At 47.2% G+C, this 71172-nt stretch overlaps 2 protein-coding genes across 2 annotated transcripts; both read left to right on the top strand.

Annotated features, from left to right (window-relative positions):
• The first annotated feature begins 16539 nt into the window (after window positions 1–16539).
• On the top strand, window positions 16540–36099 carry LOC145537704 (uncharacterized). Its single transcript, XM_081568552.1, has 5 exons — window positions 16540–16570; window positions 25394–25844; window positions 27475–27673; window positions 30035–30124; window positions 35087–36099. The coding sequence occupies exons 1-5, from the start codon at window positions 16540–16542 to the stop codon at window positions 35267–35269; spliced, it is 954 nt and encodes a 317-aa protein (XP_081424678.1). The 3' UTR covers window positions 35270–36099.
• Window positions 36100–55323: 19224 nt separating this feature from the next.
• LOC145537541 (zinc finger imprinted 2-like) lies at window positions 55324–69358 on the top strand. The gene is made up of 6 exons (XM_081568242.1): window positions 55324–55504; window positions 59880–59983; window positions 60587–60634; window positions 63992–64118; window positions 64313–64405; window positions 65831–69358. Exons 2-6 carry the CDS (start codon window positions 59951–59953, stop codon window positions 66781–66783), a joined length of 1254 nt encoding a protein of 417 aa, XP_081424368.1. The 5' UTR covers window positions 55324–55504; window positions 59880–59950; the 3' UTR covers window positions 66784–69358.
• The last annotated feature ends 1814 nt before the right edge of the window (window positions 69359–71172 follow it).

Genomic DNA, 71172 nt, shown 5'->3' with positions numbered 1-71172 from the left:
ATTCTTCAGCACTCAGGTTTCTTCCCCCTGCAACTCTCGCATCCATATGTGACTACTGGAAAAACCATAGCCTTGACTAGATGGACCTTTCCTGGCAAAATAATGTCTCTGCTTTTAAATATGCTGTCTCGGTTGGTCATAAATTTCCTTGCAAGGAGTAAGTGCCTTTTAATTTCTTGGTTGCAGGCACCATCTGCAGTGATTTTGGAACCCCCCCAAAATAAAGTCTGACACTGTTTCCACTGTTTCCCCATCTATTTCCCATGAAGTGATGGGACCGGATGCCATGATCTTTGTTTTCTGAATGTTGAGCTTTAAGCCAACTTTTCCACTCTCCTCTTTCACTTTCATCAAGAAGCTCTTTAGTTCTTTTTCACATTCTGCCATAAGGGTGGTGTCATCTGCATATGTGAGGTTATTGATATTTCTCCCAGAAATCTGGATTCCAGCTTGTACTTCATCCAGCCCGGCATTTCTCAGGATGTACTCTTATTAGATCTTAGGGATACTAATTTAAAAGAGACAACATAATAAATTGTGCAAAGCATAAAATATACACATACAATAAGAGTTGTACACAGTACAATGGAATATTAGCCATTAAAAAGAATGAAATAATGTCATTTGCAGCAACATGGATGGACCTAGAGATTGTCATAACGAGTGAAGTAAATCAGACAGAGAAGGAGAAATATCATATGGCATCCCTCATATGTGGAATCTAAAATGAAATATAAATGAAGTTACAACACAGAAAGACTCTCAGACTTAGAGAACAAACTTATGGTATGTTCTTATGGATAAACTTATGGATAACCAACAAAGTCCTAGTGTATAGCACAGGAAACGTTGCTCAATGTTCCCTGGCAGCCTGGATGGGAGGGGAATTTGGGGGAGAATGGATAAATATATACATATGGCTGAGTCCCTTCACTGTTTACCTGAAACTATCACAACATTGTTAACTTGCTATACCTCAATACAAACAAAAAGTTTTTTTTTTTTTTTAAGTTGTACAAAGGTATGATGACTGAGTAAAATATTTGCATGGGAGCAAGAACCACGGGGGTAAATCCATGTTCAGGGGGATGATTTTCCTTTTTATCTTAATAATACTTTCTTTCAGCAAACGAAAATCAAGATTCAAATGTGCATAAATTGCTTTTATATGATTACATATTGTGACATCTTAATATGTATGAATATATAATCCCTTTATCTACTCTCGCTGCTCGGATTTTAACATAAGGAGATAGAAAACCATTTAAGACAATGTAACCTCCTACTTATGATCTCTTAAGAGGTGCTGCTAATAAATCGAACATGAAGTTTTTAATTTTTTATTTTCTATAGCCAGTTAACAATGCCATGATAGTTTCAGGCAGACAGCAAAGGGACTCAGCCACAGATACACACATGTCCGTTCTCCCCCAAACTCCCCTCACATCCAGGCTGCCACTGAACACTGAGCAGAGTTCCCTGTGCTCCACAACAGGTCCTTGTTGGTTCTCCGTTTTAAATACAGCCATGTGTACATGTCTGTCCCACGCTCCCTAACCATCCCTTCCCTGCATCCTTCCCCTCAGCAACCATATGTTGAACATACAGCTTTTTCACACTTGACTTCGTGTGGTGCCCCTGGCAGGCACCCTGGACAAGACACCCACACATAAGAAAATATTCGTGAGTTACCTTCAGCCTAGAAAATAAGAACAAGGGAGAAAAACAAGATCCAGAACAAGATATGAATTTCCAAGAAGTTGACGTGCACTTAAGGTATGTGTGTGACTTAGAGGTGGGAGTCTCCTGACCTCTGGATGTTTCATGTGGATTCTGAGAAAAATGTCTGCTTCTTTAATTAGATGGAAATGTACAAACAGAGAGCTTTGCATCAAGTCTGACATTTAGTGCATGACTCCCTCGTACCCTCCAAGCTGGGTTGTTGACCTATTTTTCCTCTGGACCCCAAGCTGTGTTAACTCCTCACTGACTTCTAATCCGGAATCAGCGATCCCTGTTGGGAACGTCCTTGTTGCTTCCCCCTTATCTCCATTCCTCCCTCAACCACTGTTATTTCTTACTTTTTGGGTTGCTGTTGTTGTTCGTCACCGAGTCACGTCCACTTCTTTGCTACCCCACGGATGCAGCATGCCAGGCTTCCCTCTCCTTCGCCATCTCCCAAAGTTTGCTCACACCCATGTCCATTGAGTCGGTGATGCCATCCAAACATCTCATCCTCTGCCACCTCCTTCTTCTCTTGCCTTCAGTCTTTCCCAGCCTCAGGTCTTTCCCAAGGAGTCCACTCTTCGCATCAGGTGGCCATAGTATTGGAGCTTCAGCTGCAATGTCAGTCCTTCCAATCAATATTCAGAGTTGATTTCCTTTAGGATTGACTGCTTTGATCTCCTTGCAGTCTAAGGGACTGTCAAGAGTCGTCTAATAAAATTGAAGCCAACAGATATAAACTGCCTGTATGGATCTCAGACACCACTTTAATCATTTGACATGTGAGAGGGTTCAGGATACCTCACCCCAAAATATGGCACCTGGCATATTGAAGGTGAAGCAGTTTGAGAAAACAGCGGAAGGAAGAGGTTCACTCTCTTCCCCTTCCCCCTTCTTCCATGAAACAAGCCATAATCCCATCATGGGATAGGTACCCTGCCTATAGCAGGAGGAAAGCAGCATTCTTATCTCCAAACGGTGAGGAACACTTCCAAGAGGAAGCCTAACACACAGGCCTTGCTAAGTTTCTGCCAGTTTATTACACTCACCTCTTATTCCTTAACCGATCATATTCTTCCACAACTGTCCCCACCTCATCAAACCTAGTTTGAAATACTCAGGTCTGTTTCTTTAGGTCTTCATTTCCTTAGGAAGGCTCCTGTGTCACTTAAAACATATTAAAATAAGTTGTAAGCTTGTCTCCAGTTAATCTGTCTTTGTTGATTCATTTTCAGACCCACCCAGCGACCCTCAGCATGTGGAAGAAAAGATTATCCAACTCTACATATTTTAATCCTTACATTTAGTAACTTGCTGTCCTTTTAGTCTAGAAGGACAGACTGAGGCTCAGAGAGCTTGAATGACCTCCAAATTGCAGGTTTTCAGATACAATACATAGAAGGGCACTTCTGGGGAATCCCCCACACCAGGGGTTTGTGAGCTACACATGGATGCCTAAAATGCCATCACCAAATCTCAGGTCATAGGTTTCCTCTTAAGTTCTCTTCCTGGAGTTTTCTAGTTTTGGTGTTGCATTTGGGTGTCTGATCCACTTTGAGTTAATTTTTGTCACAGGTATAAGACCAGTGTCAAGAATATTAACCATTATGCCATCATCACCATAATCAACATCACAATGACTAAAATACTTATTGCAGCTTTCACTATACTTTCCCTACGTATCTCGAGGCCCTGATAAATGTTCTTTAGTTAAATACAAATGGCTCCTCAACACAGGAAAACATATTCTACCTTGCTCCTGAAAAATTTCTCGACCCTAGTTTTCGAAAAACTGAAAAAGCATCCTATAACACTGCGAATGCAGGTTTGCTCACACAGGCTGGTGGGGGTCTGATAGGCAAGCGTCTATGGAAGGCAGCTTAGAAATCTGTCAAAATGACACACACATGTGCACTGTGGCTCAACAATTCCACTGCAGGGGATTTATCTTCCCAGAAGGTTTACACAGCAGCAGAACTGCTGAAGCTCATAGTTTTGCACAGAATACTGGTAGCAAAGGGCTGAAAACAACTCAACCACCCAGTAGTCAGGGATGGGGTAAATAAATCAAGTCACAACAACAGTACAACAGAATTCAAACAGCTGTTCAGAAACAGTAGGCAAATTCTCTTTGTACTGATATGAAAAGGTCTCTGAGATAGGAAAAAATGAAGGCATAGAACAATGGGTACAGTCTGCCACCTTTTGTATAAAAAAGGTAGGAAAAGAGACTATGAGTATTTTTGCAAACTAAAAATGTTTCTACTCTATTGGTACAGACATATAGTTACATATAATATGAATCTGCGTGGCATCATGATATACTTGTTATAGTTGGTCAGTCGTGTCTGACTCTTTGAGACCCCATGGACTCGACAGTCCATGAAATTCTCCAGGTATGAATACTGGAGTGGATAGGTGTTCCCGTCTCCAGGGGAGCTTCCCTACCCAGGGATCGAACCCAGGTCTGCCTGTGTTGAGGGTGGATTTTTCACCAGCTGAGTCACAAGGGAATCCCAAGAACATTGCAGTGGGTAGCCTATCCCTCCTGCAGCGGATCTTACTGACCCAGGAATCGAACCAGACTCTCCGGTATCGCAGGCGGATTCTTTACCAACTGAGCTTCCAGGGAAGCCTTATATTGCTATCAAGGAAGTACTTATATTAGTTAAGTACACATTTTAAGCTACAGTATGTACCACATTGTGTCACATTATAGGTTGTGTTACATCGTCACAGTTCTTATTTAGAAAATATATTTTTGTATTTTAAAATATATCTATTACAGATAGCTACCGAATTTATAGTATAGATATGTATAATACGTATCAATGATAACGACATATATGTGTGTATAATGCACATATGTATATACGCATATATCTCTATTTTCATATACACAAAGACACTGTGGAAGGACACTGAAAACATGTTCACGCTTTCATAATTATTCACAGTTTCATAATTATTCAGTTTAATAATCATACGTATTCAAATAATTGCACCGGTCACCTGAGTGTTCCGTGGTTTTATAGCATGAGAATTTGGTTGGTGGCACACACAAAGTGAGAAGGCTTTTCACTGCATACTGTTTATTTTGAAACCGTTTTAAACCACGTGCTAAGTACTGCCAAAACTCGTAAAGCATCTAAAGGAAGTAGTCTTCCGGCCCCTCCCAGCCCTCTCTAGGCCGCGTGGTCCTCGCGGGCCCGCCCAGCGGAGCCGGCCAGAAGCGGCCTGCGTTTTCTGCGCGGCACTTTCTGCACCGGCCGTCCCACAGGGCGCATGCGCAGACCGCTGGTAGCGCCTGCCTGGCGGGTTTGCGCTGCAAGACCGAGGTGCAGAGGTTCAGTCAGGCGAGGGTGTCCGTCTGCGAGGTGAGCGCGCGGCGGCCAGGGCCCGGACGCGAGGGAGAGGCCCTGGGGGTGAGGGCCCGGCTCGCGGGCAGGGAGGTGCGGGCGTCCCCTCAGGGACGCCGGGGCAGACGCACCTCTTCGCTGGGAAGTCGACGGAAAGGGAGGCGCGAAGTAGCGGCCCTGAGGGGAAGGGGTGCGGGAGGCCGCGCGGGCCAAGTCAGCTCTCAGGAGGACGCGGCGGCCTCCCTGTTGCTCACGCCCCGGCTTCCTGCCAATGCTTCTCCGGCCGGAAGGCCTTCCACCCGCCCTCCTCCTCCCGCGTCGCACCTTCCTCCCCGCCCAGGGACCCCACAGACCCTCCCTTTTTATGGCCTCTCTGCTCTCACCCCCAAGAACGCGTTCCTTGGTCCCTGAGGACCCTCCCCGTCCTCTCGGACCGCTGCCCTCCCCTTCGAGCACCCCACGGGCCTTCCCTTTCAGACACACCTTTGGCCTCCTCAAGGACTCCTGCCCTAGAAAACCCTCCTTCCCCCTCGAGGACCCCTCCCCTCCCTTCCCGTCCCCCCTCCCCCCGTTTGGAGGATAAGTCTCTATACAGACTTATGAACATCCAGGTGGATAACGCTTTGCTCAGAATCAGCGTTTAATAAATGTTGAATTGAATGGGTAAAATGAGAGATTGGGAGCCAAGAAAAGAGTTGGAGTACTCTTGCTTTATACTGAGTGAGAAGGTGTTGACCGGGGTACTCCAGTGTTTCCCCAATAGTCCTACAGAATTATGATAATAGGGGTTCTTTACAAAAAAAAAAACACAAACAAAAAGTGTTGCCTAACAAGATCAGTTCAAGAAATGCTACCTCTTATATTTCCCCTCTTTGAGATCTGAGATGCGGGTTAAGGGATCTGAAGAGTCCTACAAGAGTGAAAGCTGACTTGCATCGTACGGTATCTCCTGGATTGACCTGATAATAGAATCCATTTATGGCCACAGTTATACTAGTTCCTACAAACAGCAATGATGTACCAAGCATGGTGTGAAAGTTGCAGCCAAACCCCAGTCCCCCCTCTTTCTCTGGTTTCCTTCTCATTCTCTTGTCAGTGCCTCTGGCATCTTTGTCAATGTTCAGTCCTCCTAGATGGTCTTTTCTGCCTCACCCTCACCTATCCTTGCTTGCTGTCTTCTGCATCCTTCTCTCACTCTCTCCTTACATCCCCAGACAACTCTCAAACCTCTGTACTAATGTGTCTGTGATGTTCGGTCTGTTTCTTCTATTTCTACTATAATGATGTTTTTCTCTGAGTAAAAAATAGTAGAGGACGTTTTACATTTCTTTTAGGTTGCGAGGACCAATCTGAAAGCAAAGATCTAACTCCAGAGCAAAGCCTGCCTGTAGAGACATCATCCTCGGGGGCAGGAATAAAGGATTTGTAGTCAGGTGACTCCTTGTGTGCCCACACGAGAGAGTCTTGTGCTGATGATCCACTGGAGTCACACCAGGTCAAGCCGGCACAAGTTTTGAGTCCCATAAAAATGAGTGACCCCAAGACCCTCGCTCAGGAAGGAAGCCACGAGGGTGATCAACTAGAGAAAAGCTCAGAACGTAAGAAAGCATCGGAGAGTCTGCTAGGAAAGGGTCCCTGGGAGCACAGTACTCTTGGAGTCTGCACCAGGTCCTGCCTGGCCCACAACTCGTTTTTCCTCCAAGAGAACAAACACTACAGATGTGAATTTTGTGGGAGAGACTTCAGTACCCGAGGAGGCCGGAAGAAGCGCCAGCAAATCCACACGGGGAAGATGCCCTTTGTATGTTAACGGTGTGGAGAGGCCTTCTACCTCATGCCGCACCTCAGCAGGCATCAGAAGACTCACTGGGATGGGAAGTCCTTGACCCAGCGTGCAGTTGTCTACGGCCGCGTGAGCGTTCAGAGGCAGGACTGCCATGAGCGTCTCGAGTGTGGCAAAGCTGTCATCCAGGCTGTCCATCATGTCCAGCATCTCAAAGCCCACGAAGCAGCAAGAGCCCTGCCACGTGAGTTTCCCCGAGACAAGATGTATTTGATTGGATGTAAGCGGCAGCACGACTGCGTTGGAAAAAGAGCCCATCAGTGTTGCGACTGTGGCAGAAGGTTGTGTCAAAGGTCACACCTCATCCAGCACTACAGGATTCACGCTCAGGAGAGGCCTTACCAGTGCCAGCTGTGTGGGAAGTGTTTCAGCTGACCCTCCTGCCTCACTCAACATTACCAACTCCATTCTCAAGAGAAGCCCCTGGAGTGCCATTACTGTTGAAACACGTCCAGTCAGAACATTCTCAACCTCTTAGGCTTTCTCCTGGAGAGAGACCCTTGGAGTGCTCTGAATGAAAGAAGGTCTTGCACCCGCCCTCCCACCTTGTTAACAACTCGAAAACATGTCATGCTGTAGTCAGAAAACAGCAAGCGGTTGCAAGGTGATAGAACAGTCTTTTTGCAGACGGACAGTCAGCATGTGTGCCAGTCACTGAGGCAAAAAACCTCACAGAGTATTTTTGGGAAAGAAGCCGATAGATTTTGTCCTTCTCTGGTGGTGTCCATAGAATAGAGAACCTCGATTTTGACATCCCGACAAAAAATGTGTGACTGGCAGGTGTGCTCCAGACAGGAACTCTGTTGCCTGAATTTTTACAGAAGTTTTGACATACAATATCTTTACCACATGGGATGCATCAGCAAAGGGCATCGTAAAAAGGTGTGTGAGGTGTACCTATGGTGATAATCCACAAAGCTGAAGTAATTGGTAATGTGCTTACATAGACGTTCATAATTTTGATAACATTGTCATGTGTATTATTTGATCTGGTAAGGAATGCTGCACTGCACCTGTGTTGAGGATATTTATTTCATATGTACAGATAGAGCAAACTTGAAACTCCAGGTTGTCATTTGATTTGACCTGGGTTGTAAGTGATGAGGCAAAAACTGAACGCCAGCTTGGTTTGGTTCGCTTGTTTGGTATTTGAGAGTCCCTGAGATACTTATTTTAAATCTTGATGCTCAACCCAGGTTTGTTTTCTTCCTGCCACATTCTCTCTGAAGAAAAGTAACATCTGTACTGACCGAAGCCACCTTTCTTTTTAGTAATTTCAGTGTTATTTCATGTTAAATCAGATGGGACACTGGTGGAATTAGGGGGTCAAAGAGATTGTTAAAGTGAAGTTCTCATAGCCATTTCTCTTACAATTTAGGATTAGATGAATTTTGGGGACACTGATCAGGGAAGAATATTTTTGCTAAACACTTTCTTATAATTGGTCTTGTAGTTCGTAAATCTGCTGCTGATCAAGTAGCATTTTTAGTAGTTTTATATTTGAGGGCTTGGGGTTTTGTATTTTTGAAAAAAGAAGGTGTATTTGAAAACGGTTTCTGTTATTGGACTCGGGCATCATCAGCACAGCCAGCTTCACCTAAAGTCCTATTTCTGTGCTGAGCAGACCTCACTCGAAAGTATGAGCCACGAATTGCACTAAAAATCTCTTTCATGCCATAGTGTTCTAATGTAAAGGTTTTGCATCACTGACTTGAATGATGGTCAGATGCAAACACACCTGGGAACCAGGTGACCTAGTGTCTCAGAATCTGACTCCTGGCCTGGCAGGGTGGGTTGTGTCTGTCGTTATTCACTGCCGTGCTTTTTCTCATCCTGCCGTTTCTGACCTATGATGTGTGGCTCCGAAGTCATGAACTTAAAAACCAACATGAATCATTAGGGCCTGCACCAGCCAAATGAGCACTTGATCCACATGAGCGCTCACTACACAGCCCCTCATCCTTGTTTCCCAAGTTCCTGGTGGAACAGCCCTCACTGACTGGCCCTGTTTCCTCCCATGGACCACCCTCCCACCCACTGTATATTAGTTTCTGATCCTGCCACCACTACCTGAAGGGAAGATAATGTCAGTATGGCTTATTGTTGATGTTGTTAATTAACCTTCATTTGTTTCTCTTGGTGATTAATAAATATCTCTCAGGAGAAAGTTTCAGGAGAGCTTCCAATTTCTCCTCCAACTTTTACCTACTGAATTCTAGAATCTACCAAGTGGATTTTACCTACAGCCGTTTTTACTCTGTCATACTAGTGATTTTTTCATTTTTCTCATCCCTTCTACGTTTAGTAATTAGAATTCTGTGACGAAAAGTTGTTCCTCTAGATTTTTATTCAGTAATTTATTTATATAGCATGGATTTGTGGCATGGGCTGTAATTCAACATGACCATTACTTATTTTAGAATTGTTCCAGCTCTGGCCACTGGGAGTCCTTTCGAGTTGGCTCCTGTGCCTTTTCGAAAAGACCCCATCCTTTTTCTGAATGGTTGTAACTGTAACCTCCATGCAACTCCAGGAAAACCCTGTCATTTCTTTATGATAACTTCTACCTCACCACTACCTTGTGAAATCTGCTGCTTTCCCCGGGATCATAGCTTTACTCACACCCTTCATCAGTCTGCCATCCCATTTCTTCCTTCACCATTTTTGCTAAATCTCCATACTACCTCAATTATTATTTGCTTAGCACACTTTCTTTCAATTGTGTCATCTCTGTTCTTTAAACTTCAGTATATCTACCTAAACAGGAAAATTTTGAATCAAGTCAAACAAAGTGTCTTATCCAGACCGTAATCAGATTTTCCTAGTCATTGCCGAGATGTCCTTTTATAACTGGCTTGTTTGAACCTGGATCCAAATGTGCTCTATTGATTGCATTTGGTTGTCTGATTTCAAGTTTCTCTTAATCTAAAGCAATCTCTTCTCACTTTTTCTTAATGCCTTGTGTGACCCCAAGAATAATGGAGAAATATATTTCCCCCCTCCCTCCACCCAATTCCTAGTATAGCAAACAGCTTTTATATTCCTTATATTAAGATTTAACTGTTTAAATTTAGAAGCACACGTTTTTAAATTTTATTTTTAATTCTGATAAATACATGACATAAAATTAACCATCTCAGACGTTTTTAAGTGGTCAGTAGTGTTAAGTAGTGGAGAAGGCAATGGCACCCCACTCCAGTACTCTTGCCTGGAAAATCCCATGGGTGGAGGAACCTGGTAGGCCACAGTCCATGGGGTCGCTAAGAGTCGGACATGACTGAGCGACTTCACTTTCACTTTTCCCTTTCATGCACTGGAGAAGGAAATGGCAACCCACTCCAGTATTCTTGCCTGGAGAATCCCAGGGACGTCGGAGCCCGGTTGCTGCCGTCTATGGGGTCGCACAGAGTCGGACACGACTGAAGCGACTTAGCAGCAGCAGCAGCAGCAGCAGTGTTAAGTAGAGCCACATTATTGTGAAGTGGATACTCAGGACTTTTCATCTTGAAAAACTCAAATTCTGAATCCATGGAACAAGAACTCCCCATTTCCCCCTCCCTCCAGCAATGGCAGCCATCATTCTAGCTCTCATTTTTTTTTTTAAGCTTTGTGTGATTAAGCCAGTAGTCCTGGAAGAAACTAGGTCAGTTGTCCTGTGGAATGTCCCCCCTTGTAACTGTGTCTGTTTGCTTCCTGTGGTATCCTTAACTTGTCCCTCTCTCCCTGTGTTTTCTGTAAATGGAAGTTAGTGCTAAACTCTGGAGAATTTAGTTTGATTCGTCTTTGGCTACTTTGGCAGAATACCTCGTAGGTGGTTTTCCGTACTTTATATCATATCCCGGTCAAGTTTTTTGCCCCTGCCAAAGGTCTAGGCTCTTGAAGTCATTCTCCAAGCCACTGCACCATTCACAGGCAGGAAGGTTTCAGAGTTTTCACCATCCGTGGACTCTTCATGATCCAGCTGCATGTTCCTTCTTCACCACCTCTTCTAGACTTTTCTTTACGTGCCTCTCCCCATTACTGCATCCTGGTCTTTAGATATTTGGATTAAGAGGTGATGGAGACTCCTCAAGGGGGTCTGCTGTGGAACATTTGTCGAGGGTCCTGGGCCAAGGCTTCTTAAGAGACCTTAACTCTAGAAAGCCAGGGAGCATCAGGCTTGACTATGTTCCGATGCTGCTTTCATACCACAGATGGCAGCGGTGACAATGTGGGTAGTTAACTCTGCCGGTCATCCCTGGACTAGTTGAAATTTATAAAATATGCACAAGCCACTGCCTCCATACCTTTCAAGCTGAGCTCTAGTTGCGTGTGGTGGCAGGTACCTCAGCTTGTTATCTTTCACCTTGCTGCTTTTCTTGTTGCTATTCTAGCGGGCCCCCAAGGATAATGCTATTCTTTGTGGCTTTTCCCAACCAATTCCTGATACATCAGACAGTTTGAGCACTGCTGTTACACTCAGGCTATTTTTTTAATGTAGAAACACTCATGTTGTAAGCTTTCTTTGATTATGCAAGTAATACCTATCCGTTGAAGATGATTAGAAAATACTATCATCTTTGAGGTTTTGGGGTTTTGTTTTGTTTTGCTTTTTTAATATTTGTATTTCCCTGTCTTAGATATACTTGCTGCTAAAAGAGGTATACATTTTTCGGACATTTTTTCCTGTGTATAGGTTTATTTCGATTTTTAAATAAAATACATACTATTTTAAAGGTGGCGGTTTTTCTTCTAATGTATCATAAACATCTTCCCACATTCCTAAATGTATCCCCCAGTGTCATCTTTCAGGACTGCCTGATACTTGGTTGCATAGATGTGGCCTAGTTTATTTCACTAGACTTCTAGGTTTGGAAAATGGGGTTATTGTTCTTTATCTCTTTTTTTTATTCCATTGCGAACCTTTTATTTTTTTTTTATTTAGTTATAATTAACATACTGTATTATATGAGGATGGGGGGATAGACCGGAAAAGTGAGGGGATTAAGAAGTACAAACTTCTAGCTATAAAATAAGTCACAGGAATGTAATGTACAAATAGGGAATATAGTCAGTACTGTTGTGACAGCTTTGTGGTGGCGGATGGTAACTGTGCTGATTGTGGTGATTGTTGCTGAATGTGTAAGAATGCTCACTCCCTGTGTTGTACACCTGAAACTTATCTGGTACATGTGCGCTGCTTCCCCATTACCTCCTGAGTCTTGGAATTTCCATCAGCAACTTGCTGTGATGTCTTTGCATGTGGTTGTGTTCCCCAAGGAGAAGTTCCCAGCAATAGACCTTCTGGGCCAAAAGGTATATGCATCTTGAAGGCTTTGGAAGCACCCCTGGCCTTCTCTCCTGAAGGTCAAAAAGATGTGTACACTTGTTTTTTTTTTTCTCTTGGGAGCAACTGAACTACTCAACTCTCTGTGAAGAACTACTACAGTTGCTCTGTGAAGAATTTGCACTCTTAACCCCGCTTAAGGAATTAAGAGGCCTAATGTCAGGCCTGGAAAGATCCACAGATGAAGTAGTTTGTCCACACCCTCATTTTACCAGTTGTTAGGTTTACTTTCCTCATTAAACAGTAGTAAGCATATTAAAAAAAAAAAATTTCAGAAACACAGCAGGCTAATAAACTCCCCCGCCCCAGGGTGCTCTCAGCAGAGCACACACCCAGGACCATGCTTGTGTTCACTGGCTGAGGAGCCCCTTGGTAGGGTAGGGAGAGTGTGGGATTTGGAGCCGGGCTGACCTGAAGCCAGAGCCGGCTGCCTCCTCAGAAGCCGCTTAACCTCACTTTCTCAGGAAATGCGGTAACAGTGCCTCCCCTTGGAACTCTTGAAAGGCCTGGAGCTCGTCCGTACAACAGAGCCTAACAGTGCCTGGTACATAGTAGGCACTCGGGGTGTTCTTAAAGTTCTCTTAGTGACAGTTGCTAAACCACAGAATTACAGACCACAGCCATATGTCAGATACAACCACACCTTAGCACATTGGAGTATTCACTGTACTTTAAATAATTTTTCTGAGTAAACATTTTTCGTATAATTACAGATTTGGAGTTCTCTTTTTCTCACTAATTTGTAATGACAATTTAAAAATGGCAGTGATATAAAGGTTGGGTGAACAGATCATAAAGCATTGTATTTGTAGTTGTTTTCTGAAGATAGATTTCCAAAAAGTGGTATTACCAGATGAGACAGGAAAAGCATTTCTGTGGTTCTCAAAAGATGGTGCAGAATTTGTTTCCTGAGGGGCAGCAAGCACTCACAGCCACCAGCTACAGGCAGGGCAGGAGTCGGGTGGGCAGGGATGTGTATAGCTAATCAGTCACGCTGGCCCTGAACCTGAAGAATGGCCCACAACCTTTCTCAGCATAGCACTCCTTATCAGACAGACTGAGCAGTTCATATTTGCAAAGAAATGGCTTTCCCATGCCTGGTATAAAGAAGCCTTTGAGCAACATTACCAGCATTGGACATTTATTACTTAAACCAAGAAAACGTTTGCCTGTTTGATAAGCCAAAAAAGTGATTCTTGCTACCTCATGAATTCCCTCCTGCCCGTGTATGCTTTTAAACTTCTCTGTGTATAATCTAGGCCTTTTGCCCATTTTTCTATTGTGTCTGTGCTTTTTTTCTTTTTTACTGATTTGCACAAACTGGTTTTCCTTTTTTTTAAAGGATTTTTAAAAGGATTCCTATTGTTCATTTGAGAGCACTAACTTGACTCATTAAAAACAATTTCAGTTTTATGAAGAGGTAGATCTCTCTACCTCATTGGAAAAGACCCTAATGCTGGGTAGGATTGAGGGCGGGAGGAGAAGGGGATGACAGACGATGAGATAGTTGGATGGCATCACCGACTCGATGGACATGGGTTTGGGTAGACTCTGGGAGTTGGTGATGGTCAGAGAGGCCTGGCGTGCTGCAGCTCATGGGGTCGCAAAGACTCGGACACGACTGAGTGACTGAACTGAACTGAGATCTCTCTCTCTCTCTGCCTTGCTGTCCCCTGCCCCTGACTCCAATACACCATAAACAGCGTTAACATTTTGGTCATTTTGGTTTGTTTTCTTTTTTTTTGGCTGCACATACTGCATGCAGGATCTTAGTTTCCCAAACAGGGATTGAACCTGAGTCCCCTGTGTTGGGAAGCACAGGGTCTTAACCAGTGTACCGCCACGGAAGTCCTCTTGTTTTCTTATAATTTAAAACTAATCACCAGACTAAGGAGGTGCTTGCCTGTAGGGAGTAGTGGGGAGGAAGTCTGGCTTCTGTGGTACCTCTGTTCGGTCTCACCTACTGACACGTGTGGGCGTGTTACCTTTTAAGATGGTTATAGTTTTCATTTAGCTGTGATCATTCCATGTGTGCATGGCATGTTTTTTTCCATGTAACCGTACACCTCACACACTGCTCTGTCCCCGGGAAGTCGTTTTCACCTTGCTGATAACTGCAGAGTATGCCCAGAGATTTATCTGTGTGGCCCTCCCCTCTGTTTGAATGTTTCATTTAGTTCTGGTTTTTCACAATTGTAAAGGATACTGTGATGAACATTTTGGTCCTTAAAATATTTTTCTAAACTTAGAAGTCTTTTAAGATTTTGCCAAAAGGGAGTTCCTGTATCAGAAGGGGATTCATTGTATTAGAAGGGGTATACTTGTCTAAGGTTCCTGATACACATCTAATTTTTCATTCGAAAACATATCGATTTGCACTGCCGCTATTAACTCATGATGGTGCTTTTCACCTTTGCTAGTTTAACAAGAGAAGGGACATCTAATTTTAATTTTATTTATTTCGTTTTTAAGGACACTGAATAGTTTCCTCTGAGCTTCTTCAGCAATTATATTTCTCCTCTTTGCATTCATTGTCTGTGTGGCTTTAATATCTTCCAATCTATTTGAGCAGTGTCTTTATATAATAAGGATATTATCTGTCTTCATTTTGGCCATAAACATTTTCCCCCAGTTTGTTTCGATAATTTTTTTCAGAAGGTTTCAATTTTTATATAGCTCAATTCTTCTGCTATCTTGTCTAAACCTACAAAATCTAACCACCTCTAAACATTAATGTTTTATTCTGCAGTTTTTATTACTTATAAAATATACTTTAACTGTTACTGAATTTACTTTGAATGTATTATGTGAAAATAAAAATGGTCTCCCATTAACTGCCCCAACATCAATTTTAATAAATGACACATCAAGTCATAATATGTTATTTTATAATACAGTTGTATATCTGTATCATCCAAATTGTTTTGTCACCCTTTACGCATCCTAGATCTATGTTTTTAACTTGTATATAGACTTAGATGAGCTTTCTGTCATTGTACCTTTAAAAAGTGTATTTATATGTATGTGTACTTATATGAGAAAGATATGATGGTTAGTCTTCTGGATAAAAAATTTGTTTACCAACTAAAAACAGCTTTTTGATGATTATTGAAGTGAACTTCACAAATCAGGAAGAATTGACATTGTTACATTTATTAGCATCCAGGAATATGATGTTCTTTTATATATTCAAGCATTCTTATCAACTGGTAAAGCTTTGTGTTCTCAACAAAGCTTTTGTTTTTCTCATCAGTTTTCCTTAGTTATTCCCACATACTGCTGCACTTGTAGGCTTCGTTGTGTAGGCTTTTTCTCGTTGGTTATAATTCCCCCAAACGCCAGCATCCTAGGGATGGGGTTACGATTCCTAGTGTTGCCCCGCGGCATGCACTCAAGGTAGCCAAACCCTGTGCTTCCAGAGGCAGGTGGGGGCCACAGATTCTCCGAAGGAAAATGCAGGAAAAGCATAGCATTAAGTATGTGAGCACAGGTATAGACACAACTTATAAATACCACCCCCATACCCCGCCCCCAGCCTCAGTTTTGAATCTCCTCTCACTCTGGTTCCAGTGCTGGGACCAGGCCATCTGATTCTCAGGTCTCCTCCAGGGGGGACCCTGAAAGAGGGAAGAAGTACAGGACCCACTGGCATGATACCTGGCCCACTTCAGCCTTTCAGACAGAAGACTGGTTTGGATCAGTTGACCATAGGCTTCGTCGTTTGTTTACTTGGGCTTTGGTTTTTCTTGTGGGGTGGGGCAGGATTGGCCATACCACATGACCTAGAGGATCTTAGTTCTCCCTACCAATTGTAGAAGCCAGCTGGTGCTCCAGAGGGTGGCGCCTCACTGGGTAGCACTGTCTCCTGCTTTCTTTTAGTTTCATTCTATTATAGAATGCATTCAAAAATTAGATTTCCTGTCTTAAGCCACATTAAAAAAAAAAAAAATGCCAACCCCGTTCACACCAAAATTCCAGGCCTTCCTACCTGGAACTTCCGCCTAGGTCCTTTGCCTAGAAAAAAGGACCATCTCTCTCTTCAGTGGACCATCACTTAATATAAGGAGATCCAGATGTTGCAGGAGGAGAAGGAGGTGACTGCACAGGAGGGGGTTGAATGTCATCATCGACTGAACAGACATGAGATTGAGCAAACTCTGGGAGATAGTGAAGGACAGGGAAGCCTAGCGTGCTGCAGTCCATGGGGTCGCAAAGAGTCGGACACGACTTAACAACTGAGCGACAGATACAAGGGAAAACTCACAGAGTCACCTGAGGGCGCTGTGATGCCTAAGGGGCTCAAGGGCCCCGAGCTTGGTACCGAGCACTGGTCCAAAGTAGACTCCAGGTGAACTCAGGTGGGCTTTTCGGATATCCTGCTGTGTATGCCAAGCAGCACCAATGAAAACAATATTAGTCTATAATAAGAAGAGAGAAGAGTTGTGTTTACTTATGATAGAAAAAAGTGTTGATTTCTATAAAGCAAACATGGCCAACCTGAAAGTCATCTTCCCAGATTATTCTGACAAGCTGCTCCACGTTTTCAGCACAGTTTTATGTATTGTCAGAACAAAGGCTGCCAGAAGGCTGAGTGCTGAGGAATTGATAACTTTTGAACTGTGTTGCTGGAGAAGACTCGTGAGAGTCCCTTGGACCGCAAGAAGATCAAACTAGTCAATCCTAAAGGAAATCAACCCTCAGTATTCATTGGAAGGACTGAAGCAGAATCTCCAATACTTTGGCCACCTGATGTGAACAACCGACTCTCTGGAAAAGACCCTGATGCTGGGAAAGATGGAAGGCGGGAGGAGAAGGGGGCGACAGAGGAAGAGATGGTTGGATGGCATCACCAACTCGATGGACGTGAGTTTGGGCAAACTCGGGAAGATAGCGGACAGGGAATCCTAGTGTGCTGCAGTCCATGATGTCACAGTGAGTCAGACATAACTCAGCCACTGAAAAACAACAGAACAAAAACATTAAACGAGTCAGGGGGGTTATATTTCTTCAGTGTTAAAAGAGAGACCAGCACATACATATCGAGTCAGTGTGGACCTGGCACCTGGGAAGGGAGTCTTCCTATCAAAGAAGAACAAACACTGGTGACCCAGAAGGAGGGTCCTTAATCTTTATTTTTAACATGGACATTATTTCTGGTCAAGGTGCCCTTTTCCTGAATAATTGAAGCAGATGTACAATGCATATAAGGGAGACCAAAAAGATGCTATTTTAGTTAGTTCGAGTTTGCTCAGACTCATGTCCATTGAGTCAGTGATGCCATGCAACCATCTCATCCTCTGTTTTCTGCTTCTCCTCCTGCTCTCAATCTTCCCCAGCATCAGGGTCTTTTTCCAGTGAGTCAGTACTTCGCATCACGTGTCCAAAGTATTGGAGCGTCAGCTTCAGCGTCAGTCCTTCCAATGAATATTCAGGATTGATTTCCTTTAGGAGGGACTGGTTTGGTCTCCTTGCTGTTCAGGGGACTCTCAGGAGTCGTCTTCAGCACCATGTATGAGACCTCGGCAAATTGTTTAACCTCTGTGCCTCATTTCTCTATCTGTGAAAGGGGGAATGAAAAAATGGGTCCTGCCTCCTGGGGTGGTTGGGAGAATTAAGTGTCTCATATGGAAAAGCACTCACTCAGGCTGGTATCTGGCTCTCAGGAAGCAGTATTTATTTATTTTTTTTAAAGATTTTCTAAATGTGGACCATTTTTATTGAGTTTTTTTTTTGTTTGTTTGTTTTACAATATTGGTTCTGTTTTATGGGGTTTTTTTGGTCACAAGGCGTGTGGGATTTTATCTCCCCGACCAGGCCTCGAACCTGCAACCCCTACATTGGAAGGGGAATTCTTAGGAAAGGATATTTAAATCCTCGTTGTCACTCTGCTGATGCAGCATCAGGGATTCCAGACTGAGGGGTCAAAGCGGCCAGCTTGGTGCTTCTGTTGCATGGGAGCTGGATCCGTCTTTGCTGGGGGGTGGTCCTGTGCACTGCAGGAGGTTGACCAATATCCCCTGTCTCTACCCAAAAGTGTCCCCAGATGGTGCCACAGATCCCTTTTAGGGGAGCATGGCCATCCTTGCCTGAATAAGCACTGTTCTACGTGAGATCCCCGTGAGTGGAGTCATGTCAGCCAGAGCTGTGAGACGGCAGGATGGAAATACTGCGGGCAGTGCTCATGGAGAGGCAGTTGCTAAAATCTCATCCTACCCCCGAAGCGATGCTTCCATGCCACTCAGCAGCCGAGCTGACGTGTCGCGTTGGCCGATGGCTCAAACCCAGGGTGTCTGCTCCTCTCCACTGCTTCAGATTGTGATGCTTTTTAAGTTATGTGTTTGCTTTTGGCTGCACGGGGTCTTCGTTACTGCACAAGGGCCTTCTCGAGCTGCAGCGTACGGGGGCTATCCTGGGGTTGCGATGTGTGGCGTTCTCATGGCGGCGGCTTCTCTGTTGCATAGCACAGGCTCCAGAGTCCACAGGTTTCAGTAGTTAGAGCACATGGGCTCAGCAGTTGCGGCTGGCGCACGGGCTCAGCTGCCCTGCAGCATGTGGAATCTTCCCAGACCAGGGATCGAACCTGGGCCCCCGGCATTGGCAGGCGGATTCTTCACCACTGGACCCCTAGGGAAGTCCCCAATCATGATGTTTGCAGCATTGTTATTTATATCCATGAAGAGACCGTCCCACACAGTTCTGAGAAACACAGACTCACCCATTTGGAGAAAGCAGTAGAGACACAGGGTTTTACATACCAGGCACAATTCTCACAGTTACACCTGTACTAACTTTACTTAATCCTCATGATTCTCAGAGAAGGCGATGGCACCCCACTCCAGTACTCTTGCCTGGAAAATCTCATGGACGGAGGAGCCTGGCGGGCTGCAGTCCACAGGCTCTCTAAGAGTCGGGCAGGACTGAGCGACTTCACTTTCACTTTTCAATTTCATGCATTGGAGAAGGGAACGGCAACCCACTCCAGTGTTCTTGCATGGAGAATCCCAGGGGCGGGGGATCCTGGTAAGCTGAGGTCCATGAGTTGGACACGACTGAGCGCCTTAGCAGCAGCAGCAGGATGACAATTCTATGGTGGGTGAGGGGACATTGTTATTCCTACATGTTGCAGATAAAGAAACCAAAGCACAGAGAGGTTAAGCAACTTGCCTAACATCACACAGCTGGTACGTGGCTGGGCTAGGATTGAGCCTTGGAGGTGGGTATTTGACATGCACAGTGCCATTTCCTTTTCTTCTTCCCTCTGGTTGGTTAGGATCTTCCCAACCCAGGGAATGGACCCGAGTCTCTTTTGTCTTCCCGCATTGGCGGGCAGGTTCTTTACCACCACCTGAGAAGCCCTTGATAGTTGAGTTAACTGCCAAGTCAAGAAGTTTAAATAACAACCTGGAATTTGGGTTCTCTTGAAAAGTATCAGAGAATCTGGCAGTGCTTGGTCCACCACCACCAGTTGGCAGGAGCTTGGAGTGGCCGCCTCATTGCAACAGATTCCGTTTCTCCAGGGCCCCCATCACTCCCTGTTCTATCAGTTGGCTGGATTCACTAATTCACTAATAATTCGCTGGATGTCTTTGCCCAGACTCTGCAGATATTAGATTTTCAGACTTCCAGGGACGACAAATCACGCATGTGTGGTTTTGTCTGTCTGTTTCTTTTTGTTTGTTTTTTAGGAGCCTAGCCATACTAATCTTTAATTCAGTCCTGCCTATGTTACAGAGGATGGCTGATTTCGGTTTCCTTTTTGTGTGTGTGTGTGGGCATGCTGAGAGGCCTCTGACTTTTTGAGACCTCGAGGGCTGTAGCCACCAGGCTCCCCTGTCCAGGGGATTCTCCAGGCGAGAATACTGGAGTGGGTTGCCATTTCCTCCTCCAGGATTCTTCCTGACCCAGCGATCAAACTTATATCTCCTGCACTGGCAGGCAGATGCTTTACCACTGGGCCACATGGGTAGCCCCAGGACAGGGGAGGGATCCAGAAACTCAGTGTCACAGGCCTGACATTTTACTTGTGGCTTTTGGAAATAAAGAAGTTTTCACATATTGAGATCTAGGGAAGCCATTCCGGCTCATGCATGGGTTAACCTGATACTACATCAGCAGAATGATAACGAGGATTTAAATATCATTTCTTAAGACTGCCCCTTCCAATGCAGGGGTGCAGGTTCAATCACTGTTCGGGGAGATAAAATCCCACATGCGTTGTTCCAAAAAAAAAAAAAACCAATAAAAGAGAACTTATATTGTAAAACAAATTCAATAAAAAATTTAAAAAATGGTCCACATTTTAAAAAATGTTTAAAAGATAAATATTGGTTCTTGAAAGCCAGATACCAACCCGAGTGAGTTCTTTGCACATGACACACTTAATTCTCCGAACCACCCCAGGAGGCAGGACCCATTTTATCATTCCCCCTTTCACAGATAGAAAAACTGAGGCACAGAGGTTAAACAGTTTGCCGAGGTCTCATACATGGTGCTGAAGACGACTCCTGAGAGTCCCCTGAACACAAGGAGACAAAACCAGGCTATGCTAAAGGAAATCAACCCTGAATATTCATGGGAAGGACTGATGCTGAAGCTGATGCTCCAATACTTTGGACACCTGATGGGAAGAACTGACTCACTGGAAAAGACCCTGATGCTGGGAAAGATTGAGGGCGGGAGGAGAAGGGGACAGCAGAGGATGAGATGGTTGGATGGCATCACCGACTCAGTGGACATAAGTTTGAGCAAACTCGAACTCACTAAAATAGCATCTTTTTGGCCTCCCTTACATGCATTGCACCGACTCGATGGACATGGGTTTGGGTGGACTCTGGGAGTTGGTGATGGACAGGGAGGCCTGGCGTGCTGCAATTCATGGGGTCGCAAAGAGTCGGACACGACTGAGCGACTGAACTGAACTGAACTGATACGCATTGTACATCTGCTTCAATTATTTAGGAAAAGGGCACCTTTTAGGAAAAGGGACCTTTTTCCTAAAAGGTCCCAGGGGACCACAAGGACAAAAGCGGGGAAGGAGCGGCTCACAACCCCCGAACACCCCCAGTCCACACGGTTTCTCAGATCGAGCGGTTAAAACTGCCTGAAACAAGTTTGTTGTTATCAGGGTTGGAGGACTGGAAATTCTGGCCTCACACCCACTCTGTGAGCCTAACGTCCTGGCATCACTGTCTCCCTGGCAGGGGGTTCCCCCTGGGCCCCCACCCTCATCCCTCCCCTCCCCTACCTTGTCCCTGCCCGGGCCCAGGTCTTCCAGGAGGCCAGAAGTGGGGTTGACAGGGGAAAACCATGTTATACTGCCAAGCTTCGGAGACACAAGGGCCTGGATGCCTGGGGGTGGGGATAGGAAGGGCCGGGGGCTGGGGTCCCACACTGCAGAATCACCAAATGCACAGTGACCCCCAGGCACGCGGTCACCCCTCTCCCAAACACCCACACACTGCTGCTCACAATGGCCTACTCACAAAACCCCCAAGTTGGTGGCAAATGACACTCTTTTGGATTGGGCACACACTTGACGAAACACACCCCGCCTGGCCTGTGTGTTGAGGCTGGTCCTTACCCTTAAGGATGGACTCTCATCAGACCTTAAACAAATGGATTCCCAGCACAAAAGCTGAGAAATTCTGTGGGCATTTGGGTAGCTGGCACTTTGGGACTATTACGAATGGACCTGTTAGGAACATTCTTTATACATGTGCAGGTATATATGTAAGGTTTACATATATATATATATGTGTGTGTGTGTGTGTGTGTATATATGATTCATTGGAAACACTGATGCTGAAGCTGAAACTCCAATACTTTGGCCACATGATGTGAATAACTGACTCATTTGAAAAGACCCTGATGCTGGGAAAGATTGAAAGTGTGAGGAGAATGGGATGACAGAGGATGAGATGGTTGGATGGCATCATCAACTGGATGGACGTGACTTTGAGTCAACCCTGGGAGTTGGTGGTGGACTGGGAGGCCTGGCATGCTACAGTCTGTGGGGTTGCGAAGAGCTGGACATGCCTGAGTGACTAGACTCAACTGAACGGATATATACATGAGTTAACCTATAGATTTGCAGGCAGATTCTTTGTTGTCTGAGACATGAGGGAAGCCTATATATACTGGCAAGCTGCAGTCCATAGGGTCACAAAGAGCAGACACTGCCGAAGCAACAGCACATATATATATATATATATATATATATATATATATATATATATATAATGAGTTCATTTCTGTTTTTGTTTTATAGAAGTATAGTGGATTTACGGTGTTGTATTAGTTTTTGGGGCAGAGCAAAGTGATTCAGATAGAAGTATGTAGGATTTTTCAGATTGGTTTTCATTACAGGATACTAGATAGAGCTCCCTGGGCTATGCAGCAGGACCTTATGTATTTTTGTATATAGCAGTTTGTATCTGCTAATCCCAAAGGCCTAATTTATCCCTTCCCCAATCCCTTTCCCTTTCAGTAAGTATAAGTGTGTTTCCTATGTCTGCGAGTCTGTTTCTGTTTCCTAAATCCATTTGTATGAATTTCCATCTCTAAGTTATATCATAAGGTATTTGTCTTTCTCTGCCTGTCTTCACTCGGTATGATAATCTCTAGGTCTATCCATGTTGCTGCAAATGGCATAATTTCATTCTTTTTGATGGCTTAGTGATACCGAAGCGACAGCACGTGTATATACATGAGTTAATTTTTGGTTTTGTTTTATAGAAGTATAGTGGATTTACGACAATGTTGTATTAGTTTCTGGTGCACAGCAAAGTGATTCGGATAGAAATATGAATGTTCAGATTGGTTTTCATTACAGGATATCAGATAGAGCTCCCTGGACTATGCAGCAGGACCTTATGTATTTTTGTATATAGCAGTTTGTATCTGCTAATCCCAGAGGCCTAATTTATCCCTTCCCCAACCCCTTTCCCTTTCAGTAAGTATCAGTGTGTTTTCTATGTCTGCAAGTCTGTTTCTGTTTTTTCTAAGTTCATTTTTATGAGATTCCATCTATATGTTATATTATAAGGTATTTGTCTTTCTCTGCCTGACTTCTCTCGGTATGATAATCTCGAGGTCTATCCATGTTGCTGAAAATGGCATAATTTCATTCTTTTTGATGGCTTAGTGATACTCCGTTGTGTATATGTACCACATCTTCTTCATCCGTTCGTCTGCTGATGGACCCTGAGGTTTCTTCCATGTCTTGGCTGTTGTAAACAGTGCTGCTCTGAACATAGGGATGCATGGGTCTTTTCCTAGTAGAGTTTTCTTCAAGGAACATGCCTGGGAGTGGGATTGCTGGCTCATATGATAGCTTTATTTTTAGTTTGTAAGGAACCTCCACACTGTTCTCTAGAGTGACGGCACCAGTTTATATTCCCACCAACAGTGTGAGAGGTGTCGTGAAACATCTTCGTACACACCCTCTGTTAGCTTAATACGCATTTCTACTGGGAATATACCCAAGAATGGGGTTGTTGGGGTTGGACGTGCATATGTGCAGTTATGCCAACCACCAGTTTTCTCTTCTAAAGAGCAGCACCAATTCACACTTCCATAACAATGCACAAGAGTTCCAGGGGTTTCACCGCCTCACCGACTCTCCTGCTTTTCCTTTAATCAGTCGGAAGGATATGTGCTTGTACCCCTGGAATCTGGTTTTTGAAGGCAAAACTTTTGAAAGAAATTTCTCAAGATGAATAGATTATAAATATCCACAAAATTAAAACTTCAAAAGTAGAAGGTAGAGAGAGAGAGGCTTTTTGTTTGTTTGTTTTAATGAATACACCTTGTTATGACTTGGGATTCTTGTGAAATGCATGTATTATCTTAAAGAGAAAACTCGCTCTATAATCTTCTAAATTGCTGAAGTGCTGAAGCTCATGGGTGATCATTTGACTTCTCAGAAATGAGTGGGTGCTTTCCTAAGTAACAGAGGCCTGGAAACTGGTGATAATCTTAAAGTCAGCCAGCACCAAAGAACTGTCATAAATATCTCATAAGCGGTGAAGTCAACAATACCTGCATGCAAGGAAGAACTGGAAAAGATGCTGATTGAAGCAACAACAGAAAAACCCTGGGGGAAGGGTGCTGCAGGGGGAGGAAACAGCCAGTGCAAAGGCCCTGAATCAGGGTTTCTGTTGCTTGCCACCAAAGGAGTCTGATACAGAGGCTTGTTGTTGTTGTTTAACTGCTAAGTCCTGTTCGCACAGTCTCTAGAGTCAGCCTCCTTGGATTTGAATCCTGGCTTGGCTCCTTATGATCTGTGTGACCTGAAGCAAGCGACAGGAACTCTGTGCCTCTGTTCTCTTATCTCAGAAAGAGACAGAATAACAGAATTGGCCACGTGGTCGTGAGCATTAAGGGGATCGACATGTGTAAAGACACTGGGTTGGTGCCTACTGCATGGTCAATACCCAAGATAACTTCCTCATTCTAATTATCTGCATATCAAAAAAGAGGGGAGGAGATTCTGGTCCATGGAGGAGAAATACATCTTGGGGGTTTGAGAGTAGGCCACTGTGAGCAGCAGTGAGTGTGTGGGTGTGCCTTGGGGGTCACTGTGTATCTGAAGTAGGCACAGGGCAGGCCCCCAGGTCCCAGACATCAGTGCCACCCCCCCGACCCCCAGGCATCCAGACCCTTGGGTCTCCGCGGCTCGGCAGTATAACACGGTTCTTGGTTCTTCCCTGTCAACCCCACCTGCCTCCTGGAAGACCTGGGCCCGGCAGTATAACAGGGTTCTTGGTTCTTCCCTGTCAACCCTACCTGCCTACTGGAAGACCTGGGCCCAGGCTGGGTCGAGGTCGGGGAGGGGAAGGGGCGCTGGGGGCGGGGGGCCCAGGTGGACCCCCCGCCAGGGAGACAATATTCCAGGGACGCTGGGCTCACAGAGCAGGTATGAGAGCAACATTTCCAACCCTCCAACCCTGGTAATAAAACCACAGCCAGCACTAGCACTTGCTGTCTGTTTTGGGCACTGTTGTACCCACCCGATCTGAGTCCCTGTGGGCCCGGGCGGGGTCGTTTGTCTGGAGCCCCTCCTTCCGTGCTTTTGTCCAGGGTGTCCCCAGGAGGGTTTTCCGGGAACCCACCGCCCTCACCGCCCCCGCGGGACGCCAGGAAGCGGCCCGGGGCCGGCCCGCCCCGACTCTGTGCCTCTGGGCAGCCCAGAGCCGAGTCGCTGCCGGGGCTCCGAAGGGTCTGCGCCGTCCGGGCGAGTGTGCAGTGCGGGGCGGCGGGCGAAGGGCGGCGGGCTGGCGCTGCGGGGTCGCCGCGGGGAGGGCGGAGGCGGCCCGCCAGGAGGTGCGGGTGCGTTCCGGCGGCGGGGCGCGGGCGCGCGCGCCGAGGAGCCCCCCGAGGAGCCCGCGGCTCCCCGAGGGCGGCCGCAGTCCTCAGACCCTTCTGAGGCGCGAGGCGGGCGATTCGTGGTCCGAGGGCTCCTCGGGCCGCCGGGAAGAGAGCAGGCTGGAGGGCAGCGAGGAGGACTGGGCCTTGTGGGTGAAGGCCTGGCTGGGCCTCCTCCCTGGGCAGGTGCAGGAGGAGCAGGCGCCCGGCCCGAAGACGCCAGGAGGTAGGAGCGCGGGTCTGCGGGCCGCGCGGCTCCCTTGGGGGATGAGGCGCTCTGGGGAGGCGGCAGGGCCGGGGCCTCCTTCCGGAACGGCCGGAGGCAGCTCAGGAGGCTGACTCGGGGGAGCCTAGACGGGGGTCTGGGGGAGTGGGGCGGGGCGTGCAACCCCTCCGGAGCCTTTCGGGGGCACCAGAGCAAGCTGGCGAGAAGCGTGCTTGCCAGAGCGTTATGGAGCCTCGTGTGTCTCCGCGCCCGCGCCTGCGGCCGGCGGGTGCCTGGAGCGCGCCGGGGACGCGCATCTGAGGGGGGCGACCTCTGGGGGAGACTGGGCGTCGGCCCCCGAGTCCAGCCCTAGGCGATCCTGTGTCTGGAGGCCGATTCCGGCTTTGCAAACGTGTCTGCCAAGGCGTCTGTGTCTTTATGTCCCCGTGTCCAAAGTGTCTGTTTGAAAATAGCTGTTTCTGCAAGTCCGTACATGCGTGTGTCTGTGTGTGTATCTGCCCGGATTGTCTGCTCTTTCAAGCTCCACGAACCTAAACCTGAACGTTTGTGTGTGTGGATCTGTGAGCGGGTCTTAGCGTTTCCAAAAGGCCTGCGAGCTGAAGGGGTGACTCTGATTTTCCAGGAATGTCTGTGACTGCGGTGTGTGTGTGGGTATGTGTGTGTCCGTGTGCACGGCTGGGTGTCTCCGAGGGTGTCTGAGAGAGACACGCCAGGGTTTCTCTCTGCTTATCTGTGTGATTTGATTTCCTAGTAGGTTTCACTGTTTACCAAGCCTGTAAGTCCAAAGCAGTGATTCTGATGTTTAAAAACACCATCTGGATAGAGTGTAAAGGCGAGTGAACCTGCGGGTAGGGGTGGGGGTGGTCTGAGAGGGGAAGCCTCTGAGGGATGGGTCCCCAGGTGAGACTGGGGGTTGAGCCTGGAGTGTCAGACAGAGGTGGTCTGGGTGTCCCATAGAGTGTCCTTTCAGATTGAATTGTGCAAATATGTGTGTCCTGAGTGTGTGTGCCTGGAAGTGCCCAGTATTTGAAGCTTTGTGTATCTGCACGTCTGTGTGTGTGTGTGTGTATGCACGCATGCGTGCCTGAGCGTTCCTGAACCTCACGATGTGTTACTGCCCATTTGCGTGTGTTTCAGGATCTACAAGTGCAAAGTGTGTCTTTATTTGCACACGTGGGACTCTGGGGCCAGGGGTGTGGCTGGGAGTTGTTGAGAGTGTCCCCCTGTGAGTCCAGAGCAGGGGGTCAGCTCGCGGGAGGGAGTCACTGTGTGTGTGTAATCCTTCAGGACCCCCACCGCTGGGTCTCTGAAGCTTGAGCCTCTGTGCCTTTCCCAGGAAGGCCTGGCCCCACAGTGGGGGAGGGGCGCTGGGCGAGGGGCCAGGCGCTGAGGTCCAGTAGGGACAGCTCATAGGAGGGACAGTGATGCTGGCAGGCTGGGGGTCTTCCTGGAGGAAGAGGCCCGGGACCCTCCCCACGAATAACGGAATTGCGGTGAACATTCTGACGCCCGTGAGGTTGTCAGAGACCCTGTTAACCTCTTGACTTAATATCTGGGGGTTGGGGCGGGGACGGGGGCCTTGTGTGACTGGGCAACCCAGCCGCATTCATTCTCTCGCGTTTGTCCACAGGCTCCGCGGGCATCCCCAGAGCCAGCCCTGTCCGGGCGTCAAGCAAAGGCACTGGGGCCCCATCCCGCCTACGCCCAGGGTGGAAGACCCAGGTCACAATGATAGTCTCGAGATCAGTTCCTTGGCCACGGTCCTGAAGGGTCTCCAACTTTCATGTTCAGGCAGGATGGTGCTGCGGGGTCTCCGCGGGGAGCATGGGGTAGGGGCACCAGGGGAGGATGTGCGGGGGCCTCCTGGGGAGTGGGGTGCAGGGGCGGGACCTGGGGGCCACTGAGACCCAATGGGGAGGGCGGTGGCACCCCTTGAGGAACCAGGCCTCCCTGAGGGCCATCTCACCTTCTGAGCCTCCCGGCCCCTCCCAAGTCTGAGTGTTTCTGGGGTCACCAGGAGGAGCCACGACTGCAGTGGTCAGAGGAGGCTGGGGTATCTGCAAGAGGGGATGGCGGTGACCACCCGCAGGACAGCGGAGGGGGAGCTGGGTCCTGGTCCCCAGGTTTTAGGGAGTGCAAGGGACAGACCTGTGGACTTGTTAGTTTGGGGGAGGAGGCGGGACTTTGTGCAGGACACAGGAGAGGTCAGGTGGGAATCACGGGTCCAGGCACAGCCCTGACCAAAGAGAAGATGGAGAAATTGTCTCTGGGGGGAGCCTGTTGGGACAAATAGGGACAGAGAAACTTCTGGAGGCATATGGAGGTCCTCGGAGGATGGCTGTGATGATGTGCTGCTAACTACAGCCGTCGGAAATGGGCTTGGCGACCTCCAGGGACTTTGGGGGGTCGTGTCTGGTTTTGGGGGTCAGGGTGCCTCTCTGAGGGGCAGCCTCTGGGGCAGGGGCCAGGCCCGGGTGGGCCGGGGTCAGTGGGCGGGGACGGTGGGCACAGGGCAGCTTGTGTCAGAGGGGCGGCCTCTGGGGGAGGCGCCGGGGCTGGGGGGCCAGGCTCAGCCGGAGGGGACGGTGGGCACACAGGTCTTATGTCTTCCCCTCTGGGGCTGCAGGGCAGTGTGTCTGCCTGCGGCTCTCGGTTCTTTCCAATAAACTTCTGGGTGCACCTGGTGCCCCAGATGCTTGGAGCACGTCATGGAGAGCCAGAGTGCGTGAGAGGACCCGAGGGGGTCTCCCCGTTCCTGGGGGGTTGTCCCAGCTCTGAGGGTCCTGGAGGGCTGCCCCAGTTCTGAAGCCCACATGCCCTACTGACCAGCACCTTGTCCCTGTGCCTCAGCTGCTTGGTGACCCAGGGGCCTTTTCCCTCCCGCAGGGTTTCTCTCCCCCAGACAACCTGGCCCAGAACGAGGCCCTGGACTGATGAGGGAGAGATCAGAGGTCAGAGGTCAGGCTGGAGGGTCCCAGGGTTAGAGACAGTGATCCAGGGAAGGTGCGTAGGAGACGGTGGGGGGGAGGCCTCCTGACCCACCCCCGCCACCAACAGCGATAGAGTTGGATCCGACACGGGACTGCCTGAGTCTGGGTCAGACTGTGTTCTCAACACTTGACATGCATTTAATTCTATGTAATCCTCACGTTTCATCATTCTGCTCATTTTGTGGATGGGAAAGCTGACAGCACAAGAGGTTAAATACCCCCAAACTGGGGCATCCCAGGTAAAACACATGATAAATACTTAAATAGAAATTTCAGGTGAAGAATGAATTACCTTTTAGTACAAGTACATCGAAAGTAATCCATGGGACATGCCAATACTGAAACACAGTTCAGCAGAATAAACACAAAATGAATTTTTATGTCATGTAGGACATGACCCATGCAGTGTTTGGAGATAGTTATTCTAAAAAACGATCTGTGTGTCTGAAACTCAAATCTCAGTGTGCTGTGCTTTCTTGTGCTGTTGGTAAACCTTGAGCTCTCTCAGCTAGTGACTGGCAGGCTGGAATCCCCCCAGTTCTCACCCCCAGACACGCTGGCCCAAGTCCTGCCCAGGGCAATGCTGGCCGGAGGTGAGGACCCCACACTGAGCCTGTGCAGAGAAGCCTCCCTGCAGGGCCGGCCCCTCCCCCGGGCTGTGCTGGGGGGTCTGGGGCTCGGCCCCTCCCGTTGACCACAGTACTGATGTGGACCTGGATGGCCCCGAGGACAGGGAGGGGAGGGCCTGTCTGAACCCCTCGGTCAGACTGCCTGGTAGCCCTGGGAAGGAGCTGAAAGACAGCCCTGGGAATGCCCCAGGAGTGCAATTACTGAGTGCCTGCTGTATGCCAGACTCCTGAGGCCCTTTTGATTCCCACTTAGCCAAGCTGCAGCTTCCTGTCCCCAGCACTTTATGTCACAGGTTTTCTAGTTTTAGAGGGGGTAAGTCCCAGGTACCACGAGCCCTGCCCCTGTCCTTGCCAGGCTCCATGACAACCGGTCTCCCCATATCACATGCTGGGCTTCGGACGGAACCAGGAGGGAGGCATTGTCAACACGTCCCCTTGGTTCCTTGGATGTTGGGGACCTGGAGACATGCAGAGGGGATGGAGCTGTCTGAGTGCACCCGACCTCTGGGTTCACACCCGGGCCCCCTGGCTCTGCCACCCAGGCACTGACTGCTGTCTCTCCTGTTCACAGGGAGCAGCAGTGGAGTCACCATGCTGCCTCTGGACACCAGCAGGGGCCAGGAAAGGGAGGAGGTGCAGACCAGGCCTCCACAGAGACGAGGTGAGACACACGTGGGGCGGATACTGTGGGCAGGCAGGAGTGGGGAGGGCCTCAGGGAAAGGCTGATGGGGAAGGGATGACCCTGAAGACTGGCCCCAACCCCAAGTATCTCCCACTGGCTCCTCTTAAGGAGGGGGGGGGGGGCTGGGGACACCCAGTCATTGTAGGTGATGTGATGATGGTACGCCAGATATTGCCGCAATCCACCATGTCTTTCCCCACGTATTTTATCAAATCTCTCAGAGCCTATAACCATCACACAAAACAACAGGCATGCCTCTCCGTCGCTCAGCTTTGTAGTTCCTTCCCCAGACATAGCTACTTTCTAGCTCCTTGTCCAGCTTTCTAGAATGTTCTATGCTCACTCATGGAGACAAGGATGTGTATGTATCTGTTACTGTGTATTTATATCTGATATACGGGCGCATACTACACATGCCACTTTCATTCATACTGGGTCTTGTTTCATTTAGTTCTGATCTGACACTGAGAATCTTCCAGTCACAGTCCCAAGTCTTTCCACACATCCAGTCACACATGCTTCACAGTGAGGGAGGGACAGGAATTACCGCCTTTTCAGATGGGAAATCTGAAGGGTGACAAGTGTGAATCATCAGCTCACAGTGGGATCGGAACCCTGGCCATCTGGCCTGGGGGTCTTTGACCTTAAGCACTGTGTCCCCTGTCCATCTCGAGGACTCTCCCCCTCAGGATGCCTGGTTTGTGTTCCAGCTGCCTGGGATTCCATAGTCTCTCTGTGCTATGTGTGTGTGCTCAGTTGCTTCGGTCATGTCTGACTCTTTGCTACCCTTCAGACTGTAACCCTGCCAAGGTCCTCTGTCCATGGAATCCTCCAGGCAAGAATACTGGGGTGGGTTCTCATTTCCTTCTCCCAGGGATCTTCCTGCATCCAGGGATTGAACCCAGGACTCCTGTGTCTCCTGCACTGGCAGGCAGATTCTTTACCACTGAGCCATCAGGGAAGCTTAACCAGGTTCGTGCAGGTGGCCATTTGGGTTATTCCCAGTGTTTGATGATGACAATATATGCAAGTAGAAACAGGACTCTACTTGGGTCACATTACACAGGGGAGTGGATCCAGGACAATATGTTTAGAAAGGGAGATGGCAGTGTCCGAGGGGACGTTTGCACAGGTGGCCTGGATGCTCCTCCAGAGAGAGGCCAGGAGTGGAGGAGTGTGTAAGGAAATAGACGGATTTGTGCGCAGCTTTGAAATAGCAGGAACTCTGACTCCAAATTGACATGTCTGTCTTCTTCGAGGAAACTCTAGTGTTTTCTGGAGAGACGTGCCCCACTGGCACCTGTGTATCAGCTGTGCCTTCCTCCTGGGCACGGGCGCCCCAGGGCGTCACTATCTCCAGAGCTCCTGTTGTCTAACTCTAGCCTCTCCACTCACTGACAAGCCCTGTCTGTTCCCTGGGGACCTTCAGGATGCAACTTCATGCATCTCTGCAGGCACTGCTGTGCAAACTCCCACAAGGGTCCTAAGCTCTCTGTTTCCTTATTGCTAAGTTGGAGGAATATACTGCCCATCTCAGAGAGTTATTATGAACAGCCAAACAAGCTAATGCCTGCAAAACACTTAAAAGCACACCTGACACATAGCAGGTACTCCACAGGTATTAGCCGTCTTCACTGGCTTCCTGATGAGCATCTTATTATTATCGAGTTTCTCAAGCCTCAGTGGACGAGATAGCCTCATGCCTCTTTCTTCCTCGCTCAGCCCTGCCTTTTGAGAGCACTACCGGTCGGCAAAGGGGGCCCACCGGAAAGAACGCAAGAGTGTCAGCCAAACGGGCGCCGACGTGTGGCATGGTGGGTCTAGTTGTTTTCTCCTTTGCCCAGAGAACCCTGGGCCTGAGAGGTCAGGCTTATCGGCCAGCCTCTCCGCCCAGCAGAGACCCTTGGGTGCCTGGGTGCCCTGTGCCCCTCCGCCGTCCCAGATGGGACCCCTTCCTGTGGAGGGGATGGTTTTCCTTGAGGGTGCTGCCCTCTTTCCTGCCTCCTTCTCTTTGCTGATTCCAACCTCTGCTCCTGTGTCACCTCCTTCATGAAGCCGCCCTTGACACTGCCTCCCCGATGCCTTGCCTTGCTGAGTTTCTTCAGCACTATTACTGCTACTTGAGATTACACTGTGTATCTATTTGCTCCTAATCTGTCTCCCTTAGGAGAGTAGTTCAGGGGGAGGATGCCAGCAGGAACCCCCGTGTTGTTCAGTGACACATCCCCTGTCTAGATCAGGTGTAACCGGTGTCAGGCTCTGTATACACATGGGCTGATTAAATGAAGGAATGAATTAGGGAACGGTCCCTCCTGTGGAGGCAAGTATGGCCTTGTCTACCTGGGTACCATTCTTCTTTTTCCTACTAACCACTTTGACTTTTCCGGGGAGACCACGTGTCTCCATGCTCTTTGGATGGATCTGATCCCATCCTCAGACCAGCTCCAGGTCCGCCCCGACCAATCAGAGCCGGCGGTGCCAAGGTTCCCTGTGATTGTACCTGGGCTGGGCACGTGACTCACCCTTGGCCAACGAGGCATCTGCTCTGTCTCTGGGCTTCTTAACAGGCCAGAAGGGAGCCTGGAGGGACCCTGGTGAGAACCAGGGGCGGCCGTGAGGAGGGGTGAGGGGAGGCCCTGTGTCACATGCCTGCGAGAATGTCTTTCCTATTAGTGCCTGTAGCACTCCTGGGAAGGACTCCTTAGAAATCACATTGGAAAAGAACGTGAGAGTCTCAGACGGTTAAAGATCACCCAAATTCGCCAATTGCTAACATTTTCTCTGTTTGTGTATTTTCTTTAACAAAATGTAATATATATGTATATTTATTGCAGTATATCTGCACATAATATACCTAAGTGTGTATCGCCTGAGAAATACAATATTCTGTTATTTAAGGGTGGGGCTATGGTCACTTTCCTGCATTCAGCCCTGACACACACTTCACCTTATCCCTGTATCGGTTTTGATATTAATAATATGCTCCATACTGTCCCTTTGGCATTCTTTTCCCTCCAACACTAGGTCTAGTTGTGTATGCAGGGGTTGTACTTAGTAACGTATCTGTAGTTTTCTTTACGCTAGACAGTCTCCTAAGCCTTGTTTGCCTTTTATGAAGGCATTTTGAAGTCCAAAGTCACCCCCATCTCATATTGTGGTTTATTGGTTGTATTTTTGGCTATCTCCCTATGAATGAGATTCAGGATAAGCTCTGATCTCTGGAGCACCATCTAACTGATGCCGTGTCCTTCTCAGAACATCACATTTTGATGCACATGAGGTCTGTGCGCCATCACTGGTGATGTGAATTTTGAGCCATTGGGCCAAGATGCTTGTCCCCGTTCTTTGCTGAATAAGATCTGACTTTCCCCTTTCTAATAGGGACTCATTGGAGAGACACTTGTAGATGCACTAAATAACCTAGAAGCAGAGAGAATTCTGACTGTGCCTTCCAGGCCCTTGCTCACCTGTGTCCTCCACAGAACCAGTCATGAACTGAGGTGATGCAGGACCCTAATGGCCACAGGCCAAGTCAGCTGACCATGGGAATGCAATGGGAAGGTGATCCCTCCCTTTCCCCAAACCTGGAGAACACAAGGAAGGGATGAGGTGGTGATTCTCCTCCAGAGGCGGTTTGCCCCTCAGGGGACGCCTTCAATGTCTGGAAACATTTTTGTTTGTGACAATTGAAGGGGTCGTGCTAGTGTCATCCAGTGGCCAGGAATGCTGCTTAGCATTTCTGCAATGCTCAGGACACCCCTGCCCTACCCATCGCAAGAAGGATCTGGACCCCAAATGTCCCAAGTGGGAAGGGCTGGTAACCTGGGAACAGGAGAAGGACGGTTCTGCAGAGGTGAGGGCACCGTGTGGAGGGAACGCTGTCCTGCCCACCCCAAGCCTCCCAGCTGGCATCCCAGCCCTCTGAGGCTAAGGGCCCCAACTCCAGGGTCTCAGCGCTGGGTTCAAACCCAGCTTCAGCCACTACCAGCTGTGGGACCTGGGACCAGTTCCTGAACTCCTCTGTGGCTCAGTTTCCTCATTTGTGAAACAGGGCAGTAGGAACCCCACATGGGATTACTAGGACAATGAAATGAGTTCACATCTGTGCCACGCTTACCTGGAAAAATGGGCTTCCCAGGTGGTGCCAGTGGTAAAGAACCCATCTGCCAGTACAGGAGACACAGGTTTGATCCCTGGGTTGGGAGGATCCCCTGGAGGAGGGCATGGCAACCCGCTCCCGTATCCTTGCCTGGAGAATCAAGAAGGTTATGTACTCACTTCTAATCCTGAGTGCCGCATGCTCCCAACCTATACGTCTGATCAAATGTCAGAGTGGGAACGCTTACCAGGGCCTCCCTAGCCCTATTTCCTCATCTGCAGGATGGAGAAATAAGATCAGAGGCCACCTCGTGAGGATTAAATGGGACCTGACATGTCATTCAGGCTGAAGCGTCCTAAATGCTCAAAAACCGCGGGATGGAAATAGTAGTCCTCCCAGAAATTACTACAGCTTCAATACTGCCAGCACTGTGGGTGAAGCTTTCTGTTGGGAAGAAGTGTTTAATTTCTTAGGAAAGCAGGTGGTTTTAAGAAAATCAGCAAAGCAAACATTGTCACAGCTGACGGCTTTCCAGCTCTCACAAAGCAGCAAACTTTGTTACATTTAATGATCCATTTTTGGATTACTTTGTTCAGTCCTTATGCACCTGTGTGAGGGATCAGTTACTTATAGTCCATTATACAGAAATGCAAACTGAGGCCAGGGAGGGTCAGGTTATCTGCCTCAGGATCCCCAGCTGTACTGGGTGAAGAAGGAATTCAACCCCAGGTGGGTCGCCCCTGAAGTCTATTCTCAGCTCCTCAAACTAAGGGGGGGAGCCCTCTCCCCCTGGGCACTAAAGTTCTTCTCTCTCCTCTCTGTGGTCTTTCTTTCCTTCCAGCTGGGTTTTTGCTTCACCTTCTACATGGATTCGAGCGACTCCGAGTTTGACTCGCAACCTTCTCCTGGAAGTTCGAGAGCTGGCTCGAAGTACACCTCCCCTTCGAAGTCTCGTGCAAAGTATCAGGAGATCCAGGCCTGGGAGTGTCCCCTGTGCGGTCTCAACGTCCTCTACATCTCCTGAAACCTGAGGTCCCCCCAGCCTCCCGCTCCAGGCCACCCGCATGCCCCCCTATCATGCATGCTGGGCTACTGTCATGTGAAACCCCCAATATGGCAGCTTCAATGAACCCAACTTGCTGTCTCTCCCAAGGCTGTGGTCTGTGTGTGAAACTCCCAGGGCTGGGGCGGTGCAGCTCTGTGGAGTTGGGCAGCCAGGGTCCTTTGACCTTGGTGCTCTGTGCCACGTGTCTGGAGGGGGCTCACCCCCTACACTCAGTCCAGCTTCTGGTTCCAGGGAAAGTAGGGGGATGAGAAGAGGGGAAGACATGCTTCAGTCCTTCAAAGGGCGACTCCTAGAAGAAGCCCAGATCAGTGTTCCTCACCTCTCGTTGGCCAGAGCGGGTCACATGGCGACATGCAGTTGTAACGGATGCTGGGAAGTGTAGTCCCTAGCTCGGCAATCCTGTGTCACCTAATAGCTGCCATCACTAGAGGAAAGTTGTGTCTGTACTTAGTGCAACTCCGCGACCCCGTGGACTGTAGCCCACCAGGCTCCTCTGTCCATGGGTTTTTCCAGGCAACAATAGTAGAGTGGGCTGCCATCCCCTTCTCCAGGGGATCTTCCCGACCCAGGGATTGGACCTGCATCTCTTGTGTCTCCTGCATTGCAGGCAGATTCTTTACCCACTGAGCCATCAGGGAAGCCCTTTTATAGCAAAGGAGAATGGCTACGGTTTCCACCACTGACGAGATCTGTTATGTTTCATGTTTATGTTGATCTGTTATGATTTATCCCCAGCCACCAGGCTGTGCTGAATCCAGGAGTGAATAAAGTTATTCTTTAGTTCTGTATCTCTCTCCCACTGACTAGGATCTCCTCCCGTTTTACACAGATATTTAGAATATTTAGAGCACCGTCCATGTGGGAGGCACTGAGCTGATGTCTTTACACATTTTGATTCCCTTAGTTGCATTCTATTATTCTCCCTCTTTCTGAGATAAGAGAACAGAGAGTCCACGTCACTTGCTTCAGGTCACACAGATCTGAAGGAGTCAAGCCAACTTTCAAACCCTCTGGAGCAGGCTGCCTCCAGAGTCTATGCCCTTAACCTTCATGGTATCCACCTCACAGAGGTGCATGGGGAGAGATTCCCAGACGGTCACACAATTGTGAGTCAAAAAGCCTCTTTCGACACCTAGACCTTCCAACACTCCCTTCATTTACCTCTTCAGATGCTGCAGAAATACTTGGAATATTGTGTGTAGCACGTATGTGTAGCCACAATAGTGCCAGTTAACAACCACCACCACAAAATCCATAGAAGGTGTTCACTGAGGTGAAAACGCACAACATGTGCGTTGTGAGTTCCCATTTTATCTGGGGGATTTATAGCCCAGTTGACAGCCTCTCAGAGAGTGGTGAGGAACCGCTCCAAACAGGTCGGTATGAGATCTGTTTATAAGGAATTTTTGCAAAAGGGGTCCACGCGATCACATGCACCCGTCATTGCAAGGTTCATGTTGGTTATGTTGCATGGACATCTGCATTAAAGACTGTAGTGCTTTTCTAAGTAAAAAGTGCAGTTTTGGCAGAAATGTGAACAGATATGCTTTTTGTAAAAAACATAGTGTATGAAAACTTTAATCCTGTGAAGTGTAATATGAAAATAATAATGTATTCTTGATACATGTGCAAAATTTGAAACAACCACCTTTAAAAACAGCTTTCATGAGCCTGGGTAATTTCCTACAAATTGGGTGTCATTTTAGTTCCTATTTCATAGGACTCGGGTGAGGGTTACTTGAGCTCGTCCATGTCCAGTGCTCAGCACCACACCTGACAGAAGGAAAGTGCCCAGGAAACCAACCATGACACAGACATTTCAGTGACCACAGAATTGCATTGGAGAGGGATCCAGGTTTAGTCTTCTTGCCTCCAGCACAATAGCTTCCTGCGGATCCTTCAGTGTAAAGGAATCCAGGACATTTCAGCGGCCCCACGTGGCCAGTGGCTACCGCACTGGACGCCGTAGAGCATTTCCGTGGTCACTAAAGGATCTGTGTCAGGATTGGCTTAGACCGCTTGTGCTGTGCTGAGCGCTCAGCCGTGTCCAACTCTTTGCGACCCCATGGACTGTAGCCCGCCAGGCTCCTCTGTCTATGGAATTTTCCAGGCAAGAATACTGGAGTGGGTTGCCATTTCCTTCCCCAGGGATCTTCCTGATCCAGGGATCGAACCCGTGACTCCTGCGTCTCCTGCACTGCAGACAGTTTCTTCACCAACGAGCCACCAGGGAAACCCTGTAGGTCTCTTAGATTATCAGAATGATCCCACACTGTAGCCCCAGAAAGTGAGGCTGTGGGCTTGCTGCTGGGAGAGCCTGAAGGAGCACAGCCTCATGGAGCATCTCATCGGTGGATCTTGGGGACTCTTGGGTCCACGCAGGGCCCTCTGGGCACTTTGAGTCTCACGGTGGCCAGTGCCCTGCCCACAGGACACCTCCTCTGCCTGGGCCAGATTAACCAGTCGGCGACTGCTGATGATAGATAAATGGTAGTATGTCCTGAGAGCTTCTGCCTGTCCCACATGGTGCTGAGCACTTTACGGAGATGCTCTCATGGACCTGTCACCAGAGCCCTGTGAAATACGAGCTAATATGATCCCCAATTTATTGGAGAGAAACACACGGCTCAGAGGAGCTTTTTAAAAACACTACCATTTTAAATTTTCTGCCAAATTCCGCACTATCTGCCTGTTTGTGTATTACATTCTTTCAATTCATAGGATTCAAATGTTCATAAAATATTTCTTTCTTTAAAGCATTTTATCTGTTCACTTTTCTTCACAAACTGTCCTTTTGCCAGAGAGCAGCTTGGTTTTATGTACTGCAGGGGCTGGTACAGAAAATTCTCCAGGTCAGAGGTGGGCAGACTATGACCATCCAGCCCAGAGCCTGTTTGTGTAAATGAGGGCATGTTGACACAGCCACACTCATCCGTAGGCACCGTCTGGGATGCTTTGGGGCAAAAGAGGGGCAGCTGCGACACAGGCCTGATGGCCCAGGATTCCAAAATACCTGCCACACACCCTGGCCAAAAAAGGTGACTGGCCCCAAAATGATTGGAGGCCAAACTGAAATCAATATGGCTGAGGGTGTGAGAATGGTTAGAAAAAGGAGGGAAACTCTTGAACTACCGTGACCCTGAGGCACACTGTAAAAGATATTTTGTGTTTGAGTCCAATACACATGCTATTAACACATACGTGTGTTTCTACCTGTGTGGAATTTCTTCACACTCTAAGCACAAGTTTAGGACTACTACTCCCTCTTACTGAGTTATTACAAATCCTAAAGGATGATGCTCTGATAGTGCTGCACTCAATATGCCAGCAAATTTGGGAAGCTCAGCAGTGTCCTCAGGACTGGAAAAGGTCAGTTTCCATTCCAATCCCAAAGAAAGGCAAAGTCAAAGAGTGTTCAAACTACCACACAATCGCACTCAACTCACACACTAGCAAAGTAATGCTCAAAATTCTCCAAGCTAGGCTTCAGCACTACATGAACTGAGAACTTCCGCATGTTCAAGCTAGATTCCGAAAAGGCAGAGGAAGCAGAGATCAAATTGCTGACATCTGTTGGATCATAGAAAAAGCAAGAGAACTCCAGAAAATATGTACTTCTGCTTCATTGACTATGCTAAAGCCTTTGACTGTGGGGATCACAACAAACTGTGGAAAAGTCTTCAGGAGATGGGAATACCAGACTATCTGACCTGCCTCCTGAGAAATCTGTATACAGGTCAAGAAGCAGTAGTTAGAGCCAGACATGGGAAAAGGAACTGGTTCAAAACTGGGAAAGCAATACGTCAAGGATGTATATAGCCACACTGCTTCATTAACTTATATGGAGAGTACATCATGCGAAATACCGGGCTGGATGAAGCACAAGCTGAAATCAAGATTGCCGGGAGAGATATCAGTAACCTCAGATAAGCGGATAACAACACCCTTATGGCAGAAAGCAAAGAGGAACTACAGAGCCTCTTGATGAAAGTGGAAGAGGAGAGGGACAACGTTGGCTTCAAATTCAACATTCCAAAAACAAAGATCATGGCATCCGGTCCCATCACTTCATGGGAAATAGATGGGGAAACAGTGACAGACTTTGCTTTCTGGTCCCGAGGTTTTGGGGGCGGGAGGGGCAGACCCGGGGACTTTGCAATTTGATGGAGGAGGAAGAGGTACCGGGGCTGCTCTCAACCTGGGAAGCCAGCTGGGTGTCAGGGGTCAGGGAGCAAATGAGCCAAGTAGACCTCAGGAAGTGATGCCGTGGGGGTGTTGTGGGGAGTCTGGGGGGCACTTTGAGGGGTAGGGAGCAAGGCAGGCCCTCTGGACGTGTTTGCAGGTGCGCTGAGATGCATCAGAGGCTTGCAGATGAGAAGGGCACATGGGAAACAGCCTTTGCGCCTCCGGTGGTTCTGTGCACCTGCATGACTGCAGATGGGGGCTGGGAGCGCCCGATTTTGAGGGGCAGACCCTGGGGGAGGTGCCGGAGCGAGGCTGAGGGTGGGCCTGGGTGTCCGCCAGAGGGAAGTTGTGTTGGGGAGGGTGAGGGGTCCCTTCAGTCTGTGGGTCTGCCTTTGTGCCTGTCTGGAGGGTGTGTGTGTGTGTGTGTGTGTGTGCCTGTCTGGAGTGTGTGTGTGTGTGTGTGTGTGTGCCTGTCTGGAGTGTGTGTGTGTGTGTGTTTAGGACTGCCTGTGAGGAGTGTGCTCAGTTCTGAGAAGCAGGCCTGCCCACCTGAGTGGTAGGGGTTTCTGAATTTCCCTGGACTTGTCTGCAGGTGTGTTTGTGTCATGAAGCCCTGGTTTCCACAGTCTGCATGTGAAAATGTGTATCACTAACAATTTTCGGTGTGTGTAACTAGTCGACTGTTCCCACTTCTGCACCTGGCTTTTGCACACTTAATGTGTGAGAGTCTGCGGTGGGTCAAAGGATTCTTTAAAAGCCTTAAAGGAAGAGGTTTGACTCTACATTACCAGAGTGTTCTGAGTTTGTGTGTGTATGTAATTATACTTAATTTTCATGTTTAATCATTTAGAGTCCTCGTTTTCATGAGGGGAAAGCTGACAACACTGGAGGTTAAATAACCCCTGAATCAGGACCTGCAGGTAGAATACAGGGCGCCTGTTTAAAAATGAATGTCATATAAATAATGAATTATCTTCTGGTAGAGTTCAGTTCAGTTGCTCAGTCGTGTCCGATCTTTGCGACCCCATGAATCGCAGCACGCCAGGCCTCCCTGTCCATCACCAACTCCAAGAGTCTACCCAAACCCATGTCCATCAAGTCGGTGATGCCATCCAGCCATCTCATCCTCCGTCATCCCTTTCTCCTCCTGCCCCCAATCCTTCCCAGCATCAGGGTCTTTTCCAGTGAGTCAAATCTTCACATGAGGTGGCCAAATATTGGCGTTTCAGCTTCAACACCAGTCCTTGCAATGAACACCCAGGACTGATCTCCTTTAGGATGGACTGGTTGGATCTTCTTGCAGGCCAAGGGACTCTCAAGAGTCTTCTCCAACACCACAGTTCAGAAGCATCAATTCTTCGACACTCAGGTTTCTTCCCCATCCAACTCTCATATCCATACATGACTTCTGGGAAAACCATAGCCTTGACTAGATGGACCTTTATTGGCAAAGTAATGTCTCTGCTTTTAAATAGGCTATCTCGGTTGGTCATAACTTTCCTTCCAAGGAGTAAGCGTCTTTTACTTTCATGGCTGCAGGCACCATCTGCAGTGATTTTGGAACCCAGAAAAATAAAGTCTTGGCACTGTTTATACCGTTTCCCCATCTATTTCCCATGAAGTGATGGGACCAGATGCCATGATCTTAGTTTTTGGAATGTTAAGTTTTAGGCCAGCATTTTCACTCTCCTCTTTCACTTTCATCAAGAGTCTCTTTTGTTCTTCTTCGCTTTCTGCCATAAGGGTGGTGTCATCTGCATATCTGAGCTTATTGATATTTCTCCCGGCAATCTTGATTCCAGCTTGTGTTTCTTCTAGCCCAGCATTTCTCATGATAGACTCTGCATATAAGTTAAATAAGCAGGGTGACAATAAACAGCCTTGACGTACTCCTTTGCCTATATGGAACCAGTCTGTTGTTCCGTGTCCAATTCTAGCTGTGGCTTCCTGACCTGCATACAGATTTCTCAAGAGACAGGTCAGATGGTCTGGTATTTCCATCTCTTTAAGAATTTCCCAGTTTATTATGATCCACACAGTCAAAGGCTTTGGCATAGTCAATAAAGCAGAGGTAGAAGGTTTTTTGGAACTCTCTTGCTTGTTCAGTGATCCAGCGGATATTGGCAATTTGATCTCTGGTTCCTCTGCCTTTTCTAAAACCAGCTTGAACATCTGGAAGTTCACAGTTCATGTATTGCTGAAGCCTGGCTTGGAGAATTTTGAGCATTATTTTACTAATCTGTGAGATGAGTGCATTTGTGTGATAGTTTGAGCATTCTTTGGCATTGCCTTTCTTTGGGAATGGAATGAAAAGTGCCCTTTTCCAGTCCTGTGGCCACTGCTGAGTTTTCCAGATTTGCTGGCATATTGAGTGTAGCACTTTCACATCATCTTTCAGGATTTGAAATAGCTCAACTGGAATTCCATCATCTCATCATCTCCACTAGCTTTGTTCGTGGTGATGCTTTCCAAGGCCCACTTGACTCCACATTCCAGGATGTCTGGCTCTAGGTGAGTGATCACACCATGGTGATTATCTGGGCCGTGAAGATCTTTTTTATGCAGTCCTTCTGTACATTCTTGCCACTGCTCCAACTATATCGTGGGACCTGCATATATACTTAGACATCATCCAGCCAAATAAATTTAAAAATATTAGTTTTTAGTAGACACGACCCATGTAGTGTTTGAATATGACGTGTACTAAAAAAAAAAAAGATCTGTGTGTCTGAAACTGAAATCTCAGTGTGCTGTGTCTTTCTTGTTCCTGTTAAATTTTGAGCTCTCTCAGCTAGTGACTGGCAGGCTGGAATCCCCCGCAGTACTCACCCTCAGACAGGCTGGCACACGTCCTGCCCAAGTTCATGCTGGGGCAGAGGTGAGGACCCCACACTGCGCCTGTGCCGAGCACCCTCCCTGCATGCTGGCCCCTCCCCAGGGCTGTACTGGGGGGTCTGGGACCTGGTCTTTCCCCTTCACCGCAGTCCTGAGGGCAGGACAGATGCCCCCTGTACCTGCACGGCCCCGAGGACAGGGAGGGACAGGCCTTTCTGAAACCCTTGGTCAGGCTGCCTGGTAGCCCTTTGATGGAGCTGAAGACAGCCCTGGGAATGCTCCTTGAGTGCACTTACTGTGTGCCTACTGTATGCCAGACTCCTGAGGTCCTTTTGATACCCAGTTAGCCGAGCTGCAGCTTCCCGGTCCCAGCACTCGGTGTCACAGGTTTTCTAGTTTTAGAGGGGGGTAAACCCCAGGTACCATGAGCCCTGCCCTTGTCCTTGCCAGGCACCATGACAATCGCTCACCCCAGATCACAAGCTCAGCATTGGAAGGAACCAGCAGACAGGCATTGTCAACATGTCCCCTTGGATATTGGGGACCTGGAGACGTGGGGAGGGGATGGAGCTGTCTGAGTCCACCTGACCTCTGAGTCCAGATCCAGGCCCCCTGGCTCCACCGCCCAGGCACTGACTGCTCTCTCTCCTGTCTGCAGGCAGGGCCTGCCACGTCATGATGCTGCCTCTGAGCACCATCGAGGACAAGGAGACCAAGGAGGCGCAGATCAAGCCTCCAGAGAAAGGAGGTGAGACACACGTGGGGTGGAAAGTATAGGCCGGTGGGAGTGGGGAGGGTCTAGGGCAAGGGTGATGAGGAGGGGTTGACCCCGGAGGCTGGACCAGTCCCAAGTGTCTCCTTGTGTCTCCTCCTGGGGTGGGGGGCCCTGAGGACACCCAGGATGGAAGTCACTGACATCACCTCATGTCAGTGTGTCTGTCACTCCTCTGCTCAGAGTCTGCAGCCTGCAGCAGCTGTCCTCACCTCTCTGTGCCTCAGTTTCCTCATCTCTAAAGCGGGACAATGATAGTATCCATCTCAGAGAGTCATCATGAACGATCAGTTAAGCTAATACGTGTAAAATAGGAGAGTGCCTGGACGTGGCAAGTACTCAGCACATGTTAGTGTCTGTCACTGGCTTCATGATAAACATACTGAGTGTCTCAAGTATGGCAGCTTCAATAAACCCAACTGCTGTCTCTCTCAAGACTGTGGGCTGTGTGTGAAACTCCCAGGGCTGGGGCAGTGCAGCTTGGTGCAGTTGGGCAACCAGGGTTCTTTGACCTCGGTGCTCTGTGCCACGTGGCTGGAGAGGGCTCACCCTCCCCCATACACCCAGTCCATATTTGGGGCAAGGTGGGGGATGAGGAGAGGGGAAGACACGCTTCAGTCCTTCAAAGGGCGACTCCTACAAGAAGCCCGGATCACTGTTCCTCACTTGGCCAGAGCAGGTCACGTGGCGACAGCTAGTTGCAAGGGATGCTGGGAACTGTAGTCCTTAGCCATCCAGTAGCTTCTGTTACTATCGCAAAGGAGAATGAATAATGTGTCCACCTCTGACTGGGGGTGTTACGTTAATTTGTCCCCAGCACATGTTGTGATGAACTCATGAGTGAATAAATGTATTCTTCAATTCTGTATTTCTCCTCCATGGGCCAGAATCTCCTCTCCTCTGTTTTTTTTATGCAGATAATTAGAATGAGGATGTTTTCTTGGGAATTGACCATGCGGTAGGCAACAACCCAGTGTCTTTACACATGTCGATCCCCTTAATGCTCACGACCACGTGGCCAATTCTGTTATTCTGTCTCTTTCTGAGATAAGAGAACAGAGGCACAGAGTTCCTGTCCCATGCTTCAGGTCACAGAGATCATAAGGAGCCAAGCCAGGATTCCAATCCAAGGAGGCTGACTCTAGAGACTGTGCCAACAGGACTTAGCAGTTAAACAACAACAACAAGCCTCTGTATCAGACTCCTTTGGTGGCAAGCAACAGAAACCCTGATTCAGGGCCTTTGCACTGGCTGTTTCCTCCCCCTGCAGCGCCCTTCCCCCAGGGTTTTTCTGTTGTTGATTCAATCAGCATCTTTTCCAGTTCTTCCTTGCATGCAGGTATTGTTGACTTCACCGCTTATGAGATATTTATGACAGTTCTTTGGTGCTGGCTGACTTTAAGATTATCACCAGTTTCCAGCCCTCTGTTACTTAGGAAAGCACACACTCATTTCTGAGAAGTCTAATGATCACCCATGAGCTTCAGCACTTCAACAATTTGGAAGACTATAGAGTGAGTTTTCTCTTTAAGATAACCCATGCATTTCACAAGAATCCCAAGTCATAACAAGGTGTATTCATTAAAACAAACAAACAAAAAGCCTCTCTCTCTTTCTCTAACTTCTACTTTTGAAGTTTTAATTTTGTGGATATTTATAATCTATTCATCTTGAGAAATTTCTTTCAAAATTTTGCCTTGAAAGACCAGATTCCAGGGGTACAAGCACATATCCTTCCGACTTATTAAAGGAAAAGTAGGAGAGTCGGTGAGGTGGTGAAACCCCTGGAACTCTTGTGCATTGTTATGGAAGTGTGAATTGGTGCTGCTCTTTAGAAGAGAAAACTGGTGGCTGGCATAACTGCACATATGCATGTCCAACCCCAACAACCCAGTATTTGGGTATATTCCCTGTAGAAATGCATATTAAGCTAACAGAGGGTGTGTACGAAGATGTTACACGACACCTCTCACACTGTTGGTGGGAATATAAACTGGTGCCGTCACTCTAGAGAACAGTGTGGAGGTTCCTTACAAACTAAAAATAAAGCTATCGTATGAGCCAGCAATCCCACTCCCAGGCATGTACCTGAAGAAAACTCTACTAGGAAAAGACCCATGCATCCCTATGTTCAGAGCAGCACTGTTTACAACAGCCAAGACATGGAAGAAACCTCAGGGTCCATCAGCAGACGAACGGATGAAGAAGATGTGGTACATATACACAACGGAGTATCACTAAGCCATCAAAAAGAATGAAATGATGCCATTTGCAGCAACATGGATAGACCTAGAGATTATCATACCGAGTGAAGTCAGGCAGAGAAAGACAATTACCTTATGATATAGCTTATAGATGGAAATTCATACAAATGGACTTAGGAAACAGAAACAGACTCGCAGACATAGGAAACACACTTATACTTACTGAAAGGGAAAGGGGTTGGGGGAGGGATAAATTAGGCCTTTGGGATTAGCAGATACAAACTGCTATATACAAAAATACATAAGGTCCTGCTGCATAGCCCAGGGAGCTCTATCTAGTATCCTGTAATGAAAACCAATCTGAAAATTCATACATATTTGTATCCGAATCACTTTGCTGTGCACCAGAAACTAATACAACATTGTCGTAAATCCACTATACTTCTATAAAACAAAACCAAAAATTAACTCACATATATACACGTGCTGTCGCTTCGGTAGTGTCTGTTCTTTGCGACCCTATGGACTGCAGCCTACCAGTATATATAGGCTTCCCTCATGTCTCAGACAGCAAAGAATCTGCCTGCAAAACTATAGATTAACTCATATATATAGACTCAGTTCAGTTCAGGCCAGTTGCTCAGTCATGTCCAACTCTTCACGACCCCACGGACTGCAGCACACCAGGCCTCCCTGTCCACCACCAACTCCCAGAGTTGACTCAAAGTCACATCCATCCAGTTGGTGATGCCACCCAACCATGTCATCCTCTGTCGTCCTGTTCTCCTCCCACCTTCACTCTTTCCCAGCATCAGGGTCTTTTCAACTGAGTCAGTTCTTCACATCAGGTGGCCAAAGTATAGGAGTTCCAGCTTCAGCATCGATGTTTCCAATGAATCATATGTATGTGTGTGTCTTGGTATATATATATGTGTGTGTGTGTGTAAACTTTACATATATACCTGCATATGTATAAAGAATGTTCCTGACAGGTCCATTCATAACAGGCCCAAAGTGCCAGCTACCCAAATACCTACAGCATTTCTCAGGTTTTGTGCTGGGACTCCATTTGATTAAGTTCTGACGAGAGTCTATCCTGAAGGGTAAGGACCATCTTCAATAAACAGGCCAGGTGGGGTGTGTTACTACAAGTGTGTGCCCATTCCAAAAGACTGTCGCTTGCCACCATCTTGGGGGTTTTGCGAGTGGGCCATTGTGAGCACAAGTGAGTGTGTGGGTGTTTGGGAGAGGGGTCCACGCAAGCCTGGGTGTCACTGTGCATTTGGTGAGTCTGCAGGGCGGGACCTCAGCCCCTAGGCCTCCCGCCCCACCCCCGGGCGTCCAGGCCCTTGTGTCTCTGCAACTCAGGAGTAGAACACAGTTCTTCGCTGGCAAGGCCACGTCCCGTTTCCTGGAAGCCCTGGGCCCCGGCGGGTCCAGGTGGGGGAGTGGAGGGGAGGGACGGGTGTTGGGTACCAGGGGGAACCCCCCCACCAGGGAGTCAGGGATGCCAGGACGCTAGGCTCACAGAGGGGGTGTGAGGCCAGAATTCCCAGTCCTCCGACCCTGATGACAACAAACTTGTTGCAGGCAATTTTAAGCGCTCGATCTGAGCACCCGTGTGGACTCGGGGTGCACGGGGGCTCTTGAGCCGCTCCTTCCGCGCTTTTTCCCTGGTGGCTCCCAGGCCCCTTTGGAGGACCCCCGCCCCACGCGGGACGCCCCGGTCCAGCACTGCGCCAAGCCCCACCCCACCCCGACTCCGTCCGTGCCCCTGGGCACCCGGGCCAAGTCACAGCCGGGTTGGGGGCAGCGGGGGGCAGTCCCGCGCCGCGGCTCTGAAGGGTAGGGGACGGTGCTCAGGGCTGGGGGGCCGAGGGGACCGGGGATGCAGGGGGAGGCGCTTGCAGGCGCAGAGCGAAGGCGAGGGGGCGCCCTGGGAGCGCGTCTGCGGGTGCGGGGTGGTCTCGAGGGGGCGCGGCCCGGCAGCCTGGGAGGGGCCGGCCGGCTGGGCGGTCGCGCTGGAAGGCCCGCGTCTCTGGGCCGGTCTGGCGCGCCGGCCGCCTGGGCTCCGGCGGAGGCCTGCTGCCACCTAGCGGCGGGATGCGGGGGCCGGGCCCTCGGCGGCCGGCGCGGAGGGGCCCTCGCGGCTGTGTTTTCCCGGCCAGCGGGCAGCGCGGGCTTCAGGCCCGGGGCCACAGCAGGGACTCGGAGACCCCGCGCAGCGGGTGGTGGACGAGGTCTTCCGCCCCTCATCCCCTAAGAACAATACAATTGCCGTGTAGTCGCTCAGTCGTGTGCCACTCTGTGCGACCTCCGTGGACTGCAGCCCCCCAGGCTCCTCTGCCCAGGGGCTCCTCCAGGCAGGCATACTGGAGGGGGTGGCCATGCCCTCCTCCGGGGGATCTTCCTCACCCGGGGACCAAGCCCGCGTCTCTTGCATTAGCCAGCAGGCTCTTTAGCCCCCTGCCACAGGCGAAGCCTGAGTGACACGGACTCAGGAAGAAGTTTTCACTTTTGCAACTAGGTATGAAAGAAGCAGAGGCGGCTCTGACGTCCCCCAGGGAGTCGCAGCGGGGGTGGGCGCAGCGCCACACTGTTTCTGTTCCCAAGCCGGGAGGGGGCAGCAAAGGGATTGGCGGCGAAGGAACTGCGGCTGGATTCTAACTCCTGCTGGAGATGTTCCAGGTGCAGTCACCCAAAGCGGGACCCTGAATCCTTGAGCTGAACCCCCTGAGGAGCAGAAAACAGGGTGGCGGGGGAAGCAGAGTGGGTGCAAAACCTACGTCAGGCGTCAGCTGCCACGTGTGTATTTTTAAACAGGGACTAGGGACTCCTGGTTTCAGCAATGCCATCTGCTTCACGGTGGTGTTCAGTGCAGGGTTTCAAGTCACCTAGAGGCACAGCCCCCTGAGATGAATGTGAAGTCACGACTGGGGAAATCCTCGAGGGCCTTCGGAAATGATGTCGCTCTGCTTTCGGGAGGAATGAGGCCCGAGGGGGAGATGAGGGCCTGGGCTCACGTGCTCGCAGGTCTCCCCTCCTGCAGGACCTGCTAGTCTCCTTTCCCCAGGGAGTCCGGGGAGGGACTCCTTTCACCAGCCTCCTGGCAGTCTGGGTTTGGTGTGTCCAAAGGAGGGAAAAAGGAACTCATGTTTGCCACCTTTGGGCCAGGTATCAAAATGGCCTTTCTGAGAATGGATTCACGTTATCTGTCTGACTGAGGCCCTTCGCTGTACACCTGAAGCTGATCCACAGCAGAGACCTGCACAACAATCCCCAGCCTCCCCAGCCAGCCAATCTCTCCCCAGGGAGAGATTCTTGAATGTCTCAGCCACCAGGGAAGCCAGCAAGTTAGGTACATAGACTGCAAATCCTAGCCCCTCTTTGAGGCACTCACCTCCGGGTGCTTCCCTGTGTCTCACACTAGACAAAACACATGCTAATAAATCTTTGTCGATTTGGCTCTCATTCACCTGTCTTGGCTCAGTTTCTTTCACAGAAGTTGGGGTCTATATACCTAACTTATTTGGGGGAGGGCAGAACACTCCCCTCTCTCTAGACACCAGACAAGTTTTCTGTGGATTCCCAGGCTGCCGACACTTCTGATATATTGGCTACAAGTTTGGGATTCCTCAATTCCCTCAAGTTCTGCTATTCACTAGAGGGGCTCACCGAATTCAGAGAAGTGCCGTGCTCACAATGTAATAGTATATATATGAATATATACATTAATAGCAATTTTTATTCATTTGGCTGCGCCCGGTCGAAGTGGCAGAAGGCAAACTCTCAGTGGCAGCATATGGGATCTAGTTCCCTGAGCAGGGATTGAACCTAGACCCCCTGCACTGGGAGTGGGGAGGCCCCATCTCAGGACCACCAGAGAAGTCGCTGCGATGCTCCAATGCAGAGATGCACTGCACTTTGTGGTCCTCGGGGCGCCTCCTCTTCCTGCACCTCCAGGAGTGTCTCCAGGGAGGCTCATTCAAGCATTGAGGGTCCAGTGTCTTTGTTAGTGTTTCATTATGTGGGTCCCGGGTCTTTGTTAGCATTTCATTATGGAGGCTTTGTTGATTGAATCATTTGCAACATGATTGAATTCCATCTCCTGTGCCGCCTTCTCCTTACTGGAGGTCAGGGTGCTGTTTATCGGCCACTCAACAGGGTCGGGAGGAGTCGCACAGGGCTGGGCGACTTCACTTTCACTTTTCACTTTCATACGTTGGAGAAGGAAATGGCAACTCACTCCAGTGTTGTTGCCTGGAGTATCCCAGTGTCGGCGGAGCCTGGTGGGCTGCCATCTATGGGGTCGCACAGAGTCAGAAACAAGTGAAGTGACTTAGCAGCAGCATGAACATTCTCAATCCCTAGGCTCACGACCCTTCAGATGTGCTGTGTGTTTGTGTACGTGCTCAGGCTCATACATGTTCAAAGATATGCACTAGACGATCACACTGTACAAAAGCATATGCTGCATAGCTCTCAGCCCACTGGGTCTCAGCTGGGAGTCGTTGTCTGTCCCAGGAGGGTGCCTGGCAGCATTTGATCACAGTTTCAGGACAGGGGATCCGTGGGTAAGAGGCAGAAGACGCTGTTTCCAGCAGCCTGGGATGCCCAGGCCGTCCCCCCAGTCACCCAGGCCCCCGTGAACAACGCTCTGCACTTAAGGAGGCCTCCAGTAGACTGAGTGGGATGCGTTCTACAATTCACTTGAACATTCAGCTTTTCTATGGATTTCGGTATTTATTAGATCATCAGTTCAGTTCAGTCGCTCAGTCATATCCGACTTTTTGTTACCGCCAGGCACTTCAGGCCTCCCTGTCCATCACGAAGTCCCAAAGTTTACTCAAACTCTTCTCCATTGAGTTGGTGATGCCATCACACCATTGCATCCTCTGTCATCCCCTTCTCCTCCTGCCTTCAATCTTTCCCAGCATCAGGATCTTTTCAAATGTGTCAGCTCTTCCCATCAGGTGGCCAGAGAATTGGAGTTTCAGGTTCAACATCTGTCCTTCCAATCAACATTCAGAACTGATTTCCTTTAGGATGGACTGGCTGGACCTCCTTGCAGACCAAGGGACTCTCAAGAGTCGTCTCCAACACCATAGTTCAAAAGCATCAATTCTTTGGTGCTCAGTTTTCTTCATAGTCCAACTTTCACATCCATACATGAATACTGGAAAAACCACAGCCTTGACTAGACGGACCTTTGTTGGCAAACAATGTCTCTGCTTTTTAATATGCTGTCTAGGTTGGCCATCACTTTTATTCCAAGGAGTAAGCGTCTTTTTATTTCATGGCTGCAGTCAGCATTGCAGTGATTTTGCAGCCCCCCAAAATAAAGTCTGACACTGTTTCCACTATTTCCCCAACTATTACCCATGAAGTGATGGGACTGGATGCCATGATCTTTGTTTTCTGAATGTTGAGCTTTAGGCCAACTTTTTACTCTCCTCTTTCATTTTCATCAAGAGGCTCTTTAGTTCTTCTTCACATTCTGCCATACGGGTGGTGTCATCTGCATATGTGAGGTCATCGATATTTCTCCCAGAAATCTTGATTCCAGCTTGTACTTCATCCAGCCCGGCATTCCTCATGATGTACTCTTAGTAGATCTTAGGTATACTAATTTTAAATAGACAGCATAATAAATTATGCAAAGCATAAAATATACACATACAATAAGAGTTGTACACAGTACAATGGAATATTAGCCATTAAAAAGAATGAAATAATGCCATTTGCAGCAACATGTGTGGACCTAGAGACTGTCATACCGAATGAAGTAAATCAGACAGAGAAGGAGAAATATCATATGGCATCCCTCATATGTGGAACCTAAAATGAAATGATATAAATGAAGTTACAACACAGAAAGACTCTCAGACTTAGAGAAGAAACTTATGCTGTGTTCTTATGGATAAACTTATGGATAACCAACAAAGTCCTACTGTATAGCACAGGAAACTTTGCTCAATGTTACGTGGCAGCCTGGATGGGAGGGGAATTTGGGGGAGAATGGATAAATATATACATATGGCTGAGTTCCTTCGTGGTTTACCTGAAACTATCACAACATTGTTAATTGGCTATACCTCAATATAAAACAAAAAGTTTTTTTTTTTTTAAGTTGTATAAAGATATGATGACTGAGTGAAATATTTGCATGGGAGCAAGAACAACGGGGGTGATATCATGTTCAGGGTGATGATTTTCCCTTTTGTCTTAATAATAGTTTCTTTCAGCAAATAAGAATCAAGATTAAAATGTGCATAAATTGCTTTTATATGATTACATATTGTGACATCTTAAATATGTATGAGTATATAATCCCTTTATCTACTCTCACTGCTCTGGTTTTAACATAAGGAGTTAGAAAACCTTTTAAGACAATGTAACCTCCTACTTATGTTCTCTTAAGAGGTGCCACTAATAAATCGAACATGAAGTTTTTAACTTTTTATTTTATATTGGAGTATAGCAAGTTAACAATGCCGTGATAGTTTCAGGCGGACAGCAAAGGGACTCAGCCACAGATACACATGTATCCATTCTCCCCCAAACTCCCCTCACATCCAGGCTGCCACTGAACACTGAGCAGAGTTCCCTGTGCTCTACAGCAGATCCTTGTTGGTTCTCCATTTTAAATACAGCCGTGTGTACGTGTCTGTCCCACACCCCCTGATCATCCCTTCCCTGCATCCTTCCCCTCAGCAACCATAAGCTGAACATACAGCTTTTCAACACTTGACTCTGTGTCCTGCCCCTGGCAGGCACCCTGGACAAGACACCCACACATAAGAAAATATTTGTGAGTTACCTTCAGCCTAGAAAATAAGAACAAGGGAGAAAAACAAGATCCAGAACAAGATATGAATTTCCAAGAAGTTGACGTGCACTTAAGGTATGTGTGTGACTTAAGAGCTGGGAGTCTCCTGACCTCTGGATGTTTCATGTGGATTCTGAGAAAAAATGTCTGCTTCTTTAATTAGATGGAAATGTACACAACCACAGAGAGCTTTGCATCAAGTCTGACATTTAGTGCATGACTCCCTGGGACCCTCCAAGCTGGGTTGTTGACCTATTTTTCCTCTGGACCCCAAGCTGTGTTAATTCCTCGATGACTTCTAATCAGGAATCAGTGATCCCTGTTGGAAATGCCCTTGTTGCTTCCCCCTTACCTCCATTCCTCCCTCAACCACCTTTATTTCTTACTTTTTGGGTTGCTGTTGTTGTTCGTCACCAAGTCACGTCCAGTTCTTCGCTACCGCACGGACTGCAGCACGCCAGGCTTCACTCTCCTTCACCATCTCCCGAAGTTAGCTCAAACCCATGTCCATTGAGTTGGTGATGCCATCCAACCATCTCATCCTCTGCCGCCTCCTTCTTCTCTTGCCTTCTGTCTTTCCCAGCATCAGGGTCTTTCCCAAGGAGTCCACTCTTCGCATGAGGTGGCCAAAGTATTGGAGCTTCAGCTGCAATGTCAGTCCTTCCAATCAATATTCAGAGTTGATTTCCTTTAGGATTGACCGCTTTGATCTCCTTGCAGTCTAAGGGACTCTCAAGAGTCTTCTAATAGAATTGTAGCCAGCATATATAAACTGCCTGTGTGGATCTCAGACACCACTTTAATCATTTGACATGTGATGGGGTTCAGGATACCTCACTCCAAAATATGGCACCTGGTATATTGAAGGTGAAGCAGTTTGAGAAAACAGCAGAAGGAAGAGGTTCACTCTCTTCCCCTTCCCCCTTCTTCCATGAAACAAGCCATAATCCCCTCATGGGAGAGGTACCCTCCCTATAGCAGGAGGAAAGGAGCATTCTTATCTCCAAAGGGTGAGGAACACTTCCAAGAGGAAGCCTAACACACAGGCCTTGCTAAGTTTCTGCCAGCTTATTACACTCACCACTTATTCCTTAACCGATCATATTCTTCCACAACTGTCCACACCTCATCAAACCTAGTTTGAAATACTCAGGTCTGTTTCTTTACGTCTTCATTTCCTTAGGAAGGCTCCTCTGTCACTCGAAGCATATTAAAATAAGTTGTAAGCTTGTCTCCTCTTAATCTGTCTTTGCTGATTCATTTTCAGACCCACACAGCGACCCTCAGCACGTGGAAATAAAGATTTTCCACCTATACATACTTTGATTCTTACATTTAATAACTTGCTTTCCTTTTATTGTAGAAGGACAAACTGAGGCTCAGGGAGCTTGAATGACGTCCAAATTGTAGGTTTTCAGATAAAATGCATAGAAGGGCACTTCTGGGGAATCCCCTACACCAGGGGTTTGTGAGCTGCACGTGGATACCTAAAATGTCATCACCAAATCTCAGGTCATAGGTTTTCTCTTAAGTTCTCTTCCTGGAGTTTTCTAGTTTTGGTTTTACATTTGGGTGTGTGATCCATTTTGAGTTAATTTTTGTCACAGGTATAAGGCCAGTGTCAAGAATATTAACCATTATGCCATCATCATCATAATCAACATCACAATGCATAACATAATTATTGCACGTTTCACTGTACTTTCCCTACATATCTCGAGGCCCTGATAAATGTTCTTTAGTTAAATACAAACGGCTCCTCAACACAGGAAAACATATTCTACCTTGCTCATGAAAACTTTCTCAACCCTAGTTTTGGAAAAACTGAAAAAGCATCCTATAACACTGAGAATGCTGGTTTGCTCACACAGGCTGGTGGGGGTCTGATATGCAAGCGTCTATGGAAGGCAGTTTAGAAATCTTTGTAAAAATGACACACACATTTGCTTTGTGGCTCAACAATTCCACTCAACAATTCCACACACCAGCAGAACTGCTGAAGCTCCTAGTTGTGCACAGAATACTGGAAGCAAAGGGCTGAAAACAACGCAACCACCCAGTAGTCAGAAATGGGTTAAGTAAATCAAGTCACAACAACAGTACAACAGAGTTCAAATAGCTGATCAAAAACACTAGGCATATTCTCTTTGTACTGATATAAAAAGGTCTCCAAGATAGGAAAAAATGAAGGCATAGAACAATGGGTACTGTCTGCCACTTTTTGTATAAAAAAAAGTAGGAAATGAGACTATGAGTATTTTTGCAACTAAAAATATTTCTACTGTTTTTGTACAAACAAATAGTTACATATAATATGAATCTGTGTGGCATCATGATATATGTGTTATAGTTGACTCTTTGAGACCCCCATGGACTCAACAGTCCATGAAATTCTCCAGGTAAGAATACTGGAGTGGATAGCCGTTCCCATCTCCAGGGGAGCATCCCTACCCAGGGATCGAACCCTGGTCTGCCTGCATTGCCGGTGGTTTTTTACCAGCTGAGCCACAAGGGAATCCCAAGAACACTGGAGTGGGTAGCCTATCCCTCCTCCAGTGGATCTTCCTGACCCAGGAATCGAACCAGCGTCTCCTGCATTGCAGGCGGATTCTTTACCAACTGAGCTTCCAGGGAAGCCTTATATTACTATCAAGGAAGTACTAGTATCACTTAAGTACACATTTTAAGCTACAGCATATACCACATTGTGTCACATTATAGGTTGTGTTACATCGTCACATTTCTTACTTAGAAAATATATTTTATATTTAAAATATTTATATCTATTACAGATAAATATCTACCGAATTTATAGTATAGATATTTATAATATGTATCAATGATAATCACATGTATGTGTGTATAATGCACATATGTATATACGCACATATCTCTATTTACATATACATAAAGACACTGTGGAAGGACACTGAAATCATGTTCACACTTTCATAATTATTCAGTATAATTATTCATACATATTCAAATAATTGCACCGGTCACCTGAGTGTTCCGTGGTTTTATAGCATGAGAATTTGGTCGGTGGCACACACAAAGTGAGAAGGCTTTTCACTGCATACTGTTTATTTTGAAACCGTTTTAAACCACGTGCTAACTACTGCCAAAACTCGTAAAGCATCTAAAGGAAGTAGTCCTCCGGCCCCTCCCAGCCCTCTCTAGGCCGCGTGGTCCTCGCGGGCCCGCCCAGCGGAGCCGGCCAGAAGCGGCCTGCGTTTTCTGCGCGGCGCTTTCTGCACCGGCCGTCCCACAGGGCGCATGCGCAGACCGCTGGTAGCGCCTGCCTGGCGGGTTTGCGCTGCAAGACCGAGGTGCAGAGGTTCCGTCAGGCGAGGGTGTCCGTCTGCGAGGTGAGCGCGCGGCGTCCTGGGCCCGGACGCAAGGGAGAGGCCCTGGGGGTGAGGGCCCGGCTCGCGGGCAAGGAGGCGCGGGCGTCCTCTCAGGGACGCCGGAGCAGACGCTCCTCTTCGCGGGGAAGTCGACGGAAAGGGAGGCGCGAAGTAGCGGCCCTGAGGGGAAGGGGTGCGGGAGGCCGCCCTGGCCAGGTCAGCTCTGAGGAGGACGCGAGGAAGCGGCGGCCTCTCTGTTGCTCACGCCCCGGCTTCCTGTCAATGCTTCCCCAGCCGGAAGGCCTTCCACCCGCTCTCCTCCTCCCGCGTCGCACCTTCCTCCCCGTCCCAGGACCCAACAGCCCCTCCCTTTTTAGGGCCTCTTCGCTCTCACCCCCAAGAACGCGTTCCTTGGTCCCTGAGGACCCTCTCCGTCCTCCTCTCGGACCCCTGCCCTCCCCTTCGAGGACTCCCCGGGCCTTCCCCTTCAGACACACCTGTTGGCCTCCTCAAGGACTCCCGCCCTAGAAAACCCTCTTTCCCCCTCGAGGACCCCTCCCTTCCCTTAACCCCCCCCCGTTTGGAGGGGCCCCCAGTTTACCCCCTCAGAGACCCCCTGCCTTCCCCTCAGAACAGCTTCCTTCCTCCATGAGGACCTCCACCCTCCCCTTCGACGATGCCCCTCAGCCCTCTTCTTCTAGGACCCCACTCTCGCTCTCCCCCACCAGAACCACCCTTCTTCGCCTTTGAAGACCCCCGTTCCTCTCCAGACCCCCTGGCCCCTCCCCCCAGCCTCCCCCACATTCAAACTCCCCTTTTTTCTTAGGACTCCTCCTCTCCCCTCAACACAGTGCCCTCAGCCTTGGCCCTGCCATTATCCCTCCCCTCTGTCCTGCTCCTGCCTCTCTCCGAGCTCCACCCCCTTTATGTCAGAGGTGCTGCTTCGTTCAGCTCCCCCTTTACCTCCTGTCCCACCTTCCTCTGTGTTTTCCCCCTGGCTCTGGCCCACCTCTCCTCTCCCAGCCCTTACCCTCCCTCAGCCTTCCTGCGGTCCCCCACTTCTGCCCTGGCCCTGGTCCCTCCTTCCTGCCCCTCTTGCCTCAGACCTCCTCCCTCCATCACACCTCTCCTCTCTATATCCTTTCGCTCAGTCCTGGCCCCTTTCCTCTCCTTAGTTCTGCCTCTCCTTTCTGCTCCTCTGCCTCAGTCCCACCCCTTCTCTCTGGGCGCCTACTCCCTGGACACCTCTCCTAGCCCAGACTGGTTCTTCCTCTTTACCTTGCCCCCTTCCTCCTCCTCTGGTCCAGCTCTGCATTCTGCCTGGCCTTGCTTTCCTCTTTTCCCCATCCCTCAGCACTTTTCTTTTGGTGGCTCCCTTCAGTCCCTGCTCCCTCCTCCCACAGCCTCAGCTCACCTGGAATCTCCTGGCCTCCACTCCCTTCTCCCAGCACTCATCCCCATTTCTCTGAACTTTCTTCCCTACTCTGAAATCAAGGAACCCACCACCACTCATGGTTTTAGGGACTCTTTGGCTTTTTTTTCCCCCAAGTATTTAACATTAGCTGCTTTTATGCCTACTTTTCCCCTCTGGGCGAGGAGAAGGGATTGTGACTCTCTGCTCTAGCTTGGGACCTGGCTAGCCTAGAGAAGCAGGCTGCCAGGATTTCACAGTCATTTCTGCTACTCCTTTCTCATAATCTTATGCTGCAGCCTATAGAGATAGAAATTCAGTGGGGGTATCATACATGCAAAAAAAGGAAGTAATAGCAAATTTTAAATTCATGGTAGGCGGAAAAGTGTTAAGAAAAAATTATAGTCTTCTCATATGTTATCCCGGGACACGACTTAGCGACTTCACTTTCACTTTTCCCTTTCATGCACTGGAGAAGTCAGTGGAAACCCACTCCAGTATTCTTGCCTGGAGAATCCTGTGGACAGGGGAGCCTGGTGGGCTGCCGTCTATGGGGTCGCATAGAGTCGGACACGACTGAAGCGACTTGGCAGCAGCAGCAGCATCATATGTTATCCCAGACTAACTTCTAGTTCGAGAGTTAAAATGTTTAAATAAAGAAATAAGAAAATATATTCGAATATTTAAGTGATCTCTGCCTTTTTCTACAGATTTGTATGATATCTTTATATGTTTTGCATAGGGATCCAGTCCTTTGTAGGATGAATGTATTGTAATGATCTTTCCTCATTTTGTATGAACTCATTTTTAAAAGGATCTTCTTAGGTGGTTCATCAATTTGTTCAGTTCGTTATGGTTTGGGCTTCAAGTCTCTTCCCTTCAGTGCCATTTCTGAGATTTCTCTAGCCTGTGTCTGTGGATCTTCTCGACCTGACACTGACTGAGGCAACAACCGTTCTGTAGATGTGCAAATCTGTGTGAATATTCATTTAGGCATTTGTGTGAAATGAGCTAACTTCCTTTGATTCACATAACCTCTACTGTCCAGTTAAACTCTGCAAGCCATTTGTGAGTCTCTCTGTGTAATTTCTGCAGATCCGAAGGTTTCTGACTCTCTTCTTCATCTGATAAGACTCAGCCCACCATCTTCCACAGCAGTGTGCTTTGAAGCAGCCTGCCTTTTAGAGTATCTCCATCCTTTGAAGGGTCAAGCTGTAAAAATGCTCCACGTGAAAGAGGTTTTGGATATCTCGAGGAATCCCCAGCTTGTGATCAAGAAAAAAATCCAGAAACCACCCCAAAAACAAACCCAGAGGCTCCAAGAGTTTCTCATCAAAACTTTAGGTCTTTTCAGTCCCTGTCGGTTACAGGACCTCCCCAAGCTGTGAGCCAAATCCAGGATCTCTGCCGGCGATGGCTGCAGCCAAAGATCCGCACCATGGAGCAGATGATGGAGTCAAAACAAATACACAGTCAAAGAAAAAAAAAAAGAGGGCATGCAGTATGGGAGATATGAGGCCTGAAATTTAAATTCTGCCAAAATTTGACTGGTCTCTTAGAAACTCAAAGTTAACTAGATTGGAACTAAGGGCATCTCACTGATGATAGAAGAAAGCCATTCACTCCTAATAGCCCTTTGAATGAAACTGATACTAAAAGCAAAGCATTGTGTGTGTGTGTGTATATATATATATATATATACATATATATACACATATATAAAAATAGACAAGGGGAGAAAGGCAAGGGCACAAGACGGGGAAGTGGACCAGTGGGATGGGTTGATTACATTGAAAAATATAAAGAAGTAAATTTGAAATAAACATGAGGGTCATGTATGGCTGAATGGTGATGTATCAAGGATTATGATTAGTCCAGTTTTGTGCACCTGCATTCGTTAAAAGGATTTTGAAGATGCTAATAGTAAACATGTTGGACACTTAAAATGTACTACATTCTAAATATTTTATAACAGTGCTTTACTTCTCTTAGTAGTTCTTGAGATAGGTATTACCCTCCTTCCACAAATGAGAAGACAGAGGCACAGGGAGGTTGAATAACTTAACCTGTGAACATGTTAGTCGTTCAGTCGTGTCTGACTTTTGACCCCATGGACTGTAGCCTGCCAGGCTCCTTGCCAGTGGAATTCTCCATGCAAAAAGACTGGAGTGGGTTGTCATTTCTTTCTCCAAGGGATTCTGTCTGAGCCACCAGGGAAGCCCAACTTGCCTGTGGTCCACAATTATTAATAGTAATTGGCAGTCAGGATTCAGACCTCCGTGGCTGGCTCCAGAGTCTGTCATCTTATTAATCGTGGCTGTTAATACCACCTCCAGTGGACATAGGGCATATGGTCCCAGATAATTTTTAAACTTGGTCAAAGGCAGAGCCTTTGATGGAGCTCAAATTCAAGAGAAGGGAAAGAGCTTGCTAGGGTATGAGAAAGAATCTATAGAATAGTGAAAGGTACTCTTGGAAAGAGACCACAAACAAGGAAGGACTTCAGGTTTCCTGAGGGAAGGTGGTGGTTGTCTTCTAGATCCCTGAGTGAAAAAGATGTAGTAATAAGAGTTGTGGTCTTTTTTTTTTAATACCTGCTTTGTGCTCCACATATGTAATGTTTAACCCTTACAGGCGCCCATAGAACTAGAGATGATTGTAATTTTCATGTTACAATTGAGAAACTGAAGTTCTCTGGTGACTAAATGGTTGGTGAAACTAGGCCCATTGATAGAAATAAAGAGGGAACTTTTGCTTTATTTGGAAGGCACTGAAAATCCGTGGAAGCATTTAGAGGTGAGATATAACCAAACCTCTTTTCTGGAATTGCCACACTGAGCTGAGAAATGATTTTTTTGGTCTTTCTCTTGTCATAGGAAGTGCTGCTTCTGCCCATGGTAGGTGAGGGGTTGGCAGGCTACTCTCTGTGTCTGTGGGTGCTGCCAGGCTGGACTCAACTCTGTGGTTATTCCTTCTCCCTTCTAGGGTTCTCTGCTCCAAACTGTGTCCTTGCAGAAGAGAGAAACACAAAACACCACCAAAAGAAGGACACAAAGATGTCTGACAGGAAGCCATTTGTTAGATCTCAGGTGAGTCAGGTTTTCTTCTGACTTAGTTCTGTAGTGTGAGGAGCTCCCCTTTCTGATTTCTAGACCTCCTCTATCTAATTAAACATCCTCATTTCCTTAAAGTCTTTACATAAACTTTACGTAACTGAGCCTTTCCCTGGCTTCTGTATCAGAATTTTCTTCTGACTCTTTGTATTTGCTTTCCTGCTTTTTCTCACACTTATTGCCACCACCACATACCACATCTTTAATATTTTCTCTCTTCCTATCTCTTGAATTAATTTTTCATTGTTTATTATTCCATTTTCTCTCCACTTTTGACTTAGTCAAAGCAACCCTCGTGTGATTTGTACTATTATTATGCTCCTTTTTGTATAAGAAATAACTGTTGTGAATTTTTAAAAATTTGCTCCTTCATGTTCTTGTTAAATCATGTTTTGAAACCTAGAAGAAGCTAACATGCTGCACTTCCTTTAGAAAAAAATTCACGGGTGGGGGGAAGCGTTTGACAATTAGGAAAAGAAAGTGTTTAAAAATGCTCCTTGAGGAAGAGCTAAGGGGAAAAGGGTTGAGAAACGTTGTTCTAGATGATCTGTTCCTGAGACTAGCCCTCTGTCCCTGCAGTGTCCGTGTCTAGGATCCCAAGTGAAGATGCCCACAGAGACGACTGAGGTAATAAAAGAAAATTTGTAAGTGGGTATATTGTGACAAACTGGGGGGCATCTGCCCCATGTAAGGGGCAGCTATGACTCAGCTTCAGCTGATGGTGCCATGTGAGAATGTGAACCCTGATCCCTAGATCTTCTGATTTTTTAAAGTGAAGTCAAAAAATCCAGCTAATAATATGAATTATACTAATATTTTGGTGTTGGCAACTAACAAATTTTGAAGAAAGAATAAAGAACACATGTGGGCCAAATAAACCCCTCTATAAAAGCTGGGCAGTCAGTACATGCTCTCTAGTTCATTGATCTGCATAATGTTTCCGTGAAAACACAAAAGATGTATATTTTTAAAATGGGTATCATGGTCTTCGGTAGTCTTCCAATACCTGCTTTTTACATCCAGCTTTCTGTTACCAAGAATGTTGCATGTAATTGTAATTAATTAGTTTGTATTACTGGATTTTTCTGAGGTGTGATTATGTGTGTGTTACTCGCCCAGTGATCATGGCATCTGATGCCATCACGTCATGGCAAATAGATGGGAAAAGAGTGGAAACAGTGGCTGACTTTATTTTTTGGGGCTCCCAATTCACGGCAGATGGTGATTGCAGCCGTGAAATTAAAATACATTTACTCTTTGGAAGGAAGGTTATGACCAACCTAGACAGCGTATTGAAAAGCAGAGATGTTCCTTTGTCAACAAAGGTCCATCTAGTCAAGGCTATAGTTTCTCCAGTAGTCATGTATGGATGTGAGAGTTGACTGTAAAGAAAGCCAAGTGCCGAAGAATGGATGTTTTTGAACTGTGGTGTTGGAGAAGACTCTTGAGAGTCCCTTGGACGGCAGGGAGATCCATCCAGTTGATCCTAAAGGAGATCAGTCCTGGGTGTTCACTGGGAGGACTGGTGTTGAGGCTGAAACCCCAGTCCTTTGGCCACCTGATGCAAAGAGCTGACACACTGGAAAAGACCCTGTTTCTGGGGAAGATTGAGGGCAGGAGGAGAAGGGGATGACAGAGGATGAGATGGCTGGGTGGCACCACCAACTCCATGGATATGAGTTTGGGTAAACTCCGGGAGCTGGTGATGGACGGGGAGGCCTGGTGTGCTGCAGTTCATGGGGTCGTAAAGAGTTGGACACGACTGAGTGACTGATCTGAAGTGAACTGAACTGAGTGACTCAGTTGTGTCTGATTCTTTGCAACCTCAGGGACTGTAGCCTGACAGTCTCCTATGCCCATGGAATTCTCTAGGCGAGAATACTAGAGTGGGTTGCCATTCATTATACCATAGGATCTTCTTGACTGAGGGATTGAACCTGGGTCTCCTGCATTGCAGGCAGATTCTTTACCATCTGAGCCACCAGGGGAGCCCCAATATCATCATACATTTATCTCTTCTACCATAAATGAGTGTTTGGGTCTTGCCTAGATTTTGGAGGTTAGAAGACAGTACACATGAGCAGATATACCTAGGAATAGGTACATTTCTGGACCCAAAAGTGGTTTACCACTTTACATTTCCCTGGTGGCTCAGACGATGAAGCATCTGCCTGCAACGCGGGAGACCTGGGTTCAATCCTTGGATCGAGAAGATCCCCTGGAGAAGGAAATGGCGACCCACTGCAGTACTCTTGTCTGGCAAATTCGATGGACGGGGGAGCCTGGTAGGCTGCAGTCCACGGGATTGCAAAGAGTCACACACAACTGAGCTCACACATAACTGAGCAACTTCACTTTTAGCATCTTTTAAGAGGTCTCAAAAGCCCACATTCTAAGATTTTCGTTGGTGGCTCAGTCAGTAAAGAATCTGCCTGCAGTGCAGGAGATGGAGGTTCAATCCTTGGTCAGAAAGATCCCCTGGAAAAGGAATGGGAACCCGCTGTGTAGTATTCTTGCCTTGGAAATCCCATGGACAAAAGAGCTTGGCTACAGTGGATGGGTCTCAAAATTTTGAGTCAGGCACGACTGAGCAACTACACCACCACCACCACCAACAGTCCCCATTCTAGACAGTATTTGGTATTGTCAAACTTCTTAATTTTTGTCAGTTGAATGGGTGTAAAGTCATACTGTGTCATTTTGAAATGCATTTTCTCATTATAATAAGATTGTCTATCTCTGCATATTTATGCACTGTTTGTGTTTTGTGGATGAGTCACTGAGGCTTAACCTAGCCACACTGACCGAGCTATAAGAGAGAACCAGAACGTAAACCCAACTGTCTCTTTTTCCTGAGACTGGGGTATACTGCTCAACTTTTATTTGCATTTTTCTCTCTTTATTAAGGAACTTAAAAGGATCTTTCTCCTCCCACACAGATCTCTAGAAATTCGCAGCAGGAGCTGTCTTAGAAATAGTCCCACTTCTCTCAGACTTCAAGACAAAAGAAAGATATACTTATTTTTTCTCTTTCTTTTCTATGTTTTAAATTATGAAAATATGATAACACATTTACAGGAGGCTTGGAGAGTTCACAACAAAGTTCCATATAATTCCACTATGTGGTGGTTGGTGGTTTAGTTGCTAAGTCATGTCCAGTTCTTGTGACTGCATGGACTGTAGCCTGCCAGGCTCCTCTGACCAGGCAAGAATACTGGATTGGGTTGCCATTTCCTTCTGCAGGGGTCTTCCCGAACCAGGAATCAAACCTGAGTCTCCTGCATTGCAGGGAGATTCTTTACCAACTGAGCTATGAGGGAACTATGAGGGAAGTCCTACTATAAATTACAATTAATGTTTAAGTAGAAAAATTAAGGTTTTTAGTTGGACTTTCAATATCAAACTCAAAATTAATAGAATGAATAAAAGTAGAAGTCTGTGGTAGATCTGAAAGCAGTACGAACAAATTCAACATACTTCAGATTTATATAGTTTTCACACAACAAGAGAATCCAAATTCTGTTCAAGTTCCCATAGACTATAAACTAGGAGACACTGGAACATATCCAGGAACATAAAGTGCAAAAATGTCATGGCCTGAAGGTATTGAAATCATATACAGTCTGTTCTCGTATCACTGTGGAATTATGTTAGAAGTTAATACCAAAAGATGTTGGAAAATAACCCACATATTTTCAAGTGCAGTGTGACGTTTCCCAAGAGAGATCTTTGACTTAGCCATCGAAAGCCTCTATAAAGTTAGAAGACTGAAAGAAACAAGAGGGTGATTGCAGAGAAGAAAACATTTTAATGAGAAAGACTTAAAGGAAAGAAACCCTTGTAGGTCCCTGAAACCTTTGGATTAGAGTCTTTCTGCTTGTCTGAATGCGTGCTTCATGGTCAGTCCCCTCTTATCAGATACCTTTCCCCCTCTTTGGGATAATTCCGGATTTCAATCATTTAGGAGTATATCTGGTATTTCAGGAATTGGTAACCTTCAAGGATGTGGCTGTGGACTTCAGTCCAGAGGAATTACCCTACCTCAGTGCTTCTCAGAGGAAGCTCTACCGGGAGGTGATGCTGGAAAATTACAGGAACCTGGTCTCCCTCGGTAAGCTGTGATGACCAAAATTGTTTCCAGACATTGGCATATGTCCCTAGTGGCAGAATCTTTGGAAACAGGCTTTATTTTTCTTGTGTGTAAATTTGCACTTGCCTGTTATCTCAGAGCCTTTAGAAACCAGGCTGGGAGTTCCTGAGGGTACAAGACAGAACCCCCAAGTTATAAGTCTCCTTCTTCAACAGGGTACCAGTTCCCTAAACCTGACATTATCTCACAGCTGGAAGAGGAGGAGTCACATGCTAGGGAGGAAGACGGGAGTGCAGTGACATGTCCAGGTGAGCAGTGAGACCGGGATCTTGGGGAGACAACCCTGCTTAGTGAGCAGGGGCTGGGAGCTGGTCCTCAGAGCCCACTCAGCTTAGGCAGAGGGCTGGTAGGTGCTTTCACCTTAGGGGCTCGTGTGGCCACGCCACATCATGCTCACTCAGTACTTCTTTTATCTCCTCTCTGAAGCTCATCTCTTCCTCTCCTGCTCAGCTCCAGGGAGGCCAGTTTTCCTACCCTCTAATGTTCAAGCCCCTGCATTCATTTGTGCCTTTCCCCTGACAGCTAGAAATCAGAGGTCTTTCCTCTGTCACGGAGACAAGCGAAAACCTTGGTGTGATACCACTGCTCTTTCCAGTCCTCAGGGAGTTGACATTATAAAGCACACATCAGGTTCTTACCACTCCCAAAAGAAAATCCAGACTTCTAGCAAAACATTTAAATCCGTCCCAGCCTGGCCCAAAAGTCACATCCAGCTTCATCTCTCATAGATACTCCTAGTAGAACCCTATATTGCTGCTCCCCAGGACTGTGTACTTCCATAGTCAGTGTCTGCTCAGAATAAGATTGCCGCCCATTTCACTGCTTTCTGAGCCCTAATGCCTTCCCCTGCCTGATCTTTTTCCATTCCCAGATGAAATTCCCCAAACTCTCCTTTTGTACATTTATAGCCTGATTAGAGTCTTTGTACAGACTTACGAACATCCAGGTGGATGATGCTTTGCTCGGAATCAGCGTTTAGTAAATGTTGAATTGAATGGGTAAAACGAGAGATTGGGAGCCAAGAAAAGAGTTGGAATTGTGTTGCTTTATTCTGAGTGAGAAGGTGTTGACCGGTGTACTCCAGTGTTTCCCCAATAGTCCTACAGAATTATGATAATCGGGGTTCTTTACAAAAAAAAAAAAAAAAAAAAACCAAAAGTGTTGCCTAACAAGATCAGTTCGAGAAATGCTACCTCTTACATTTCCCTTCTTTGAGATCTGAGATGCTGCTTAAGGGATCTGAAGAGTCCTACAAGAGTGAAAGCTGACTTGCATCGTACGGTATCTCCCGGATTGACCTGACAGTAGAATCCCTTTATGGCCACAGTTGTATTAGTTCCTCCAAAGTGCAGTGATGTACCAAGCATGGTCTGGAAGTTGCAGCCAAACCCCAGTCCCCCCTCTTTCTCTGGTTTCCTTCTCATTCTCTTGTCAGTGCCTCTGGCATCTTTGTCAATGTTCAGTCCTCCTAGATGGTCTTTGCTGCCTCACCCTCACCTATCCTTGCTTACTGTCTTCTTTATCCTTCTCCCATTCTCTCCTTAGGTTCCTGGAAAACTCTCAAACCTCTGTACTAACGCGTCTGTAATGATTGGTCTCTTTCTTCTGTTTCTACTATAATGATGTTTTTCTCTGAGTAAAAAATAGTAGAGGACCTTTTACATTTCTTTTAGGTTGTGAGGACCAATCTGAAACCAAAGATCTAACTCCAGAGCAAAGCCTGCCTGTAGAGAAATCATCCTCGGGGGCAAGAATAGAGGATTTGGAGGCAGGTGACTCCTTGTGTGCCCACACGAGAGAGTCTTGTGCTGATGTTCTGCTGGAGTCGCACCAGGTCAAGCCGGCAGAAGTTTTGAGTCCCACAAATATGAGTGACCCCAAGACCCTAACTCAGGAAGGAAGCCACGAGGGTGATCAACTAGAGAAAAGCTCAGAACTTAAGAAACCATCGGAGAGTCTGCTAGCAGAGGGTCCCCAGGAGCACACTACTCTTGGAGTCTGCACCAGGTCCTGCCTGGCCCACAACTCATTTTTCCTCCAAGAGAACAAACACTATAGATGTGAATTTTGTGGGAGAGACTTCAGTACCCGAGGAGGCCGGGAGAAGCACCAGCAAATCCACACGGGGAAGAAGCCCTTTGTATGTAAACGGTGTGGGGAGGCCTTCTACCTCATGCCGCACCTCAGCAGGCATCAGAAGACTCACTGGGATGGGAAGTCCTTGACCCAGCGTGCAGATGTCTACGGCCGCATGAGCGTTCAGAGGGAGGACTGCCATGAGCGTCTCGAGTGCGGCAAAGCTTTCCTCCAGGCTGTGCATCGTCTCCAGCATCTCAAAGCCCACGAAGCAGCAAGAGCCCTTCCACGTGAGTTACCCCGAGACAAGATGTATTTGATTCGATATAAGCGGCAGCACGACTACGTTGGAAAAAGAGCCCGTCAGTGTTGCGACTGTGGCAGAAGGTTCCGACAAAGTTCACGCCTCATCCAGCACTACAGGATTCACGCTCAGGAGAGGCCTTACCAGTGCCAGCTGTGTGGGAAGTGTTTCAGCCGATCCTCCTGCCTCACTCAACATTACCAACTCCATTCTCAAGAGAAGCCCCTGGAGTGCCATTACTGTTGAAACACGTCCAGTCAGAACATTCTCAACCTCTTAGGCTTTCTCCTGGAGAGAGACCCTTGGAGTGCTCTGAATGAAAGAAGGTCTTGCACCAGCCCTCCCACCTTGTTAACAACTTGAAAACGTGTCATGGTGTAGTCAGAAAACAGCAAGCGGTTGCAAGGGGATAGAACAGTCTTTTTGCAGACGGACAGTCAGCACGTGTGCCAGTCACTGAAGCAGAAAACCTTACAGGGTATTTTTGTCACATGGGAAAGAAGCCGATAGATTTTGTCCTTCTCTGGTGGTGTCCATAGAACAGAGAACCTCGATTTTGACATCCCGACAAAAAATGTGTGACTGGCAGGTGTGCTCCAGACAGGAACTCTGTTGCCTGAATTTTTACAGAAGTATTGACCTACAATATCTTTACCACATGGGATTTATCAGCAAAGGGCATGGTAAAAAGGTGTGTGAGGTGTACCTATGGTGATAATCCACAAAGCTGAAGTAATTGGTAATGTACTTACATAGACGTTCATAATTTTGAAAACATTGCCATGTGTTTTATTTGATCTCTTAAGGAATGCTGCACTGCACCTGTGTTGAGGATATTTATTTCATATGTACAGATAGAGCAAACTTGAAACTCCAGGTTGTCATTTGATTTGACCTGGGTTGTAAGTGATGGGGCAAAAACAGAACCCCAGCTTGGTTTGGTTCGATTGTTTGGTTTTTGAGAGTCCCTGAGATACTTATTTTAAATCTTGATGCTCAACCCAGGTTTGTTTTATTCCTGCCACATTCTCTCTGAAGAAAAGTAACATCTGTACTGACCGAAGCCACCTTTCTTTTTAGTAATTTCAGTGTTATTTCATGTTAAATCAGATGGGGACACTTGTGGTATTAGGGGGTCAAAAAGATTTTTAAAGTGAAATTCTCATAGCCATTTCTGTTACAATTTAGGATTAGATGAATTTTGGGGACACTGATCAGGGAAGTATATTTTTGCTAAACACTTTCTTATAATTGGTCTTGTAGATCGTAAATCTGCTACTGATCAAGTAGAATTTTTTGTAGTTTTATATTTGAGGGCTTGGGGTTTTGTATTTTTGAAAAAAGAAGGAGTATTTGAAAACGGTTTCTGTTGTTGGACTCGGGCATCATCAGCACAGCCAGCTTCACCTAAAGTCCTATTTCTGTGCTGAGCAGACCTCACTCAAAAGTAATGAGCCACGAATTGCACTAAAAATCTCTTTCATGCCATAGTGTTCTAATGTAAAGGTTTTGCATCACTGACTTGAATGATGGTCAGATGCAAACACACCTGGGAACCAGGTGACCTAGTGTCTCAGAATCTGACTCCTGGCCTGGCAGGGTGGGTTGTGTCTGTTGTTATTCACTGCCGTGCTTTTTCTCATCCTGCTGTTTCTGACCTATGATGTGTGGCTCCAAAGTCATGAACTTAAAAACCAACATGAGTCATTAGGGCCTGCACCAGCCAAATGAGCACTTGATCCACATGAGTGCTCACTACACAGCCCCTCATCCTTGTTTCCCAAGTTCCTGGTGGAACAGCCCTCACTGACTGGCCCTGTTTCCTCCCATGGACCACCCTCCCACCCACTGTATATTTGTTTCTGATCCTGCCACCACTACCTGAAGGGAAGATAATGTCAGTATGGCTTATTGTTGATGTTGTTAATTAACCTTCATTTGTTTCTCTTGCTGATTAATAAATATCTCTCAGGAGAAACTTTCAGCAGAGCTTCCAATTTCTCCTCCAACTTTTACCTACTGAATTCTAGAATCTAGCAAGTGGGTTTTACCTACAGCAGTTTTTACTCTGTCATACTGGTGATTTTTTCACTTTTCTCATCCCTTCTGCATTTAGTAATTAGAATTCTGTGAGGAAAAGTTGCTCCCCTAGATTTTTATTCAGTAATTTATTTATATAGCATGGATTTGTGGCATGGGCTGTAATTCAACATGACCATTACTTATTTTAGAATTGTTCCAGCTCTGGCCACTGGGAGTCCTTTTGAGTTGGCTCCTGTGACTTTTCAACAAGACCTCATCCTTTTCTGAATGGTTGTAACTGTAACCTCCATGCACTCCAGGAAGACCCTGTCATTTCTTTATGATGACTTCTACCTCACCACTACCTTGTGAGATCTGCTGCTTTCCCTGGGATCATAGCTTCACTCACACCCTTATCAGTCTGCCATCCCATTTCTTCTTTCACCATTTTTGCTAAATCTCCATACTACCTCAATTATTATTAGCTTAACACACTTTCTTTCAATTGTGTCATCTCTGTTCTTTAAACTTCAGTATATCTACCTAAGAAGGAAAATTTTAAATCAACTCAAACAAAGGCTCTTACCCAGACCATAATCAGATTTTCCTAGTCATTGCCGAGATGTGCTTTTATAGCTGGTTTGTTTGAACCTTGATCCAAATGTGCTCTATTGATTGCATTTGGTTGTCTGATTTCAAGTTTCTCTTAATCTAAAGCAATCTCTTCTCACTTTTTTTTAATGCCTTGTGTGACCCCAAGAAGAATGTAGAAATATATTTCCCCCCTCTCTCCACCCAATTCCTAGTATAGCTAACAGCTTTTATATTCCTTATATTAAGGTTTAACTGTTTAAATTTAGAAGCCCTCATTTTTTAATTTATTTTTAATTCTGATAAACACAAGACATAAAATTAACCATCTCAGACATTTTTAAGTGGTCAGTAGTGTTAAGTAGAGCCACATTATTGTGCAGTGGATACTCAGGACTTTTCATCTTGAAAAACTCAAATTCTGTATCCATTGAACAAGAACTCCCCATTTCCCCGTCCCTCCAGTCATGGCAGCCATCATTCTAGCTCTCATTTTTTTTAAAGCTTTGTGTGATTAAGCCAGTAGTCCTGGAAGAAACTAGGTCAGTTGTCCTGTGGAATGTCCCCCCTTGTAAATGTGTCTGTTTGCTTCCTGTGGTATCCTTGTCCCTCTCTCCCTGTATTTTCTGTAAATGGAAGTTAGTGCTAAACTCTGGAGAATTTAGTTTGATTCGTCTTCAGCTGCTTTGGCAGGAATACCTCGTAGGTGGTTTTGTGTACTTTATATCATATCCCGGTCAAGTTGTTTGCCCTGCCAAAGGTCTAGGCTCTTGAAGTCATTCTCCAAGCCACTGCACCATTCACAGGCAGGAAGGTTTCAGAGTTTTCACCATCCGTGGACTCTTCATGATCCAGCTGCATGTTCCTTCTTCACCACCTCTTCTAGACTTTTCTTTACGTGCCTCTCCCCATTACTCCATCCTGGTCTTTAGATATTTGGATTAAGAGGTGATGGAGACTCCTCGAGGGGGTCTGCTGTGGAACATTTGTCGAGGGCCCTGCGCCAAGGCTTCTTAAGAGACCTTAACTCTAGAAAGCCAGGGAGCATCAGACTTGACTCTGTTCCGATGCTGCTTTCATACCACAGATGGCAGCGGTGACAACATGGATAGTTAACTCTGCCGGTCATCCCTGGACTAGTTGGAATTTATGAAATATGCACAAGCCACTGCCTCCATCCTTTTCAAGCTGAACTCTAGCTGCCTGTGGTGGCAGCAACCTCAGCCTGTTATCTTTCACCTTGCTGCTTTTCTTGCTGCTATTCTAGTGGGCCCCCAAGGATAATGCTATTTGTGGCTTTTCCCAGCAAATTCCTGATACATCAGACAGTGTGAGCACTGCTCTTATATTCAGGCTATGTTTTTTAATGTAGTAACACTCATGTTTTAAGCTTTGTTTTGATTATGCAAGTAATACATATCTGTTGAAGACAATTAGAAAATACTATCATCTTTGAGGATTTTTTTTTTTTTTAATATTTGTATTTCCCTGTCTTAGATATACTTGCTGCCAGAAGAGGTATACACTGTTCAGACATTTTTCCCTGTGTATAGGTTTCTATAGATTTTTAAAGAAAATACATACTATTTTAAAGGTGGCAATTTTTCTTGTAATATATCATGAACATCTTCCCACATTCCTAAATGTATCCCCCAGTTTCATCTTTCAGGACTACCTCATACTTGGTTGCATAGATGTGGCCTAATTTATTTCACTAGACTTCTAGGTTTGGAAAATGGGGTTACTGTTCTTTATCTCTTTTTTTATTCTATTGCGATCCTTTTATTTTTTTTTATTTAGTTATAATTAACATACTGTATTATATGAGGATGGGGGGATAGACCGGAAAAGTGAGGGGATTAAGAAGTACAAACTTCCAGCTATAAAATAAGTCACAGGAATGTGATGTACAAATAGGGAATATAGTCAGTACTGTTGTGACAGCTTTGTGGTGGCAGATGGTAACTGTGCTGATTGTGGTGATTGTTGCTGAATGTGTAAGAATGCTCACTCCCTGTGTTG

Source organism: Giraffa tippelskirchi, chromosome Y (genome assembly GCF_054371585.1).
Source record: "Giraffa tippelskirchi isolate mGirTip1 chromosome Y, T2T-mGirTip1v1.2.pri, whole genome shotgun sequence".
NCBI classification, from domain to species: Eukaryota; Metazoa; Chordata; class Mammalia; order Artiodactyla; family Giraffidae; genus Giraffa; species Giraffa tippelskirchi.
Note: the sequence above shows the minus strand (reverse complement) of the source record. Positions and strands in the feature narration are given on the sequence as shown.

What these genes read in the sequence shown, in the direction of transcription:
- LOC145537704 (XM_081568552.1), top strand. Translation starts at nt 16,540, where the DNA reads ATGCCTAAGGGGCTCAAGGGCCCCGAGCTTG. An exon ending in CGGCCCGAAGACGCCAGGAG is followed by an intron (nt 25,845 to 27,474) that starts GTAGGAGCGCGG and finishes GTTTGTCCACAG; the next exon opens with GCTCCGCGGGCATCCCCAGA. An exon ending in CAGGCCTCCACAGAGACGAG is followed by an intron (nt 30,125 to 35,086) that starts GTGAGACACACG and finishes CTTTCCTTCCAG; the next exon opens with CTGGGTTTTTGCTTCACCTT.
- LOC145537541 (XM_081568242.1), top strand. Translation starts at nt 59,951, where the DNA reads ATGTCTGACAGGAAGCCATTTGTTAGATCTCAG. An exon ending in AGCCATTTGTTAGATCTCAG is followed by an intron (nt 59,984 to 60,586) that starts GTGAGTCAGGTT and finishes CTGTCCCTGCAG; the next exon opens with TGTCCGTGTCTAGGATCCCA. An exon ending in CAGGAACCTGGTCTCCCTCG is followed by an intron (nt 64,119 to 64,312) that starts GTAAGCTGTGAT and finishes CTTCTTCAACAG; the next exon opens with GGTACCAGTTCCCTAAACCT.